A 72,089-nucleotide genomic window follows, 5' to 3' on the forward strand; every position below is an offset into this window, starting at 1 on the left:
TCGTTAATAATTTATTTTTAAAATGCATTTATTTACTTTAATAAAAATATCTATTTTTATTAAAAATTTAAATCCTTATTAATTATTGATTTTATTTGCATATATATAATTTATAATGTTAAGTGTAATGTTTAGAAATTTAAATTCATTGTTCTCAAATTAACAAATACAAATTAAATTATATAGATACTACAAAATGTGAAAATTTTATTAGTATTAATATAAAATTTTCTAAAATAAATTTAAAACAAAATATACTACAAGAAAATTTTTAGTCTACAACTTTTATTTTTTGATAAAAAAAAATCATTTTAAAAAAAAAATTAAAAAAGTTTGTTTATACATTTATATTATAAAAAGAAAACAAAAAACATTAGCAATTAATTTTTTTTTTTTTTATCTAGCGTTTGCATTGGTAACTATTTATTTTCCATATAACTATTACATTTTATTCTCAAAAAATAATATCTTCCATTAATCACTCAAGAAAGAGATAAATAAAAAAAGAAAAAAAAAAAAATTATTTATTTATTTTTTTCTGTTTTCTTTTTGTAATTTAAATGAATAAAAATTATGTTTATTTTTTTTAGAAATTATTAAATTGTTAGAAAAAAATGAAAGGAAGAGTTATTGACTCAAAAGTTTCCTTGTAGTATATTTTAATTTTAGTTTAAACTAGAATATATTATACTATGATAATATAATTTTTTTTCTCGAAGTATTTATATAATTTAATTTGTATTCTATTAATTACTTGTATATGTTAATTTGAGAACAATGTATTTGCATTGTTAAACAATTCTAATAACATTATAAATAAAGTATGTGCCATTAAAAGTTGACAATTAATGAGGATTAAAATTTTTAACAAAAATAAAGGATTTTATTAAAGTTAATAAATGCCTTTTAAGAAACAATAAATACTAAATTAAGAATACTACGTAAATGCAATTTAGTGGTTTAAAGTATTTAAAATTATAATTAAATTCATTAAATTAGTATAGAAAACTTTATATGTTCTTTATTAACCTATCTTTTCAATACTCTTACAATTTCACTGAACTGGTAGCTTATAAATCAAAATGTCACAAATAAGTAAACTTTATACATACAATTTACATAGCCTGGTACTTATTGTTTTAGAGTAGTTTGTTTACTTTAATAAGAATTATCTTTGATTTTATTAAAAATTTAAAGCCTTGCTAAAACTATTGACTATATATAAAATAATATTTTAACAGAAACTAACAAATTTACTTTAAAGTTATTAATAATATTTTAATAAAACACAAAAATTAAATATTAATAAAATTTTTTTTATTTATTTTTCATTTTTAACTTCAAATTTATTTTTACTTATCTCAATTCTACTAAATTAAAATCTTCAATAGTCTATTTGGTAATTCACAGAGAAAAATAAAAATAAAAATTAAAAATATATTTAACAAAGAAATTTACAAAAATAAAAGTAAGTAATCATTTTTTTTCTGTTAAAACTAGCAAATGTGCATGTTTAAATTTTTTCCATATAGATTTCTAACTATTATTTTTTTAAAGATTAATAATGTATTCTATGAATCAGATAGAAATCTCAGAAATATATGGCATTTAGAATTGTATATGACTTTCCTTGCTAATCTAGAACATTTTAGTATGTGCACTTTTTGTTTACTCATTTCAAAGTATTTTGTTATTTATACTTATATAGTATAAAAATAGCTTAATATAATTTTAATTAATCCCTATTCATACTAGTAATTTGTGCGAATGTCTAATCTAAAAAAGAAGAAAATTTTATTTTTTTTTATAATTTTAACTTATAAAAAGGAACAAAAAAAAAAATTAACTAAACTTTTTTTTTTTATCTGGTTCTTACATGACTAATTAGGTATTTTCCATATATCTTTTTATTTTTACTCTCAAAAAGGTTAATAATTCTTCTTATAAACCAGCAGGAAAATTATATTTCCATACTAAATTTTATAGTGTTTACATATGTCTTTTAATGCTACATCAATATTTCTTTTTCAATATAAAATGATATAAATCTTCATATTTTTCCTATATTCTATTACGGTATAATTCCATGTAAATATAAGATTAGTTTAATTATTTATACAGTAATTCAATTAGATAAAATGTTTTTAATTTTTTCTATTAGTTTGAAAATTTTAAATTAAATTATAATGATGTCAATTTCCATCCATATAATATTTTACCATTTATTGGTTTTATCTTTATAATACTCTTACAGTTAATTGTAATTAATGCTTTTAGAGCCTTGAATATAATAATTCAAATTTTCAGCTGTTACTATCAAAAATAGCTCCTTTTCAGTCATAATTAATTTTTGCTGAATATCATTCAATTTCTTTGACGTATAATGAATAGTCTTTTTCTCACCTTTATCACTATATATTTGAATTAATATAAATCTTATTTAATAATCTAATGCTTCAATATAAATAATGTAAGGTTTTACAAAATCGGAGAATTAAAGATAAGTTATTTAAGTCACATTTTCTCTAAGATGTTCAAGTGCTGACCCCAAAATAGCATTATCAACATATTTAAAATGATATATAAATAAACAAAATAAATAAAAATATTTTTATTTGTGCATGTTAATGTTCGATGAAAGTATGTACACATAAACAGGTATACTAAAAAAAAAAAAATAAATACTCCCTCTAAAAGTAAATACACTAAAAAATATAGATATATTTTATTATATTTTTTTTTATGTATTTACATACATATAGAAAAAAGTATATTTTTTTATTTGAAAATTTTTTTTTCTTTTGTACGAAGAATTTATAGTGCTTATTTTTTATAAAATATTAAAAATTTAAATGAAAATGTGAGATACATAGGATATTATGTAAATTAAAAGCAATAGTAATTAACTAATGTAATTAACACTTGATATTAATTAATAAAAGTGAATAATTTTCTTTATATTTTAATATAATAAGAGTAAAGTAAGTGGAGTTTTCTTTGCATGCTCTTTGTTAATTTATTTGTTTGATACTAGTAAAGTTATTGAATAGGCAATTCATAAATAATCCATAATTTTCTTTAGTTTTAAAGAACATAGACTTTGACAATTTAATGTATAATTGTAACATATTTATTGTATCTCATTAGATGAAATTTAGAATATTTCATTATAATAAATATTAGGGAATATCATTTTAACATATACATTTCAGTCTTTGATCATTTAACAGTGTTTCTATATCTTCAAATTCTCTGAAACAAAATAATCTTCTAAATATGTTACACAAGTTTTATAAAATCTTTTAGGTGTACTTATTCTATATACGTAGTCATCTTTATTCTTAATATACTCATAAGAACTAATTAAATCTATTTTGCAAGTATTTCCAAAATTGGCATCTCTATATCTGTATCTCTACAGCATAATTATATCAAGTAAACTTTACTATATTTTCTATCTAGTGGAAATTTTGAAAATGTCTTCAAATGGTTTATTAATTGGGCGTTTGAATACTTTTACTATATTTTAAACAGTCAAATTTATAACAATAATATTGAACAACTCCTACTAAATTACTTATTATAAAATTATTTACTATAGACAATTATATAAGAAGTCTATAATTATCTATGTAGTACAAAATAAACAAATTTACTTTTTTTCTTATTTTTCTAATCATGTTGTTCAATAATTTTTGCTGTAAACTATTATCTCTTATTTTTAAACTTAAATTATTCATGATCAAAATCAAAAAGTTTAATCATCATTCACTTTTTTTTTTTATTTCTTAAATTCTAAAAAATTAGTAAAAAAAAAAAAAAGTTTTTTTTTTTTAAATTAATATACTCTATTATAATTTTTTTTTTATTGTATATGTGCAAACATATCTTCAAATGTTAATACTTGTTATACATATCTTTATACACTTGATTTATTATGTGCTCAGTAATTTTTCTAGTATTAAACAAATAAATTAATAAAGAGCATGTAGTGAAAATTCTGCTTATTTTATTTAAAATAAAATTATTTCTTATAAAAATTATTTATTTTTGTTAATATCAAATATTAATTCTATTATTCATTAAGTTAATCTTCACAATGCACTATAAATGTATCTTTTAATGTTGCATTTTTTTTAATCTTTTACTAAAAAAAATTATACTCTAAAAAAAAATTATTTTTATTTTAGGTGATGTTTTGAAAAAGAAATAATAATAAAAAACAATAAAACTACCGCCTTTTTTTATTAAAAATTTCCTTAAGACAATGTCACTAACTTCAAAAAAAAAATAGTAAAATATATTTTTTTTATAATTGTAAGGAAATACACACAAAAAAAAAAAAAAAAACAATATATCTATTTTTTTTTTATGTGTAGAACAAATTTTTCTTGCATGTACTTGCATTTAAAGGAAGTATTTTTTTTTTTTTTTTTTGGTATGCCTACTTAGATGTATACATTTCTTCCGAATACTCAGAACGAACAAATATAAAAAATATTTTTTTTTATTTATTTAAATATGATCTAAAATAGATTGATGATAGTATTTATAGACCAGAACTAGAAACTTTTGCACAAAGTATTTTTCATCATATTAAAATTTTAAAACGTATAATAACTTTTTTTATTGAGCAACTATTTAATAAATGACATTATCAACCTATTTACATTTTTAATAAAAAGTAAAATATAGTTGAAAGTTTACCTGTAAAATATTTGAAAAAAATATGTAAATTAAAATTCATATATTAAATGTGTAAACTAAAATAAGTAAAATGTAATACATTCTTTAGTATGAGCACTAAAAATAAAAATGTATTTAAGTTTTTTTTTATATAGTTTATATACAAAAATATATATATGTGTGTTTAATATATTTTTTTTTGTTGTTTCTTTTTAAAAAAAAAAAGAGAAATAATAATAATTTTCGGGTTTGGGTATTAAAAGTGAGCGATGGATAATAAATTGATGTTAAATAATGAATTAATGAAAATATATGTTTGTAAATAAATTTTTCAAAAAAAATTTTGTTTCAAACTACTTGTTGTAATTTATGTTTAATTACTATTTATAATAATTAATATTTCAATAAATTAAAGTTTATATCTCTCCGTATTATCTTTGCTATTTTTATTTAATAAATACTATAAAAGTATTTAAATGAACAGTTAATATATCATATTCTACACAAAAATCATGAATTTTTTAAACTATTTATTCATTTATTATAAATTGCATTGTATTTATTAATAGTATTAGCATTAATGATTTATAGTAGTATCTTAGGATGTATATTCCAATTATTTGTTTAATGAATATGTCTAGTAACCATCTAAAAGTTGAGGTAATCAAGAATGTTATACATTCTTTATTATAATTTAATAATTTAAACAATGAAGAAGTACACTTAAAAATATTAAAGTATGTAATATGAATCGAGAATACAATATAGCTCTTAAAGAAATAAGAATTTAGGTAACTCTAATAAATGTTGTTTTGAAAAAGTTCGTTAAAAAAAATATTACATACATTACAAAAAAAAATGTGACAATTGAAGTATTAGGTATTCTACATATGCATAACAAAATAAAGTTCTAAAAGGTGGGAAAAATAAAATGATAGATATATTAAAAGATAAAAGATGTGACATTAATTTTAAGATATTCAAACAATGATACTAACCTCAGAGACCTCGTTAAATACATGAGCATATCAATTAACAACTATAGTATTTGAAAAATTAAAAACGTAAGACTAAAAAGATAGTTTATAATAAAAAACGACAAAAAATTTATGAAAAATATACTAGAAAAGGGAATATAATCAATAAATGTGCTTGAAGAATACCTATGAAAAGTAGTAAAAAGGATATAGAAGAAATGAAAAAAGAGAATTATAAGATGATAAAATACAAAAAATAGAAATTATGAAAGGATTATATGCGAATTCAAAGCAAATGATTGAATTTATTGGAAAAATAATACGTATTTTAATAGACGTATTATAAGAATTATGTATCATACCACCAATATCCTCTATTATATTATAAATAAAACCTGATTTATAAGTTTCATAAATTAAAGTTTTCGGAATATTAAATATAAAAGAAGCATAAATATTGAAAAAAGTATTGATAAATATTGTTTTTACAAATAAACATGTTAAGACAACATTAGTTATATTACATTAAGCAAAATCACATATATGAGGTAGATATGTTATTATGAATAAATTAGGATATTTTATTACTACGAAAAATGATAAATATATAATGTAGGACTGGAAGGAAAACAGGAAGTAGACACATATGATCAATAGATTTCTGAAGTTCCGTTGATAAAATTTATTTAATCTCTCCAAAAAATATGAATAAATTATAAAAATAACTTGAGTCTACATCATCATCTGGAGAAATAAGATTGTGGGAACAATAGATAAAAATAAAGTTTCTTTTAAACTATATAAGAAACTACAAAGGTATAATCTTAGATAATTTGTTTATGTGGTCATTCAAATGATTTTGCAGTATAATAAACAATTGAATTAATAAAGATCATATAAAGTGATATCTAATTATTTTATTTATTACTAAATTATATATAATAGATAATTATATATCCCTTATATAATTGCGATAAATAAAATAGACAGAATATCTTATATTAAATTTAAAACACTTTAATTAATGATTCACTAAATAAATATTTTATCTATTTTTTATATTAAGAATTTGTAATAATATTTATATAGTTTATTAAATATTCTTATATATTCTTATTAAAACGTAAGTACATAGTATCTACAAACATTAGATAATATATGTATTTTCTTCAAAAAAAAGTTAACTATAATAAATGATAAAATTTCATCTCTTTTTATCACTGAACATTTATTCCCAAAAAAATTATAATAATTTTTCTATTTATTAGTCTAATATGTAAAAAAACACATGTTCTACAAAAAAAAAAATTTAGTGAAAATAAAAAAATTTTTTTTTAAAATATTTATCTTATTCATTTTCCTAAATACTTTATATAAGTAAATTTAACTATATTTTATTTTATCCTTTTAAAAATTTAAAAAGATCGATAATTTTCTTTATTGGACAAATAATGATAATTTTGAATAATCAAAAGCTTTTATATTAAAGAGTTAATTTAAAATAAAAATAGAGATGAGTTTTTATTAAATTATAAAAGTAAATCTTAAAAAATGATTATATATACAGAGTAATGAAAATAATTACTTTAAAAAAATTTTAAGGATTATATATATTATAAGAAATCATCTATTTCATTATATATCATGTAATTACATAAGACATACATATTAAATTTAGAATGAAAATATAACCTATCTTTTATGTTCGTAATATAAGTATTTTTATCTGAAATAAAATTAGTGGAGATTTCTCTATAGACATCTAATAATTTTCCTATTCACTACTTCACTGAGCTTTTAAAAGGTTATTATTGAATCACAATTTTAGATTATCTTCATTCATACCTAACTCTTTGATTATTATTTCATCTTATAAATTCGATAATGTTAATAAATAATTTTTTAATCACCAATTAAGGATTGTTTAAAGAAACCTACTTTATATAATATCTTTTATTATCATTTAATAATGTGATTTATATAACTTTATTTGCCATCTCTAAAATAAAAATATATATTCTGTATATAATTATTATATAAAACCTTATATTAAAGTAAATATACTCCACGTCAACATATAGACACATGTGTATATATTCATTAATATAATCATCTATGTTATGAGATGCCACAAACACCAACTTAATTTCTAATATTTCTATATTTTGTAATTGTAATTTTACAAATATATACATAACTTCTATAATGATAATAACTATTTAACTAATTTTTTTTTATATCTATCTTTTATACTTTATTACTATAAAAACAAATTAATGTATTCTAGGAATTTTTACTTTATTTTATCTGAGAATTTAGCTAAGCTGTAAAATCTTAGTCCTATAATCATTGAGAAAAAAAAATCTCTATATATCTCATGGTATAACTAATATACACAATGTACTTATTATAATAATATATTGTATATTTATTTTATTTTTATGATAATATGTTATAATATTACAGTAATTTTTAGAATTACATATTAAGTATCAGCTTAAATTATTTATTAACATTATTACTGCTATTATAATTAAGATTCATTTATTATATATGTATTAAATTATTTTAAAATTATTATTACCCTATTATAAATAATTTTTAGTTTAATAGTTAAAATTATTTAAATATCTTTTATCATAATATTTATAAAAATACATTCTAATAAATAATTTTTCTATAATTCTTATCTAATCATCAACGTTATTAACGTATATTTATAAATACTGTTTTTCTTATAATCACATATTGTATTTACAATTTGAAAAATTATATTATTATAATAACAATACATTTAACAATGATTTTATTGTTATCATTGTCTAATTGTAATTATAATTACAATATGAATTGTCATTAACATTGAATGAAGAGATTTTTATCCTTATAAAAATTTATATAAATATAAAAGTATATAAATAGAATTTTATAGCATTTATATTTAAAATAATTCCTATATACATGTATAATAAAATTAATTACATACTCTTAATTTATTTTATCAAACTATAAAATAACCAAACATTTATTTTATAACATCAACCTTTGTTATACCATATTGTATTACATTAAATTACATTTTATTTATTATTATTTCTATTTTTTTCTGTTTATATTAACTTAAATTTTTTTGTCGTTATTATTGTAAAAAAAAATTTTTATAAATGTATTAATCTGCATTGTTTGATATATATAAGAAAGATATAAATTACAAAGAAATATTAATGCTCCTTCAAATTTTTTTTTTTTTTTTATTTTCTTTATGTACAGTAATAATTTTATGCTTCCATATATTTAAAAAGAAATAAAAATAAAATATTTTAAAGTTAAAGTAATTAACATAATGATATATCACCTTCTACAAAAAAGTTGGTTTTTTATGCTATTTTTTCTTATACTTGCATATTTATAAACAAAATAAATTTCTGTTATATTTATTTTTATCAATATTTTTTACAATATATTTTAAACCATAAGATTTTAAATTTTCTTTCTTATATTTAATTTAACAATAATATAAATTACATTAATAACATTATTTTAATAATTATTCTAATTAGAAATAAAATAAATTCAAATAAAAAAAATTTTTTAATTATACTGTATAAGTCTTGATTAATTTGGATAAAAAGCAAAAAGAACATCAACTAAACTAATAACTATATCGTGAGTTTAAACAGTTATAACAAGTTCTACATTTTTCATGGAGTAATGATTATTAATCAAAAAAAAAAAAAAAAATATATATATATAATAACTGAAATATTTAATATGTAAGTTACACTTATCTCCTTTTTAATTTAATTATATGTTTACGTAAATTAAGTAATTTTTAATTATATTTATACTATCTTAAATATTTGAATATCTACTAATAATTTTTAAGTTAATTCAATGTGTACATTTCTTAATTAAAATTATATTTATGGATATATGAAATTAACAAACATAAATTATAATTAGCACAATATTTTTTTATAAAAATATATGCAATAAAAATTACTAAATTATTAGAACATGCAATGGATAATTAATAAAATAAAATATTTAATAATAATATATAATTATAAAGAGCAATTTCAAGAATAAATAAAACGCTTAACGAAGATTTTTTAAAATAATAACCCTCTTTTAATATTAATGAAATATTTTCTCTTTTTTTTTATGATTTTCTCCATTATGAATATATATATATATATATATCATTAAATGAGTTTAAAGACATCTCGAGTAAAAAAATATATAAGTTATATTAATGAAATAAAAAAAAAAAAAAAAAAACACAACATAATAATTTACTTTATAATTTAATTTCTAAAATATTACTGAACAATAATATATTCATTGTTTTTAGTTGTTTAAAAGTATCAAACAGAAAAAATTCATATAAAAATAAATAACAATTATTTAAAGAAAAAATTATATCTATCTCTACTTACTAGCAATTATATCTATTCCTATCTAAGTTGTGTATTATTTGTACTATAATCCATAATTATAAAAATAATGAAAAAAAAAATATATAAATTTTTTTTATATTTCATGTACGATATATTTTTTTTACAAATAGAAACTATATTTTTAAACTAATTTTATTATTCTTTAATATGATAGATTAAAATTACATGTAATCTCATGAAAAAAGATTAAATCATAATATCACATATATATACAAATTTATATATAACACAATGTCAATTTAGATTATAAAAAAAATTATTTTTACTCTCGTTATTATTAAATGCTATTTCTTATATGGAAAAACTTCACTATATATAGTTTTCATTTTAATTTCATATTCCCTTAATACTAAAAATTAATTGCACTTATACTAATTTTAATAACTCATCATTTAATTATATTGAATTAAGTTTTATAGAACAATTATTACATTCATTATTATTATTAACATCATAGCTAAAGCACAAAATATAATATTATTTTTGCATTCGTTTTTATTATTATTAATTTTCTTTTTCTTATAGTGCATACAATAGTATATAAGGGATTATTTATATAGAAGTAATTAAACGCTTATAAATTAGCTTTTATTTTTTTTTATTATTGAAAATTACTTTGTTATTGTTTTTGTATCCTTAATGTAATTAATTATTTATTAACTACATTTGTTTTAAATTAGATATTTTAGCATATGCAATGATTACACTTTTATTGTTATTATAAATACCATTAAATAAATATAATGTTTAATAACTATTATTGTTATTGATACTCAAGAATTTCTTGTTTTATTTTATTTTAATTTTTTTTTTAAAAAATATTCTTTAATAAAAGTTTTCCTTTTTTTCATTTTTTATATCATATAATTTATTTTTTTATATTCTTTTTTTATTACAAACCTTCTTGTTTTTTCGAAAAATGTTAATTTTTAATCAGAATTTTGTATCTAAATTTGTTTTGTAAAATTACATAGTAGTCATCTGTTTAAGAAAATTTATAATTCTTTTTTTTTTTTTTAATAGATTAATATTTAAATACAAAAAATAAATGATTTTTTTTTTTTTCTTTATAGCTTTTTATGGTTATTTTTCATTTATGCATTTTATTATACAGTTTTATTTTGCTATAGAAAAATAGAAAAATTATACTTAAAATAGAGGATAAATTAGAACAAGTTTAATAAGATAATGCAAAAGAAAAAAAAATTTATAGATCATTAATTGATCTATTTGACCAGAAATATAGAGCAGAAACAAAAGTAAAAAAAAAAAAAATTGGAATAATATTAACTTTTTTATATAATTATAAAATTTGAATTTTAAAAATAATTCTTTCCAAATATTTCATAATATAAAATTAGTAATCCATGATATATTGTTAAAAATACTATATAAAAAATTTAATATTTTAAAAACCTTTAAGAAAAATTAATATGCAATAAAACAAAAATAATAAATATTTAAATAAAAATGTGCATTTATATCAAAATATTCAATATCGACTAAAGAAATACAGTTTCATATATAATAAATTTTTTTTTGTCGATATAGAAAAAAATCTGTTATTTAATATTTAAATTTCACAGCTGTATTTTTTCCTTATTAATATGTGCTTTTTATTTATGTTTCTAATTAAATTTTGAATAAAATTTTTTTATGTATGCATATTTGTTTTGGATGGTGTTATACTAATATTTCCATATAATTTTAATATATTTTTTTTATTTTTAAATTATGAAAAATTTTCATATTTAAAATTAACTAAATGAATATTTCTTAAAAATAAATTAATAATTGCTTTAGAAAAAAGTTATTTTGCAATTAAAAATATGGAATTCCATAATACACAAAAAAATGACTTATTCAAGGCTAAATGGACTTCTAAAAAAGCATATTTAAAATTGTGTGCTTTACATTTTTATGGAATTCAAAAAAAAGAATATAAGAAAAATTACTCAAAGCTCTTTCTTTATAAGCTTTTTAAAGTTCTATTTATTTCTCTTTTATACACTTTTTTAGAAGTAAGTTTAACTCTATATTTAAATATATATTTTTTTTAATTTTATAAAATTATTTTTATACTATATAAACTTATTAATTTCAAAATATTTTTATGCGAATTAATTTTTTGAATTTAAATATAGTATATATGTGAATCTGGTGATAAAATAACTTTAGCATATCAATATAGTAAATACCATATGAGAACATTAGTAGAAAAAAAAAAGAATGAAACATATTTTAAAGAGATTCAACAAAATGAAAATTTTAATAAAATTTGGGAGAATTGTATAGAGAATTGGAGAATTCAGGTTTTTTTTATGAATTCAGAATTTCTTGTAGAATGGATTTTATTTTGTTCAATGAATAATGTAAAGGAAGAATGCAAGAATGAATGGTGGGGTAAATGGATTGAAGAAATTACAGATAAAGTTAAAAGTAAGTATGATCGAGATAACTGTGATTATGAAAAAAATAAAGGGGGAAGATGCTCCCTCGAAAGGTTTAATAATTTTCTTGAGATGAAAAAGAGGTCATTCAGAGAATTTAAGATAATTCATTCGAATCTATGGAAAAAATTTCTTGGGGATTGTGAAGAGAATTTAAGAAAAACTAAAGAACTTGAGAATGCTTCAGAAGAAGTAAAATAAATCAAGTACTGTTATTTTAATTCATGTATTGTCTTTTACATTAACACCGATGTATTAACATTTGAATTTTATTTTATTTTTATTCCTATTTTTTTATGTAACCCTTTTAATTTTACTTATTATGTGATTTATTAATTTCCCATTCAGTAATTTTATAGAATGATGAATAAACAAATTAATAAAGAATATGTAGAATTGCCTCTTTTGTTTTTATTTATTAAAAAAGTATGTTTAAGTAGAAAGCTTATTTATGTTAACAAAGTTTAAATGTAAATTGTCTGTCCTATGTTAAAACAAACAAGAATTAAAAAACAAAATAAAAACAAAATCATTTTGTTTTTCTTTTTAAATCCTTGAATTTATTTTAATTTGTTCAAAATTATTTAATTGAAGTTAATTTCCATACCATAAGACACAATATAATTAACAAAATAATAATAATATAAAAAAAATTTAACAAAACTACAAAATAAAATAATTCTTTTTTATTTTTTAAATAGCTAATATGTATATAAAATTTTATATTTTTCATACGACTATTAATTGTCATTCCAAAAAGGTATATAATGTTTTTTATTAATCATTATAATTATGATTCTATGTTTGTATTTCATTATAGTTACCTGGTTAATAAAAGGAATTATGAGCCTTTTTGAGGATAAAAAATTAATAACTATTTGAAAAAAATATATAGTGATCTATACAAGAACTAAATAGGTAAAAAAAAAAAAGAATTCTAATAATTTTTTTCATTTTTATTTTTGTAAATTAAAAATATTAAAAAAAAAATATTTTTTTTTTATGTTGTTGGGAATTTTTGAGAATAATTGTTAGGGAAAAAATTTTCTTTGTAGTAAATTTTATTTAAATTTTTAAGGAAAATTTTCTTTTTTAAATATAAAATTTTTACACTTTGTAGTGTCTATATAATTTAATTTGCATTTTGTTAATTATATATGTTTGTTAATTTGAGAACAATGAATTTGAATTCCTAAACATTATACATTACATTATATATTAAAAATATGCAATTAAAATCAATATTTAATGAAAATTTAAATTTTTAATAAAAATAGATATTTTTATTAAAGTATATAAATGTGTCTTAAAAATAATAAATGCTCATTGATAAAGACCATATATAACACATTATACTGGTTTATAGCGTTAAAATTATACTTAAATCCATTAAATTGGTAAAGGAAACTCTACATGCTTTTTATTATTTTGTTCATTACTGCAGCAAAGTTATTGAGCAGATAATTAATAAACCAAAATGATAATTATGGAAATTATACAAAGATCATTTCATAATAAACAACTTAACTAATTGCATTATTAACTAAAAAAAAGTTTTGAATGGAAAAAGGATATTCATAAATATTTGTTTTATTAATTGTATATTCAATGACTTTTCTAGTATTGAAAAAAAAAAATAATAAGAAGCATGTGCAAAAAACTCTATTTGTTATATTTAAGACAAAATTATTACATCAATTATTTATTTTTATTAATTGATATTAAATGTTAATTCCATTATATATTTTATAGAATAATTTATATAATACTCTATAATTATCTTACTTAGCATTACATTTTTAATCTTTAACAAAAAAAAAAAAAAAATAGTACGCTCTCCTTCAAAAAAAAAAAAATTATTTTTTTTTTAAGAAAAATAAAAAAAATTGGAGCTATCAACATATTTTTTCTTTACATTAAAATTTCTTCTTTAAGTCAATGCCTTGATAAAAAAAGGAATTGTTAACTTTTTTTGAGAATGAAAATAACTAAATTTATTGAAAGTATATAGTTAACCATACAAGAGCTAGATAAATAAAAAAAAAAAAAAATTATGTTAGTTTTTTTTTACTTTCTCTTTATAACAGATATACATAAAAAAATATTTTTATTTTTTTTGGAAGAAGATAGTCGAAAAAAATAGTTGAAAAATTTAAGTAGTTTATTGAATAAAGAGTTTTCTTTCGTAATAAATTTTTCTTTTGAATTTTTAATAGAAATTTTTCTATATATAATAATAAAGTTTTCATGTTTGTAATGTTTTTACAATTTAATTTGTATTTCATAATGTTTGTTAACTTGGAATAAATGGATTTGAGTTGCTAAATGTTATTCATAACATAATAAGTAAAAATATATTTCGTTAAAAAAATCGACATTCAATGAGAATTTAAATTTTTAATAGAAATCTTTATTTTTATTAAAATAAATAAATGCCTCTTGAAAATAAAGAATGCTTAACGATATATACTATGTAAATATAGTTTACTTGTTTAATAGAATTTAAAATTATACATAAATTTATTAAATTAGTAGAGGTAACTCTATATGCTCTTTATTCAAATGTTTGTTTAGTACTCTAACAAAGTCATTGAACAGATAGTTAATAAAACAGTACCATAACCCCCAAAAAAAAAATATTATTTTTTTTTTTATAATTGTAAGTATACAAAAATAAAAATAATATATTACATCTATTTTTTGTTTAATTTTCTTACTTTATCGGAAGTTTTTTTTTTTTTTTTATTGTAAATATTTTTTGAGTATATATTAATAATATACTAATTTAGATATGTGCACTTTCCCCGCATACTAATTTATTAGTTGACTATTCAACAAATTTGTTAGTATCAAACAAATAAATTAATAAAGATCATGTAGAGTAAACTCTAGTTAATTCTAATTTAATTAAAATATATATTTTCATTAAATAACATCAAATAGTACATACAGTTAATTTTTAAGTTAATTTAAACGAAATTCCAAAATATAATTTCCTTAATATTATATTTTAACTTGAAAAATATTCACTTCATAGTAATTCGCACATCATCCTCCAAAAAAAAAAAAAATTTTAATTCTTTTTTAATTATAGATACATACAGAAAAAAAAAGGTTATTATTTATTTATTTTTTTTTTTTATTTTACACATTTTTGAATAAATATTTTAGTGTACGCGTTTATGATTTCTCATTGTCTCCGCGATTTATCATGCATGAAATAAAATTCTTTAATTCTATTTATTAATTTAAATATTATACAAGAGAGGTCTGTAATATTATTTATAGGACAATAGATTACTTTGTAAACTCTTAATTACTAGATAGTTGAGAAACATATGAAATCTACAAACTTCTTTGTTGATGATTACAAGGTATACGCTAAAAGTTCTTTATATTTAAAATAATTAAATGGTTGATCTTGATTAGACCTATGGAAATGTTTTTTGCAAATGCATCCATCACACTAACAAAAACTAATTCCTAAAGAAAAATCTTAAAATATTTCATGAAGAAATGAGATCTATGAAAGCATTTGAAATATTGCATGTCAGCAATAATATATCTACATGTTTGAGGGCATAATTTATGAAGAAAAATATTAACATAGGAATAGAGGACACTAATTTTGGGTAATTTAATAAGTGATGTTGTTGTGATAAGAAGAGACATTTAAAAATATATTGCATGCATACTAAAAAAAGATATGATAACTGTAATATGATAGATCATTTGATTTCAGTATGAAGAAATTATATTTTATGATATAGAAAGGATGAGATAAAATGAAAAATAAATTAAGGAAAGTACAACATTATTTTTAAATGGATTAAAAATGAAACTAATACATAAAAATTAGACATTTCAAAAATATATTGAAGGATAGAAAGCATACTTTGAAAAGAAAAAGGAAAAAGAAAAAAAGAAATATCATATTAAAAAATCAAAAGAATGTGATAATGATATAATAAGAAAAAGGGATAGACTTAAAAATGATTGTAAAATAGAATTGTAATAATAAAAATCAAAAATTGAATAAAATATAGAAGTGATAAAAATGAATATTCATTTAATAAGGCAAAAAATGTTGAAATTGTCAGAGGATTTAATTCGAACTTTAAGAAAATAGTTGAAATTATTGAAATGAAGGTACATCTTTTATTAGATAAAAGAAAGAACTATATTCTATATCATCTACTTCTGGAAATTATATAACTTTATTTAGATATATCATAGGTTAGAATGTGTGACATAATTAATGGAGGACAAGCAAAAATGCATAAGAAGATTGTGATTAGTATGATATTTTCATTTAAATTAGGAAAAAAAATTGCCTTGTTAAATATAGAAAAACCACTTTTATTAATTAGAGGTGTTGTCATGAATCATTTGAGACAAGTTAGCATGAAAAATAGTGAAAATCACATATATATTATGAAAATATAATAGGAAAAAGAAAAAGACAGAACTACCCAATCAAGTAATTATTTAAAATTTTATTGATAGAAATGGGTTAACTTCTAAGAAAAACAAGAATAAATTATGAAAAAATTGAAATCTGGTTCATTAGTTAGGAATAATAAAATGATAAAAATAAAAAGTAAATATAAAGCACTTATTGAGGCTCAAGAAATGCAATATAGATATAATCCAAGACTTTTATGCAATGAATTTTTATATATGTTGCACAATAAAATTGATAAAGTGATAAAATAAGGTGTCATAATTAAAGTTAATAATACAAAAAGAATTTGTTCAATTGCATTTTTTTGGAAAAAGGACGGTCAGCAGCGAGTAACTGTAAACTATAGTTATTTTATTTATTAATTTCATAATTAATGATTCTGCTAGTATTGAATAGGCAGATTAAAAAAAAAGTTGATGAAGAAATTCTACTTATTTTATTTAAAACAAAATAGTTTATCGTATAAATTATTTTTTTCTTGTTAATATTAAGTAATAATTTTATTAGTTATTTGCTATTTAAGTTAATTTACATAATAATATATAAATGCAATATTTAACATAACTTTTTTTAACTTTCTCTTATAAAAAAAATTATTACACATCACTTTCTCCAAAAAAAAGTAAAAAAAATTATTATTTTTTTTTCATATATATTCTATTTTTTTTTTATTTTTATATACCTTTAGTAAACTCATTTAGATTCATATAATTTTTACGGATACTTAACATGAATACATAAAAATGTATTTATTATATTTACTTGAGTATCATTGAAAATAAGTCAATAATATCATTTATAGACCATTTTTTTAATAAAGGTGTGTTAGATGAAATGTATTTTTTATAATATATAAAATATACTTGAAATATTTTATTGTTCTAAATGGTTTTCTAATATAGATTTTAAAAATGGATCTTGGCATATTCTTTAAGAAGAAAGTAATAAACAATATACCATATTTATAATACATTAGTATAGAAATTTTGTATTTTATGCATTTTAATTCTGATTAAAAACTAGTCCTAAATAATTTCAAAGAATAATGGAATATATTTTTATAGAGTTAATTAAGAAATATTTAGTAGTTTAGTATATTGATGGTTTTATAATTCTTATAAAAACAATAATTAAACATTTTAAATAATTAAGAAAAGTATATATATTAATTATTAATATTAATCTAGGAATAATTTAAAAGAAACATAAACAATTTAAAACATCTGTGACATGCTTAGAACAATTAATATATAACAAAGGAGTTAGGGTATTCTGATACAAAGTAAGAACAAATATTGAGGATGATTATCCTAAATCTAAGAAATAATTAAGATCATTTTAGGAGTTGATAATTGTTGTAAAAATTATATTAAGAACTTTTAAGAATATAGTTTTAAAGTACCACTGTTTACTAAGAAAAAGCAGATAATATAGAACGAAGAACATTCCTAAGTATTTGGATAAATAAAAGAAAAGATGATTGAAATAAATTATTTTCGTTTTCTGAACATATAAAACTTTATGTCATCTATACTGACATATCATATTATAATACAATGGCTGTGTTAACTCAAATAAATTATTACATTCATCAGACAAGATTTATTTACTATAGATCAAATAAATTAAAGAACATTCAACGAAAATAAGGCACAATAGAAAAAGAGTTATAAATATCTGTAAATTACAAATAATTTTATTAATATATTAAAATATACGAAATATTAATGAAAACATATTGTGAAGGTATCATAGGAATAGATTCTCTTAATATTGGAAAATTGCATAGATGGGAATTAAGACCCTAAAAATTTAATTTAGAATTTGATTATATTGAAGAAATTCACAATTTCTTGGTTAGCTGAATCATTAGATCAATAATTCAAGTGGACTATATTCATAACAAGATAACGTTCTATTTAAATAAACTATAGGAAAGTATTAAAATTTTCAAATTAATCTATTATGTTAGAAAATATTGCAGAATTAATAAAACTTCAAAAAAAGTTCAACCACACTTTTGGAGGCCTAACATTAATTGTGATATTGAAGAATACCTTAATAAATGTCTAGTTTGACAAGTAGGGGTCTACAAATAACATTACATACCTCTTTTTACAATATTTAGATGAATAAATAGAACAAAAAGATTTTATTTTGAGCATTATTAATTACGCGTATAAATGAAATCATAAATGGTAAACTAAAATAGCTACTTAAAAAGTATATAAATTAAGGAAAAAATATAAAAAAAAAAGTAATCTTAAAAAAAAATATAATTTTTTATTAATTTTTTTTTTTTTGTGGTGGGAGATGACGTGCATATTATTATAGAGTATATACTTTTTTTTTAGTTAAAATATAATATTAAGTTAATTATATTTGGAGTTCTGCGAAAATTGGATTAAAAAAAAAAAAATAATTAACTAATAAGTAATATTTCATATTTATTAATAAATAATAAAGATTTTAAATTGAAATTTTAATTATATTAAGTGGAGTTTGTTCTTCATGCTCTTTATTAATTTGTTTGTTTGATACTAACAAAGTAATTGAATGGGCAATTAATCATGCAATAGTAGAAAATTTAAACATAGTAAGAATCAAATTTTGTAAAAGTATAATTTATTTGTTATTATTTCCTTAAATATCGTTTGAAATATGTCATGAAAAGGATAAGAATATTATATACAAGTAGAGAGAGATAATTACTTGTGCTTCATGTTTAGCATTATTAAAAGATCACCTACTGTAAATAATGATATTTAAATAATGGAAAATATCTGAAATCTCTATATTTGGATTCCTAAGAAGTATCTAACATATTATAGTCTCATTTTTATGAAAAAAGAATTTCACAAATATGTTACTAAGGAATTGCAGGTCAAATTGTACAATATTTATTTCATTGTACTAAAGAAAATGGTATTAATGAAAATTCTAATAAAAGTTTTGATTATATACATAAAAAATATATAAAAAAAAGATATACTTTTCGAAGAGATAGTTAGAAATGTATTAATTTATAATGATGTATCTCATAGATATATATGAAAAACATCATATTTTTCTATGCTTAGAATCGATTGATCTATTCGATTTTTTCGAAATTATTAGTTAAAAACGCTTCATAGATGAGAATGATACATTTAAATTATAGATAAAAACAAGCACATAAGATTTAAATAGATTAAGAACAAAATCAGTAATAAAGATATTAATGTTTGTAGTGTTATTTCATATGAAATGTTATTATACGAAAGAAATAAAGTAAAGAATTACATTTGAAATACTCAATATAAGCATTATGGCTCTTTTCCATATTGGTCTGTGAATTGTATTATGAACATATTTTAAATGATTTTTAAATAAATATATTAAGTATATATTTTTATGCGTATGTGCATAATATGTGGGAAAAATATGTACATCTAAAGGTTTACACTAAAAGCACAAAAAAAAAAAAGAAAGAATTTTGTGTATATTAAAAATATGTATCGTGAGAAAAAAAAAATATTATATTTTTTTTTGTTTGTACATAAGAAAAAAAAATTTAATGCATAAATAAAGAATAATTTTTTTTTATTTTTATTTGTGAAATAACCTTAAAAAAAAAAATAGTTTTTATTTTTATTTTGAGCATAAAGATAATATATGAATACCTTTTGTGAAAACTTAAATATGTAACATGAAATAATACGTTTGTAGAAAAATGTGAAATAAATTTAAATAACAAATAACTAATAGAGTTAATGTTTAGTATCATTTATCAAATATAAATAATGTTATAAATTGTTTTTTTTATTAATAGAATAAGTGGAGTTTTTTTACATGTTTTTTATTAATTTTCTTGTTCAATACTGACTAAGTCATTGATGAGACTATTAATAAACCATACATGAAGTAACTAAGATTGAAAACTGAAAAGTAAAAACATTACCTATTGTTTTATTAATTGGGTATTCGGTGACTTTGCTAGAGGACTGAAAAAACAAATTAATAAAGAGAATGTAGAGTTGTCTCTACGATTTTTGATTTATTTATATATATTTTAAATGCTTTGAACGAATGATCTTTAACTATGTAATCTACTTCATTCAGTATTCTTTGATTTCAATAGGCATTTATTTACTTTAATAAAATTCCTTATTTTTATTAAAAATTTAAATCCTTATTGAATATTGATTATTAATTAAATGTATATTACTTGTTTCTTTGTTATGAGTTATGTTCAGCAATTTAAATATATTGCTGTTGAATTAACAAACATAAACAATTAGTGAAAATACAAATTAATGATATAAATATTAATTACGTGAAAATTTTATTATTATATGTATATAAATTTCTCTTACAAATTAAAAAAAATCATTAATTATATTTTGTAAAAAAAAAAAACCTTTTTTTTTTTCTTTTTTAATATCTCATTCTTGTTGATAACAAATCCTTTTCCAATTGATTTTTTTTTTTTCTGACGATCTTTTTTTTTATAAAAATGCAAACAAAAAAAATTGATCATTTTTTTTTTTTTTTTTTTTTTTCATGTGCATGACCAACTACGTATTATTCATATAACTAGTCCTTTTATTTTTCCGAAAAGGTTAATAAAGCTTTTTATTAACCACCTATGTACTATAGAGGTAAAGAAGTTCAAATTGCACTTAATAAGATCACGTCATTAGGTAATAGGAAAAATGAGACATATAAAACTTGATGAATTTAATATAAGTTACTGAGAAGAATAAGAAGAAGAACATTCTTATACATGAATTGAAACCTAAAAGTTATTTCGATATTTTTGGAAGAATAACGTTCCATATTAAAATTTGAAAAATGACAAAAATAATAAAGTAAATAAATATATACAAAGAAGACTTTATATTATAAAACAAGTTAAGGAACGGAAAATAAGGTAGTTTCATTACTTTATTTGGATGATGGAGTATGATTAATGAATAAAATTATTGATAATTTTTTTAAATGTAATAAAGACAAATATAAAATGTAACAAATTTTATTTGTACGTGTAATATATGTGAGAAAAATACGTATAATTAAAAGTGTGCACTACGATATATAGCTCTAGAAATACTATATATAAAAAGGATTTTTTTTTATTTTTTTTTTTATTGTGTTCTTATGAAGTGTGATAAATAATAAAATATTTTAATTTTATTTATTATAAGGTAAAATAATTTATACAATAATGTGCTTGGTTTTATATAGGTGTTAATATTATTAAATAAATATTAATATAAAAATAAATAATAAAGCAGAAATTAACATATAAATCAGTATAAGCTATATTGTTACTGTAAAATTCATTTTAATATATAAAATAAGTAGAAAATTATCTTCATATTCTTTATTAATTTGAATATTAAAAGTATTATAAATGACCTTTAATGACCATTTAACAAATCACTACATGAATTATTAGTATAATGTAATATAAAATGAAGAATTATCTGTATATTCAAGGTATTTAAGAAAATAACTTAGAAATATAGGTAAAAGTATTAATGTATATTCATATTAATAAAAAAAAAAATATATATTTTTTTTGTATAACATTTTTTTTTTTTTGTGATAAATTTTTTCGTGATTATCTTTTTTTTTTTGTAAAAAGAAATTAATTTGAGAATTTATTGAATTATATTAATCATGGATAAAAATAAATTTTTCATGAAATACTATATTATTTTTTAGTAAGAATTTATTTTTTTGAAAAGTTATATATTCATAAAAAAAAAGCTATTTCATACATAACCTAGCTTTTTTTATATTAAGGAGTTAGGTTTTAAGAAAAATTGGGAGAAATTTTTATTAAATTAAACATATGTCTTTATTAAATAATTAATGTATTAATAATAATAAGAATATAGTATTAATACTCTTGTTGAAAATATAATAAATATTACAATAAATAAAATATTTATTTAATTTTATACAATGAAATTACGTAAAACCTATAATAAAAGTATTGTTGCAATAAACATGATTAGTGGATACTATTTTCAATAATTTTTATTAATTTTTTAGATCAACATCTCACAAAGGTTTTTGAGCATCTAATTAATAAATCATTAATTATTAGATATTTAGGTAAATGTATAAAATGCTTTTTTTAAGCTACAAAAAAATAAGAATATTAAATTTTAATATTTTTCCTTTTTTGACTTTTTATTGTTTTAATTATTTTTTTAAATTAACATAAAAATGCATATATGAGTGTTTACAAATGTTTGATTTAATTAATAATTAAATTTAATATACGAATACATTGTAAAAAATAACATAAAAACACAATTTAATAAACCTTCAATAAATTCAAGAGCATTAATATTACGGTATTTCAATAATTTGTATATAGATATGTAATTATTTATTTTCCATTTTTTTATTTTTTAATATTATATTGCTAAATATTTTTTCGCATGGCTTATGTAAATTTCTGGTAATTTCTGAATATTTTATTCTATATTTTTCGTTGCCTTAATATATTAATTTCTCTTTAAGAGAATGAATTGATAATTCTTTATTTAAACATAATTAAAACTATATCTAATATGTGAAAAAAAAAAATAAAATAAGTAATTAATAGAATAATCAATAAGAATATTATTGTTTTTACTGTTTTTATTTTTTATTGTTTATTATTCAATATGTAATATTTAACATGGTGATAGGCTTTTTTTACTCATTACGATAATTTTATAATGATATCTTACATAATTGTGTTAATTATAATTGTTAAAATATATAAATCATATATATAATTGGTTTTTATTATTATTATTTTTTTTATAGAATACATTATTAAAATATTTGAAATTTTCAGTAGAAACAGCACTCAATATGGACTTAAAAAAAAAAAAGAAAAAAAGGTATAAAAAAATTAAAGGAAAAATAATGATTATTCACAATTAATTATAATTATGAATAATAAAAAAAACAATATTTTAACAATTTATCATATAATGAATTGTAGAATTTTAAACTTTGAATAATTCATACTTTATATAACATGCATTAGTTTTTCAAACAACTATTATCGTCATGAATATCTTAAGAATTTTTTTTTATCTACTCTTTTTTTTTTTTTTTTTTTTTTTGAGAGATAATTTAAAGATTTATATAAATAAATAAAAAAAAAGATTAATAGTAAATATGTATTTAGCAAATATATAAACAAAAACAAAAGAACATAAGTTTGATAATTTTTAAAAATATTTTAAATGGCAAAAAAAAAAAAAATGTTATTTTATTTTTAAAAAGAGCATGCATGGTTAAATTACAAGAACTATCATTTTAGATATAAGTTAAATATCTTTCCTTTATTTCATTTGAGTGCTTACAAAACCGTTTGTTTATTTTGTAAATATGCATATGTATATTATCAAATAAAATTGAATAATTATATTGATTATCATGTATATCATACCTTGCATTAATATGTAATGTAAAATATTTAAAACAAAAACTTGATACTTAAAATTAAGTATTTATGAGTAATATTAAATAATAGAACAAAATACTATTACTTTTCAAATTAAAAAATTAATAATATACATTAAATTCAATAATAAAGTAAAATATATTAAATAATGTTATTTTTTCTTTTTTTTTCATATAAAAATCTATAAATACAAATTTTTATTAATAGAGTTAAAATTTATTAGATATTAATGCAAAGACATAATATTTTACATTTTATAATAAATAAATCTATTATATATAATTTTTTTAATTTCGTAATAATGGAAATGATTTAAAATTAAAAAAAAATGCTGTCCATTAAATGCTTTTTTTTTTTTTTACAATTTTTTGTATTAATAAAATTTAGCACTTCACAGGAATTAGAAGATGACATAAAAAAACTAAATATACAAATGTAAATAATATTTTATAAGTTTTCATATTTTAAATTTTAATTAAAAATATTATATGTATTTACATATTTCTTTTTATTTTAAGGAATACTGATGATGAAGTACATGAAAATACTACTGTAAGAAATGATGCACTGAAAGATATTGGTTTAAAAGATACATTACAAGAATTAGATAATTTATTAATGAATTTGAAAAAGCTTCCTATAAATGTAGAGGACCCATATTCTAATTTCATAAGTACTATATCTGATTTAGGTGATACATTAAATACCTTAAAATATAATTATTCTGATATAAAAGAGAAAATGCATAATTTCAAAGACATTACGTATAACCTACAAAAAGATACTTCTAATTTACAAAGTAATAGAAGTGTTTCAGAAATCGATGATGCAGAAGTAAAAGATTATATTTGTATGTTAGAAAATATAAATTTTAATATACAATGTTCATTAAACAATATAAAAAGATTTATTATCCAAATAAAAAATGATTTTATTTTCATGAAAAATCTCTCTGAATTAGAAAATGATGATAAGAAATTTAATGAAGATCCCAGTACAATGCAAAATACATTAACAAATTTACCAGATGAGCTAAATAGTTCATTAAACAGTGTTATTGATTCACAAAATAAATCCATGATTTTTCCAGATGATCCCATTAATTCGAAAAATACTTTGGAAGATTTACTAGATGAAATAAGTAATTTAAATAACTCAACCTATGAATCACAAGATAGATCTATGTTATTACAAGATAATCCAACTGATACACAAAATACTACCACGAATTCACTAGAGAAATTAACTGATTCACAAAGCAATACTACGGTATTAGATGATGATCCCATTAATTCGATAAATACTCTGACAGATTTACTAGATGAAATAAGTAATTCAAATAACTCAAAAAATGAATCACAAGATAGTTCTATGTTATTACAAAATAATCCAACTGATTTACAAAATACTAACGTGAATTCACTAGAGGAATTAATTGATTCACAAAGCAATACTATGGTATTAGATGATGATCCCATTAATTCGATAAATACTTTAACAGATTTACTAGATGAAATAAGTAGTTTAAATAACTCAACAAATGAATCACAAGATAGGTCTATGTTATTACAAGATAATCCAAGTGATTTACAAAATACTAACACGAATTCACTAGAGGAATTAATTGATTCACAAAGCAATACTATGGTATTAGATGATGATCCCATTAATTCGATAAATACTTTAACAGATTTACTAGATGAAATAAGTAGTTTAAATAACTCAACAAATGAATCACAAGATAGGTCTATGTTATTACAAGATAATCCAAGTGATTTACAAAATACTAACATGAATTCACTAGAGGAATTAATTGATTCACAAAGCAATACTATGGTATTAGATAATGATCCCATTAATTCGATAAATACTTTAACAGATTTACTAGATGAAATAAGTAGTTTAAATGACTCAACAAATGAATCACAAGATAGTTCTATGTTATTACAAAATAATCCAAGTGATTTACAAAATACTAACACGAATTCACTAGAGGAATTAATTGATTCACAAAGCAATACTATGGTATTAGATGATGATCCCATTAATTCGATAAATACTTTNACAGATTTACTAGATGAAATAAGTAGTTTAAATAACTCAACAAATGAAACACAAGATAGTTCTATGTTATTACAAGATAATCTAACTGATTTACAAAATACTAACATGAATTCACTAGAGGAATTAATTGATTCACAAAGCAATATTATGGTATTAAATGATGATCCCATTAATTCGATAAATACTTTGACAGATTTACTAGATGAAATAAGTAGTTTAAATAACTCAACAAATGAAACACAAGATAGTTCTATGTTATTACAAGATAATCTAACTGATTTACAAAATACTAACACGAATTCACTAGAGGAATTAATTGATTCACAAAGCAATACTATGGTATTAGATGATGATCCCATTAATTCGATAAATACTTTGACAGATTTACTAGATGAAATAAGTAGTTTAAATAACTCAACAAATGAATCACAAGATAGTTCTATGTTATTACAAAATAATCCACCTGATTTACAAAATACTAACACGAATTCACTAGAGGAATTAATTGATTCACAAAGCAATACTATGGTATTAGATGATGATCCCATTAATTCGATAAATACTCTGACAGATTTACTAGATGAAATAAGTAATTTAAATAACTCAACCTATGAATCACAAGATAGTTCTATGTTATTACAAGATAATTCAACTGATTTGCAAAATACTAACACATATTTGTCAGACAAACTAATGGATTCACAAAATATTAATGATATTTTACAAAGTAGTACCAAGGTACCACAGGAGAATTCTATTAATTTACAAAATAATTCCATGGAATTACAAGATTGTTCTACTAATATAGAAGGTAGTGCTTGTGAATTCCTAAATGTTGTCGTAAATATGCAACAAGAATTAAGCATTTTACACAATGCTGTATCTAATTTAAAAAATCAAATCACTGTTTTAAAAAATGACCCTATTAAATTTAATAATACTATCATAGATTTAAAAAGTGAATTAAAAACCATACAAGACAATGCATCTAATATACAAGAGAATTATACTATTTTACATAGTATTTTACAAAAAATAGAAAATAATTCACAACATCATTCCGTGAATATGGAAAATGAATCTAATAATGCAGAAAATATAAGACATAGTAGACAAAATAGCAGTACAGATACACAGAGTAAAATTATTAATTTACATAATTCTACTTATATGGAACATGATCCCGATATGTTAAAAAACATAAGCTACAAATTATTTAATATACCCCATAGTTTAGAAGAAGTAGTTTTCGATTTAGGAGATATTCCTCTTTTTTCAACAGAAGGGTTTATTTGTTTACTTGAACAAAAGTATATATTTTATCTTAATAAATTTTAAATATAAATATTTTTACTATGAATATATAACTTAAATGCAAATAATTGTTTTTATTTTTAGGTTTGTTTCATATTATAATAATCTTTATCCTTGTTTGGAAAAAAAGAAAAATCAAATTTTATCAAAGAGAAATATTAGAGGAATATCCATACATCAAGCTAAGAGAAGGAGACTTGAAGGAGAAGGCAATAGAGAAGAATGTTTTACTAAAATTGATGAAAATAATCTTGAGTGTAATTCTAAAAGCAATCACTACGAAAATGTAAAATGTTTATTTGAAGAAACATGTCTAATTCTGTCAAAGGAAATTTTTACATTTGAATATCATAACTTTTTATGCATAATTAACAATGCAAATAGTATTCATGAAGGATTAAAAAAAATTGTGGATGATTTTTTGAAACTATATAATTTAAGTATTAATAATTTAAGAGAATTTATTGAGACAATATTAAAAAATGTTGATCAAAGCATTTTAAGTAAGACAATGTATAAAATAAATTATAAAAATGTAAACCTAGAAAAAGTATTAGACAAAGCTTCTAAAAAAGCAGATAGACTTAAGAAAACAATAAAATTATCATCTATAAATTTAAATGAAATAAATAAAAGCATAGACGAATTTTTACCTAATTTAACTTGCCTAAGCGAAAAAGCATGTAATTTAAATAAAGATGCAAACAGTATAAAAAAAATAATTGATGGCAATGTGCATTCTCAATTAATAGACGAAATACTATTATTATCAACTGATGAAAAAGCACATTTTAATAAAATATTTGAAAATTTAGATAATTTGTTAAATAGTGTTGAAGAGACACTCGACGAAGGAGAATTTTCTATAAATAATACACTATTAGAAAATGGTATGCAATTATTGAATTATTCTATGAATGTTGTTCATAAACATTATAGAAGTGTATATATACCTCCAAAATGTTTTGATATACTTAATCTATCATATAAAGATAATATAAAAGTAACACAAATTATTTTTCATTTCTTAAATGAAGCAAATAAGAATAATGTGGAAATTTTTAGTTCATCTCCAAAATTATCTATTAATAATGATATTGCAAAAGCAATTGATGACATTTTTTCTTATGAACAAAAATATTTATCAGAATGTTACAATAAATTCTTTCAATATTTTAATATAGATAGAAATAAAGGTATAGATAATACATGGTTATCTTCTTCATTAAACAATGATGAAAAGAAGATCAAAGCAATCAAATTACATTCAGAAATTATTAAATTAGTGAAAAATAAAAATTATATTTTCTTATTGAATTTAATTAGAAAAATATATAGATTAATAAAATATATGGGAAGTAAAAAAGATGTAGAAGAATCCTCAAAAGAAGGGAAATCAATGGAAGAAATATTATCAGAAATAGAATTACTTAAAAATTTATTGAAATCAATAAAATTAAATGCAAAATGTAAAAGCATATTTATTGCTGTAAAAAAAAATTTAGATAATTTATGTAATTTAACAGACTCCATTCATATGAATATGCAAAATGCTTTGTTAATTATACAAAAAATTAGTGAAAAAATTAAAAAACACTTACTTATGAAGATAAATGAGGATGATGGTGGATATATAGATGAGGGCACAATTCTTTTGCTATCATATGGTGTGGAAATAATTAAGAAATGTAGCACAGAATTACCACAATAAAAAAATATTAACTTTTATGTATGTTATAAGATTATTTCATTAATAAAAGTTGAAATCATAAAATGAAATAAGTTTTGTAGTGCAAGTGAAATATTTTATTCTTACTTAAAAAAACTCTATATGTTAGCTATATAAGTTAAAATTTTTTTTTATACAACCAAATAATTGAAATTAGTCTGCTATAATTTATTATAAATTGCACAAATATTTTTGTATCTTTTAATATTTAAAAATATTTCTATAAGATGAAAAACAAGAATTGTATGTATGTTTTAATATTTTTTTGTTTATACCTTTTCTTAGTTATTAAGATACATGAAATATTTTTTCTTCTGTAATAAGAAGTATTTCATTTTTTGTGTAAAAAGAAATAAATTGACATATGAAAGCTTAATATATACTTTAAAGGAATTAATTTATTATATATTTGATACTATAATTATTATTTCTTTTTTTCACCTTAAAATTTTAATATTCGCATATATTAATTTTTTATTCGTTAGTTAGATAATATACCGTTGTTATTGGTGAGGGATGCTATTAATCTTTTTAAATACAAGAATTAATGAATTAAGTTTAATATAAAAAAATTGCAAATGCAAGGGATTAAACTAAATGCATTGACTAGGTGCAAATATTACAGTATATCTATATAAAAAAAAAAAAAATTAATCTTTATTATTGTTTTTAGTTGTTACAATGAGTTTGTTAATTATATTTTATTTTATTTTTTTAATTTATTATAATCATAAGAAAAAGCTTAATATTAATTTTTTTTTAAGAAATTTAATTTTTTGGGAGAATCCTTTTTCGTTAACTAATTTTTTTTATTTGAGATTATTTTTTTTTTTTTTTAATGTGAATTGTTAATTAATAAATAATAAGAATTATTTTATATATCATAAAAGATTTTTATAATGATGATTTAAACCTTCACAAAATTATCAACTTTTTAATAAAGTGCACAAATCTCTCTTATTAAATAAGAATAATGAAAGCATTATATTAGCAAAATTTTCTTTTAATACATATAAATAGAATATGAAATGAATTATTTCATACCATGTAATTTATTTATGTAAAGCCTACTGATAATAGAAATATTATTCTAATAAACAAAAATAATTGAGAGACTTGCACATGCTCTTTATTTGTGTGTTAATTATACAAAAAATTTCTTTGCTTTTTAATCAATAAATGGTATTATTTACCTATTTTAAATTTTATTAAGAAGATATGCAAAATGTAAGTTTTATATGCAAAGTAAAAAAGGAAAATATACATATTAAAATAAGGGTATAAGAGTATACAATTCTAAAAAAAGTTGTACTCTACTAATACATAAAGTGAAAAAAAATATACTTACTTCTTTTTTGTGAGTACATGTAACAAAAAAAATTATACAAATATCTGAACATGTATATAACAATTTTCTTTTATATTAGAAATATGAACTTTTTTCTTTTTGCATAATATACAATAAGTGGTGTATATGTTTATTCAAGTGAGAAATAAATAATAAAGTTAGTATTAAGTGACAAATTGTTAAAAGTTACTTAAATATTGTAAAATTCATCTTAAAGGTAAGATAACTTTTTTGTTAAATAAATATTATAATTTATAAGTAGTTAATTATCATATATAGTAGATAATATTTATAATAAATAAGATAAGTAGAGAACTCTTCATAGATCCTTGTTAACGTGACAATACTAATTGCTATAAAAGTCTTTGAATAATCCATTAATAAATCAAATATTGATCTATGAATGGTATTATTAACCTACTATAAATGATATTTAAATAATGTAAATATGTTTTTTATCTATGCATTATATATACAAGGGAAGAAGTGTGGACATCTAGATGTGTAAACTAAAAGTATTTATATTATAAAAAAATATTACATATTATTTTCTTGATATAACTCCTTAAAAAAATTATTTTTTTTTTTCTGTAGGGTGTATGGTATATATTTTATGAAAATTTAAAAATGTAGTTTTAAATATTATGTATACAGGGTATTGTATTAATTAACTTAACAAATTACTAATAGAATTAATGTTTAATATAAATTGTTAAATATAAATAATTTATTATACAAATTATTTTATAATAAATAAAATGAGTTTTTCCTATATGCTTTTTATTAATATGTTTGTTTAACATTAACAAAATCATTGAATACTCAGCTAATAAATTGAACGTCCTATTAATGAATCAATTATATATAAAATAACAAAATGTAAATACATAAATTTTAAATAATGATATCATTTTTATTTTAATTCTTTATTATTCTAAAGGAATTACATTTTAAGAAAAGTTATTTATGATATAATTAACAAAGTTTTCCAAAAACCGTAATAAAACTTAAAAACATTAGGAAAATAAAAATTATACATTAGTAAAAATAAAAAAATTAGTTATATGATAAAATATTTCTTTAGAATCTTCACTGTTATATTTTTTATGAATTATTTAAATATTATTAATTCTTACATTTTCCCTGTACTTCACTTTATAAACAAAAATTATTTTTTTCATTATTCTTTCATTCTCATTCTTCAATATATTAAAATTTCATTAATATGTTTTATTTTTAGATTTCAATGTATTCTTGTCTTTCTTGTAATTGCACATTTGAGTAAATTAAAAAAATTTGTAATAAAGAAGCACTTTAAATATTAGACTTTTTTAGACTTAGTAAATATAAAATAATGGAACTAAAAAGAAGAGAAAAAAAAAGCATAGCAATGATTTTTACAGTTGAATAAAATAAAATTGTATGTAAAATATAAAAGATATATTTTTGAATGGCATACTAAATTGTGTATTCTATATTTTTTAGTGAATTCCTAATAAAATTTAATTATTAGTTAGATGTATTATTTATACAAGCATATGTATATAACATTTGGATATCTTAAAAAAAAAAAAAAAAAGCTTAATAAAAAATCTAATAATTAAAAATATTACAATATAATAATTTTATTTTTCATAGAATAAATATGCTTAATTACTTAGCTCATTAATTATTCACTAAATAGTAAAAGGACAAATAAATTCTTTTCAAGGTGTTATGAAAATATTAAGATGTTAAATTATAAAAGAATTACTAATAATTTAGGAGTTTTACGAAAGTATCAAAAGGTATAAAACATGGATTAGTGTACTAGAACAATAATTATATAAGTAGTCAACATAATATATTAAACCTCCTATATGTTTATTTATTGGATTTATTAATTTTCCATTCAAAAACTTTGTAGTGTATTGAACAAGAAAAATAAGAAAGAAAACGTATAATAAATTATACTAATGTTATTTACTATTAAAAGTACATTTTAATGAGTAAATAACTTTATATATTTTCATTATGTAATATAAAACAAACAATTTATTTCATATAGCATTTATAATCCTTAGAATGAAAATATGTTAACTCAATATTTTTATTATTCTTAATACATTAATTATTATATAAAGAATACTTGTCTATCTTAATTGAAGGTTTACTTTATTTTCACTAAAACTCATATATTCAAAATAAAAAAAGCTTTTAAACATATACGATCTAATATTTTTTCTACAAATTTATAATTATTTATAATATACATTATTACTAAAAAGTAATATGGTTTTTTGTAATAGATAAATTCTATCATTAATTAGTATGATTAAAATGATAAACTAATAAATTTTTTTTTTAAAATTAAATTATAAATAAAAATAAAAAAGTTTTATTTCTTATTAATATGAATATCTATGCAGGACGATTTTTAAATATATTATGAGCTTTTTTTGAATATCCTGCCTTTATATATAATTATTTATTTTACATTAAACTTTTGATTTATCTACTTGAAGTTAGAATTCTTTTCGTTGACTAGTACTTAAAACAGTGAAATAAAAAATTTCCTTATATGATACAATTGACATATGAACAAAAAGATAATTACATACAAATAGCAACATGTTAATTTCCTGTTTCATGACTTTCCTATAGTACTGATTTATTAATTGTTCTTTCAATGAATTTATTAGAATTGAAAAAATAAATTAATAAAGAGCATGTAAAGTTGTCTCTACTAGTTTATTGAATTAAAATTTAGATTTAATTCTATGAGTGAGAAAGATGTATTTATATATCCTACTTCATTGAGAGTTTTATTGTTTTTGAGGAAAATTTATTTAATAAAAATCCTATATGTTTATTAAAAGTACAGATACTTATTAAATATCTATTTTAATTAAATATTTTTTACCACTGATGTTATGGATAATATTTACAAATTAAATTCCATTGCTTTTAAGTTAACGAATATAATTAAACATAAATTTAAAATTATATAATTATTATATGAACGAAAATTTTATTGTTTAAAATATGAAATTTTCTTTAAAAATATCAAATGAAATTCATTCTTCAAAGAAAATGTTTTCGACAATTTTGAATTCTCATAAAAAAAAAAATATTAAAACTTTTTATCATATTAAACATTTTTTTAACTTAAAAAAATAAAAAAGAAAGTTAATTTTTTTATTATGTGTCTGGCTCTTGCATTTCTATGTATCTTTCATACAGTTACTAATTTTTATTCTCAAAAAGGTTAATAATGCTTTTTATTAACCGCACATATAATATATTTATTATTTAAATACTATAGATAAAATAGAGTTTCTGAGACTAAAATATAAATTAACCAAAGGTTTACTTTTTTTATTATGATTATCTTTTTTTTTTCGTCACAACCAAAAAATGAGTGAATCGTAAATTTTAGTGTAAGATATTTGTATTTTGCAAAAAATGAAAACACTAAATAATATTTTTATTTATAAGATTTTATTATTTTTAATGGGAAAGCTTTTTTTATCAATCTAAAAACTTTAATGCATTATGTTATATAATTAAACCAGAAAGTGTTTATTATTGTTTTAGTTTCAAATTAATTATTCAATTTATTTAAGTATATCTTAATAGATCATTTTACAAAACAAAGTATTAATGTGCTTTCATATTAGTAAATTAATTAGATGTCTATTATAATATACTAAAAAATAAAATAAAAATTCCCATTCCATTAATATATCTCTTAAAATGAGGAGATATATAATATTTTTTCCTATAGAGTCTCCTCTTTCTCTTTAATAATTAATTTAGTAGTCAAACATTTTTATTTATTTGATGAATAAAAAATGTTTATATATATATATATATATATATATATATATATATATAATACAAATGCACTTTATTATAAATATTTTGTTATTCATATCTTTGAACTCATATCTCTAGATACGCTTATAAAGGTATGTATTCATAAATACATGCACTAGTATATATAATTTGTATACGAATCTTTCGAATATCTTGCATGCACTAACAACTTTGATGAATATATTTTTTTTTCATATTAAAATCTAAAAAAGATCAATAATTTCTTTTATTTACAAATAACATAATTCTAAAAGGATTATAAAATTACCTATTATAAATAAGTTTATAATAAATAAAATAAGTAGATATATCTCCACACACTTTTTATTAATTTTTCTGTTTAATATTCCATATAAAAATTTAGATGATCATTTAATAAATCATTATTTAGTTAATGAAATGTTAGTAAATATTTATAAAATAATATTTGGCAAATCATACAAATGACAACAAATTATCCATTAATATTCAATCTTTAAGGAAATAAATAGTTAAAAAAAAAAAAGGAGTAAAAAAAATATTTTTTTTTACGATTAATTAAATATTCTCTTTGAAATTAATTTTGATTTCAAGATAAAATTATATTAAAAATTGAAAAAAAATCAATACTTTTTGTTTTTGTTTATATTTAATTTTTATGTATTTTTTTTTGTGAAGATTGTTAATAACACTAACGTAAATAATTATTTTATTTGAAAAGATTATATTATACTTAATTAATGCTTTATATAAAGAAGATTTAAGTTTATAATAAAAATAAATGTTTATTTAAATTAAATATATAACTCTAACAAAATTAATTTTCTTTTATGCAAATCATAAGAATAAAGTTTATTCATAATAAAAGTATATTTTTTTAATAATTAAAATTAATAAAAACCACTCTACCATATCTTTATTAAGTTGTTCATTTAGTACTCTACCATAGTTAACAAAAAGACAAATAATAAATCATTATTAGAGACTTTATTGTTTTTAATTTTTTTTTTTTTTTATTTTTGATTAACTCTATACATAAAAATTCACATATTTATTACATTAGCTATTAATTAAATTTTAGTTTTTGAATTTATTATAAAGTATAGAAAACATAATAAACTATTTTATAAGAAGTAAAATAAAAAAAAATAATTATTTTATATCATATTTTTATGAGGCTACATCATATACAATTTTTTAGATAAGTAAAAATAATATAAATCAGAATATAATTATCTTTTGGCGTATTAATTATCATTTTGAGAAAATGAAATAAAGTTAATATTTATTTTATTAATAATACATATATAAATGAATATTTAAATTAAAAAGAAAATGAAAATTTTTTGAGGAATATAAAATAATTATGATAAGTTATAATAATTGAAAAAATATAATAAATATTATAAAACTTTCAATTATTCTCAAATATAATAATGATGATGGCTATGTGAATTGGTGAACACAGAAAAATAATATATTCAAGAAATAAATGAAGAATTTTTTCAGAAAAATGCAATTACTATGTCTTCATCATGATATCTATTTTTAGTGATTTATAGAAAAAATCAAAATTTATTTAAAAAAATATTTTTTTAGAAAAAACAGAGAAGAAAATTAAACCGTAAAAAAAAAAATCATTTTAATTAAAATTGTCTAATAAGTTATCAAGAATAGTGTATATATTATTTTATTTGTTTAAATATATATTAGAATAAAAAAATTAACGAAATTTTAAAGCAAAATGATGATTTAATGAACTATAATTTATATGGAAGAATTATTTATGTTAATATATTTTCTCCAAGATGTTACCAAGAAGTCCTATTCTTAGTAAAATAAATAAAAAAAATTAGAATATAATGTAATTATAAAATTATAAATGAATAAAAAAAGTAAAGAAACAAAGTAAAAAAAATGTGATAACAGTGTATGTTTTCACAAAATTTTTATTAAAATATTTTCTTATGAATGTTAATTTTTAAATATGAAATTATTCTCTTAGTAACGTATGTAAAAGAAAAAATAATGCGTACTAGAAAAATTAAATTTAAAAATTTTTATTATAGTTAATTAATCGTTACTTTATGTTAAAATAGTTTATATCATTAATAAGTTTCTTCCTTAATCCTATTTATAAAGTCATTTTAAATAGGATTAAAGAAGAAAAAATTTTTTTTTTAAAAAAGAATTAATAGATAAATTTAAATTATTTGTAGACAACTTTTCTTTCTTAATTTTATATAATCATAATTAGTTTACATTTAATGTGTAGTTAATAATAGACATATAATTACCCTCATATAAGTATATTATATACTCGTTTTAATAAACGTAACTATATAATGGGTTATTAAAAAGTATTATTAAGGTATTAAAGGACATAAGTTCATAAAACAATATGAAATAGGACTAATATACATAGCAAAAGTATATGAAAACAAAATGTAGTAATATAGACAAAAATGATATTGTATAGTCATAAAAAAAAAAAAATTTAATTAGTTTTTTTGTGAGAAAAGAAGAATTTTTACTATCGTGATGTATATTTTTATTTAAATAATAAAATAAAAAGATAATTTATTTAATTCTTTATGAAAGATGATAAATACATTTATAAGGAAAAGTTTATAGTCAATGTATATGTATAAAATTCCATAAAAAATAATATATTGTAAGAATATTTTGCAACTAAAGATATTAATCATTTATTGATTAATAAAAGATGTTATTAATCTTTTATAAAATAATAATAAAATAAAAAGTTATAAAAGTGAGATAATGGAGAAAATATCTAAAATTTAAATATAAAAAATAGTTATATAGCTATATATATGAAAAAAGATAATTTTTTTATTTATTAGATGTATCATTGTTTCTATTTTTCTTAATTTTAACTTTTTTCATTTTATTTATATTTTGTTTAAAAAAAAAAAAATGATATTTTTCGTACTTTGAAAAACATTTTGAAGAGAATTAATTTTTATGGAATATATAAAATAATTTGAAATGGTTTTTAAATAATTCTAAGGAAAAACACTAATTGTTATAAAAAGTGATTTCATGTAGAATTAAATCTTTTTTATCAGATGAACTCATTAAAATTTAATATAAATAAGTAAAAACTTTAATCTTTTTAGATATTACATACGTTATTTCGTTTATGAAATATAAAATATTGAATTAACGTGCTTTATATAGAAGGTTACAAATGATGCATGAAGTATTATATTCATTTAACATGATATAATGTAATTATATTAAAATGGTATATTGGTTATTAAAAATATTTTTACAATAAATAATATTAAAGAAAGCTCTGCATGCTCTTTAATAATTTTTTTGTTCAATTCTATATGAAAATCTTTTAACTGATAATTAATATTATATTTATATGTTTGTAATTTCTAATTTTTAATTTACATAAAATTATTTTATAAGTTATATATGAAATATTTCCTCATTTTTTAATTATTTGAATTTTTTTATTAATACTTTTTATTTTGTTATAATATTATTTTTATTTTCCTTTTTTCATACGAGAAATTGGAAATACTAAATTAAAACATATCAAATGAAACTTAATTTGAAAAGAAAAAAACGAAAAATTTTATAAGTAGACTAATGAAATATTTAATAGAAGAATTTTAATTCCATTAATTATTATTTTGATTTTTTTCATAGGAATTTACTAGTATAATTTTTTTCTTTTTCTCATTTTGTAAATTCTACAATAACTGTTTAGATAATTTTAGTATTATATTTTTCATTATCCTTTTATTCAATATATATTATCACAATTATTAAATAATTTAGTATTTTTTGAAATTGTGTCTTTTTTCATTTTTTTAAATCATTTTTCATTTTTTAGATTAAAAGAAATAAGAAAATAAAATTAATTATGTACATGTATTTTTTAAAACAAAAGAATAATTACTTTAAAAAAAAAAAAAAAAAAAAATTAAAAATAGTAATATTTTTTATGAAGTTATCATTTATACTAAAATAAATAATATTTCTATTCTCATTTCTTTTCAAAATATAAAAATTTAGTCTTTAAATATCCCATTTTGCATGCATGCTCTTTTGAGATATGTACTTCGAATGATACTTTTTTTAACCAGTATAAATTTATCTTTTTTCTTTTCATTTATGAATGATAAAATTTATGTTTTCTTAATTACCGTTAAAAAGATAAATCATACTAAATATAAATCCTTACAATTGCGGAGATCAATTAATTCAAATTTAGAATAAATTGTTTTTTGTAATTTTTAGAATTTATTAAAAAAAAAATATATTTTTTAATTGATACAATAATATAGTATAATATATATTAAGAAATTTTATTCTAGACATCTCATATATATCTTCTGTTTAATCCATTTACATGCTTCATAAATTTATGCTCAATTTCTGATATATATATATTAAATGGCTAATTAAAATCATTTCTTAATTTGATTCAGATGTTTTATCCTACATATTAGTATATGCAAATTAAAACATTTCATAGATGGTGAACAAGTAACTTTATGAATTAGTAATTTTTAAAAATAGTGAAGTATCCTTTAACTTTTCAGATAAAAAGGTGATAATTTATGATTTATATGATTCAAATTAAATAAAAATGAATTTTTATAAGAGGTATCATAAGGGTATTTTATTCTTTCATAAACCATATAAAGAATAAATAATATATTTTTTTAACATTATAATAAATTATTACGTATTATACTTTAATCCCTAGAAAAAATAAATTATAATTAATATAAGGAGATACATTTTATTGTATAATTTATTTTACTTTCATAGATTTATATATTATAAAATTAAAAGAATGTTATATATAGGATGTTTTTTTTTCTTTTTACAATTTTATGGATTAGTTAAAATTTGTGTTTCAGAAGAATTTCAAAAGAAAGAAGAGAACTTCCTTTTAAAAACGTATATCATTTTTTAAAAGTTTTTATTCTTAAACTTTTCATTATTAAATAGACATTTTACAAATATATACATTCTATTTTATTTTTAGATGTACTGATGAAGAAAAGAGGGAATTTGCTAATTTACAAAATGAAGGAGATGAATGTAGAAATATAGAAGCTCATATGAATCCTTTAGATGCTTCATTAGGTAATGAAACTAATTCTGAACAAAATATACAAGAGGTATTATTTGTTTTAAATGATAAGATTTATAACTTACCATGTTATATCTTTGATTTACAAAATAGTCCATCTAGTTCACAAAACAATACTTCTAATTTACAAGTATTTGAAAGTACCTTACAAAACATATATTGTGATTTACCAGGTACTTCTAGTGCATCAAATGAGGTTAATGTTACTGAGAATAATTCTATTAATTTACAAACTAATACATCTAGTTCGCAAAACAATACTTCTAATTTACAAGTATTTGAAAGTACCTTACAAAGCATATATTGTGATATACCAGGTACTTCTAGTGCATCAAATGAGGTCAATGTTACTGAGAATAATTCTATTAATTTACAAACTAATACATCTAGTTCGCAAAACAATACTTCTAATTTACAAGTATTTGAAAGTACCTTACAAAACATATATTGTGATTTACCAGGTACTTCTAGTGCATCAAATGAGGTTAATGTTACTGAGAATAATTCTATTAATTTACAAACTAATACATCTAGTTCGCAAAACAATACTTCTAATTTACAAGTATTTGAAAGTACCTTACAAAACATATATTGTGATTTACCAAGTACTTCTAGTGCATATTATGAGGTTAATGTTACTGAGAATAATTCTATTAATTTACAAACTAATACATCTAGTTCGCAAAACAATACTTCTAATTCACAAGTATTTGAAAGTATCTTACAAAGCATATATTGTGATTTACCAGGTACTTCTAGTGCATCAAATGAGGTCAATGTTACAGGGAATAATTCTATTAATTTACAAGGCACTACATATGATCCACATTATATATATTTTGTTTTGCAAAGTAATATAAATAATTCTCAAAATGCACCACATGATTTACGAAACAACAGTTTTAATTTGCAAAACAGTAGCTCAAATTTTCAAACAAATTCTGCTTTACAATTTGTATATTCTATTTTACGAACTAATGTTGATAATTTACAAGATGAATTAATTAATTTACAAAATAATCAATCTGATTCACAATATAAAACTTGCAATCTACAGTATACATCTATTAATTCAGGAGCAGTAGATAATTTTATAAAAAATACTATTAGTAGTTTACAAAATGTGATAAATATTTCATGTGAGGAGAAGTAAGTATTTTTTTTTTTCATATATTGATGTATATATTTTTTTAAATAAATATTATCCATATAAATAATCTTTTTTTTCAATTATAGAATGAACACTGATAATAATGAAAAGGATTGTAATAGTCTACTTAAGAGAAAATGTGAGCAAATAACAGAAGATTCTGTAAAAAAAAGAAAACTTCGCAAACGTGGTAAAGAAGATAAAGTTACTATATGTGAGAGTATTCCCAGTTGTAGTACAGATTCTCCAGAGACCAGTGATTCTACAATTAGCAATAAAAGTTTTATTTCATTGCTTTTATCAAATGTTTTTGAATTAGATTTAGAAAAACTTTTGACAATGATTTTTTCTTTACAGAATAAATTTAATTCATTAAAAGATGAATACAATGAATTTGCAAAAGTATTATATTTTAACATTGATTCGTTAAAAAGATTTTCAGATATTGCAATACAAGATATTGATCCTACAATTTTAGATGAAATGGAAGATCATTATTTTAAAAATAAAACATATAAATATATGATGAATAATAAGAAGTTTTTTTTATTACTAGCATCTAATGAAAAAGAAAAATATATTATTAAAAATGAACAAAAAATAATTAATGCTATACGAAGCTCTATATCATGCTTTAATAGTTTACTCAGCGGAATTAAACGTATTTTGGAATCACATAAAATAATGGAAAGAGTTTTGAATAGTAGTCTTTATTATGAATTTTTTGTTAGTAAATATATATTAATTTCAGAAGAATCTGCTTTATTATATAATGAAATCTTTCAAAATTTAGATGATTTAATGAACATTACTGAAGTATCTCTTGAAAAAGGTACACTACCATTTAATAAATTAAATATAGATCTTTTAGGTGATCTTATCGATAAATATAATAATTCAACGATGTTATTCAATAGATGCTTTAAGGATTTTGAAGCATTTTTTGGTTCACAAAATATTTCATATAAAGATAACAAAATGTTAGTAAAAACTTTATTTCATCTTCTTAATGATCAGTATATGAATAATAAAATAATTTTTAATGAAAGAATGATAACTCCTTATGAAAAAAATATCTCAGAAATAATATCCAAGATTTTATTAGAAGAAGAGGAAGACATTTCATTTTATCGTAATAAAGCTTCCACATTGGTTAATTTAAAGGATGAAGAAATGAATATAAATAACACATCTTTAGCTCACTTGTTAGGTAGTGAAACAGGAAAAAGAACGTTAATTTCTGTATGTGAAAATATATTAAGATCTCTAAGATATTTATTTTTTTTAAAAAAAGCTGAATCCCTTAATAAAATTTTTTTATTTTTTAAAAAAATTAACACAATAATCAGTGAGAAAAAGTTTGATGAAAATAACTCTGAATCAAAAAAGTTAGTGGAAACTTCTTTGAATGAATTGAAAGATCTAAGGAAAATATATAATGAAACTAAATTAAGCATAGGAGGTAGATCATCGTTTCTTGCTATAAGACAAAATATACTAGCAATTCAAGACTATTATAACTCTTTACTGTCCATTATGAATTTAATAAATAATGTCCTTGTTGATATTATTAAAACAAATGACAATATTCATATTCGTAGTAGAAAGACAAAATTTATTAATAGATTGAAATTAAGAATAATATACATGTTATTTTATATCAGTAAAGTGACAAAAGAATTTAACATAAAGATAATACAATGAAGAGCCATTCCCCTTAATGTATGTTAATAATTTATAATGTAGACACGGTGTAATTCTATATAATATAAGAAAAAAGAAAAAAGTTTTATATTACTTAATTGTCAGTCATCTGTTCAAAGACATTTGAATCAATATATGCATTAAAAAAATTTTAAGGAAGAGAATGAAAAGTTAATATATTAGTTTTTTATCTAATGACCTTGACAATATTGAATAAACAAATTAATGGAGAGAATATATAGTGGTTTCAACTAACTTTAATTATTCCAAAAATAACTTCGTTACATATTAGAAAATTTTATAAATTATAATGCATAACATTAAACAAGTGGTTTTTTCTCATATAATATATATAATTATTTAAATAAAAATGTGTAGCTTTAACTTTTTTATTGTCCTTAAAAAAATATTTGTTTTTATATAATATATCTATCCTATTTAATAAAAAATTTCTCATTATTTTTATTAAAACCTAAATTCCTGTTATAAAAACCTAATTTTATTTAAAATAACCCTTTTATGTAAGGTAATAGTTTTTCTTTAGATCTATCAACAATCTTTTTAATGATTAGTAAAAATTAAAAATTAATAAAAATAAAATCTTTTTATAAACATTTAAGCTTTAAACTTCTATTATTACTAAAAAAAATATTTATTTTTTTTGAATTAAGATATAATTAAAAAAAAAATTTTTTGTAAATTTTTTTTTTATCTGTAAATAATTATCTAACTATGCGTTTTTTCTATTATGTAGATTTTTATTTTCTCAAAATACAATAATGTATGACTAACTTTTTATTTTACTTATAATAGTAAATCATAAGTAAAAGGCTAATATACTCTATTAATCTAAATTAAACATTCCTAGTTTTGCTTATCACAAAAATATCTATTAACGTATAAGTAGCTTAATGAAGTTGTATTAGATAATGTGAAATAAATAGATAATAACATATAACCTTTACTATTAAGGAAAATGCATTAACTCAATATTTTGAATATTTAGTTAATAAGAAGTATTATTAATCTTTTTTAGAATAAAAAGAAATATCTGGATGAAAAATAAATAGTTATCTATGAAAGCTCTAGATAAAAAAAAAAAAAAATTAGATGTTAATTTCTTTTTGTTTTCTTTTTGTAAATATAAGATAGCTAAAAAAAATATATATTTTTTTTTTTTAAATTATTTAATTGTTGAAAAAAAAGAGTTGTTTACTAAAAATTTTTTTGTAGCATATTTTGTTTAAATTTATTTAAGAAAATTTTATATTAGCTACAATAAAATTTTCACGTTTTTAATATTTATATAAATTAATTTGTATTTCATTAATTACTTATGTTTGCTATCTTAAAGCGATGAATCTGAGTTGTCAAGCATTGTTTATAACATTATATATAAAATACAATTAAATAAAAGTAAACAATTAACGCTTTAAATTTTTAATAAAAATAGGGATTTTTATTAAAGTAAATAAATGCCTCTTATAATTAATGAATGATTAATGAAGTAGACTATATAAATACATTTTACTGGTTTCTAGAATTTAAAATTATATTTAAATTTATTAAATTAGTAAAGGCAAACTAGAAAAGTGTTAAATAATCAAATTAATACAGAATTTAGGAAAATATCTGTTGACTTTACTAGTAGGAAACGAACTTTCAAAAGAAAAAATATTTTTACCCTATGAAATTAAACAATTTAATATAAAAAAATTGTCCCATTTTAAAAGTCTTTTGAAATATCATAATAAAATATTTTTTAACCTTATATTTTTATTTTTTTTTTTAAATTTTAGTTATTAAAAATAGATTATAAAAAAAATAAAAATTATAAAAAAAAATTCATACACAAAATATTTTTTTTTTTTTTTTTTTTTTAAAAAATATTTATACAGAAAAAAAGTTTTTTTTTGTTGTTTGATTTATTAATTGCCTATTTATTAACTTTTCTAGAGTATAGAACAAACAGATTAATAAAAACTATGTAAAGTTTCCTCTATTAATTTAATGAATTTATGTATAATTTTAATTCTATAAATCAGTAAACCGTTTTATGTATATAGTCTATTTCATTGATCATTTATTGTTTTTTAAAAGGTATTTATTTACTTTAGTAAAAATTCCCATTTTTTATTAAAAATTTATATCCTCATTAATTACTTATTCTAATTACGTATACAGTATTGATATTGTTATGTGTAATGTTTAGAAATTCAAAACCCATTGCTTTCTAAGTAAATAAACATAAATTATTAACAAACTAAAAAATAAATTATATAAATATTATAAAATGTGAAAATTTTATTATTGTTAGTATAAAATTTTCTTAAATAAAATAAAAACAAAATATATTATAAAAAATTTTTAGTCAACAACTCTTCTTTTTTTTTAATTTTTTTTTTTATCTAGCGCTTGAACATATGACTATTTATTCTCCATGCAGATATTACTTTTTATTTCCAAAGAGGTTAATAATGCCTTTTGTTAATCATATTTCATCACCAAGAGAAAGCAATAGCTATTGCTTAAATTTTGTTATTTTTAATTTGTTTTATTATACCAAGTCCTTTTGATACTCCTTTTTCAATTTTCCTGTCCTAATTACTAATGTCATAAGGTCTTACACTGTTTTCCTTATAAACGTCGAAATAATACTAATTCTTCAATTCATTCGTGAAATTTAGTTTTATTTTATTATTGTTAATAACTCGTATTAGATTCTTCAATTGTATTTTATATACCTCCTTCGTTTTATTACTCACAAGTTTAAATTTTTTTAATGGAATTTGTATTTCTTTACCTTTATAACATGTAGATATCTATTTTAGAATTCCATTTTTAGGTTTAGTTACTCTACATAGATATGATCAATGTTGTTTATACTGAGCAGTTCCACTATAATACATCTTTTGATTTATATAATAGTCTGAAAATTCATAAGAAATAATGTATACAACTTTAATATCTTTATTCTCAATTATGTGTTTTTAATTTCGTTAATATCTTCTTATATACTTTCCACAAATCGTTTAAATAAATGATTCTTATCTCAGAAGTCATTTCTGATAATGCATTAGTAAATCTTAAACACATGAAATCCATTCAAAACCTAGAAAAATATGATGCATTTCTTATTGTTCCATGTAGTGCATTATTATACATTAACACTTCATTTTGTAATATTTCCTCAAAAGCTAAATTTTTCTCATCGTGAAAAGTTCTAATTATATAAACTTTTATAAGAATCTTCATTTATAGTATTTCCTCGTAGATTATATGCTGGTATTATATAACTTTATCTGCAATTCTATAGTAATATACTCATGAAATTCCTTACTTGTATAGATTGAACCACGATCTGTTAAAATTCTACAAGGGAACTTAAAGATGGGATCCATATTTTCTCTATAATATTAATTGCTATCCGTATAAAGTACTCTCTGTCCTTCCATGTTTTAGGTCCTATGATATTCAATAAAGTCATACTAAATACTTTAGGTTTTAATAAAGCCTGAATGTTATTATGTTTAAATTTTCTATTAAGCATTACTTAACAAACCAAATAGTTTGTAACCCATTACTCTATATCTTTAATAATATTAGGACACCAAATGTGTTTTTGTATTTTCTGTATTGTTTTATATAATTCATAATGTTATGTAAATTTACTGTTGTGAAACCAATACCTTATATGATTTCTATATTTTTCTGGTATATATATTTTCCAATTATGCAGTAAATTGGGAAGTTATACTTCAATATTGAGTCTTTTGGTATGTTAATTTTGTTTTCTCTTGTTTCATTGGCAATTTCTTTACAAGATTGTATAAAATAAATCTTCGTATACTTCTTGAGGCTTATTGTAATATAATGTCATAATTAGAAAGATCAATTTTATCTTAGACTAATCGAGTATTCCAATTAGCTAAATCGTTTTGAACTACTTGAATATGTTAAGATTCTAGATTAAATTATGATAATCTCAATTTCTATCGATATAATTTCCTCATATTAATTGAAGACATCTCTATAATACCTTTAAAATCAGTTTTAATAATTGTTTTAGTCTGTTTAATATAATAATTGAATGTTTCACATGTTATTACTATTGGGAATAATTCTTTTTTAATCGCACTTCATCTTTGTTATATGTCACATAATTTCCTAGATGTACGGTGAATAAGTTTAGTATAATATGTATCATTGTCTACTTGACTTAATACAGCTCCTATGGATTAGTTTGATTCATCAGCGTATATATCATAAGGCTTTCGTAATCCTAGAAATGAAAGATGAGTTATTTAATTCATCTTTTCTTTGATTTGTTCAAACGCTTTTGAATGTTCTTTCCATGGAACTCTTTTCTTTTAATTAATAATAGAACTAGTTTAGATATCCATTCTGAAAAGTTTCTAGTATAATTTCTGTAATAATTATCATCTCTTAAGAATGGTCTTATCTACTTTTTTGACTTATAATGTTCTGATTTGATGATTATTTTCACTTTATCTAATGAAATTCTTATGCATTTTTAATGTATTTCTTGTTCGTGATATATTTTAAATGTTTTAAGACGTTAACACTTTTCCATTATTATTTCTAAACTATTACTCATAAGTAATTTGAATAATTGTTTTAGTATTTATAAATGTTCAAATAGTGTTTTCATAAGAATGATGATATCATCAATACACACAACTATGAAAATTCTCTTGAATTATTTCCATAAAAATATTTTCCATTATTTTTTGGAATTACCCCCTTCTTCTAATGCAATATTTTATAATCCATTTTTAATATATATTTTAGAAAACAATTTAATATCATGAAAAGCTTGTAACATATGTTTCATAAGTGGAATGACAAATAAATCATGTAATATAAACTCATTTAAGTGTCAATAGTTTAGTATAATTCTCCATTTATTAGTTTTCCTGTGAACCCTTACAATAGTTGAGATCTATTCTGCATTAATAACCCTTTATTATATTTAATCGATAATTTTTATCTATTTTATGGTGTAATACAGAGAGCATTTCTTTGCTTAGTGGCCTATGGTTATACTGCGAAGCTTCTCTTTCATTTTAATAGAAACATTATACTTATCTGAAAGTTCTATACTTTTATTTTCCCAGAATCTCATATTATACTCTAAAATTCTTTTCTACTCGTTTTAATTATTCCTCTCAGGTAAATCAGATTTTTCAATTAAACTCCGAATAAACTCTCTATTTTATTTTTCCATCTTTTCTTCCATTTCTTCAGATTTGACATCCATAATATATATATGATTATTTTTATTCTTAGTAATAGAATATCCTAATTTATTTGTTACAAAACTACTAATATAAAAGGTTTATTTGTATTTATAATATCAAACCTGGTTACGGATTTTTGGTTGGTAGATTTCATATGTATTACAACATTTTTGGATTTTCTTGCAGTCTCTCTATTATGCATCCCGCAAATCTTAATTGATTGAATTAACATGTCTGGTTCTATTTATAGTTTTCTTTCCCATAGAGATGATAAAATACATAATTTTGCTTCAGTACCTAATAACACATTATCATTTTTTCCATTAATTTCTACAATTTACTCTGTATTCTTAATAAACTCTTTATCACTATCTGTCTCATGTACTTTATTAAAAGACTATTCACCTTTTACTGAACTTACTATATTTCGATCTATTTCTCTTTCCCTTTCCTAATTTCGCCTTTTATGTACCTTATTGACTACTTTCTTTTTCTTTCAAGTTAATCAATTCCTTTAAATTTTTTACTGTGATATTTATTTCTCGACTTTTCTTTCTTCTTTTTAATTCGCTTCTGTTATTTGTCCAAATATTTTTACATTAATTCAATTTTTTTTTAAATCAGTTTTGTTTTTAACCAAGTTAAAACTAGTATAATATATTTTATATGTTATTATAGCTCTGATTTCATCTTCTTTGTCTTTAAATGCCATATTTTTACATACCTTAACCGTATGAGCTATAATATTACAATTTTCACACTTTCTTTTAAGGTATATACAGTATGTTTTTATATGTTCTTTTTCATTATCCATGTTTCATGGTGCACATTTTAATTTGTCGAGATGTTTTTTTTATGATATTACTGTTTTCTAATTCAAATACCGAAAACACGGTCTACATAAATATTACATTATTTGGTCTATCATAGCTAATTATTTTCATATACTTTTCTTGTTATATTGTAGGAAGCAGATCAATAAATCATTCAAATGAATGCTGTTAGCTTCTTCAAAAGTTAATCGACTATTAGAATATATCGTACGATCCATATAAATGAATCCATGTCTTTCTTAAATACTAAATCATGTTTAGAATTTCATAACTTTCTTATTTACTCGATTCTTTTATACTAATCATTGAATAACTTCCTAGCTAACTTGATTTTTAATTTTAGCATAATTTCTTTAGTTTTATATATAGATAATTGAGTCACTTTCAATGAATTAATTAATGAAAACAATGATTATAAAAGCATACTTGTTTCAATCCTAGTTAATTTATTCATTATTATCTTACTTTTGAAAATTATGAACCATCGAATGTAATCTTCTTCAGATGCTTCATCCAGTTCTGGTAATTTATCTGGTATTTTTAATTTGTATTTTTTTTATATTTCATTTGTATTGAACATTTATGATTTTTTAAATTCCATTATGTTTTCAAATATCTGTAGTCCATGTCTTGTTATGTCTTTCTTCGTTTTGAGCTTACTAATCCGTTATAGATTATGGTTGAGATAGTATCAATATTCCTACTGTTTTTACCAATTGATTTATTAATTGTCTATTCAATGACTTTTCTAGAGTATTGAACAAACATATTTATAAAAAGAAAGAAGAATAAGCTCTGTTAATTTAATTTTAATTTAATTAAAATTTATATATAAAATCTTTATTTTTATGAATCAACATCAAATGCTACTTAATTTTTTTCAAGTTAATTTATACAACACTACAAAATATAATTTCCTTATTACATTTTAACAAAAATAAAAAAATTAACATTTTTTTTTTGATTCATTTTTTTTTAACAGTAATAAAAAAAAAAATAGCATCATAACCTATTTTTTTTTTGAATAAGAGGTTTAAAAAAAAATATATATATATATGATATTTTTATTAAGTTGTAGATACACACATAAGAAAAAAATTATTATTATTTATTTTTTTTTTAGTGTACTCACTTTTATTAAAAGCATATATATTTTTTTTTTAGTGTATATATTTTTTGAATAGCTATTTTATTGTACTCGTTTATAATTGAATATTATCCCTGGGACTTAGTATGCATAAAATGAAGTATTTTTGTTTTGTTTATTTTTTAAAATATTATAAAAAAGAGGTATATAATATTATTTATAGATAAGTTATTGAGCTTCAATGATTATTTTTACTTTATCTAATGAAGTTTTAATTATTTTGATGTCTATTATTTGTTCTATGTAATAGATATTTTAAAGGATATGCACATCTATACATTTAATACTATATAGCTATTGATAAGAATTTTACTTATTTATCTTAATAATTTAAAATGTCATATTATTTTTTTCGTTAAAATGATATTATCAACAGCACATACCACTACATATTTTTCTTGAATTTAGTCCTTAAAAATATTTTCCATTATTTTTTGAAATCGTGAAGAACTCATTTTTAATCCAAATGGAAATATATTAAATACAAAATATACATAAATGGGTAATATAAAACCTGTATGTTTTTTACTATTTTCCTTTCATGAAATATTATAAAATTTTTTCTTAAGGTTTATCTTCAAGAACCATTTGATACCTAGTAAATAAAAGATATTAATTGCCCTTTTGAATTTCTAATACAACAAAATGATTACATGTAGGAGTTTTAGTCTATAAATAGTGCTATTACCTATTCTCAATAATATTTAAATAAATAAAATAAATAAAAACATTTTTATTTCTGCATGTTAAAATGTGCGGAAAATGTGCACACATATACCTGTGCAAAAAAAAAAAAAAAAGAAAAATACATGCAGTAAAATACATTAAAAAAAAATAACTGTACTATAAGTAAATACACTAAGAAAAATGTAGATATTTTTTATTTCTTTTATTGTAAAAATGACTTAAAATTATTAATGTTTTTTTGATAATGATTTTGTTATTATTATTATTTTTTTTTTTTTTTTTGAGAAAGATAATGTGGACTATTTTCTTTTTATGAAAAATTAAAAATGTGAGGCAATTATGATATACATGGGATATTATGTAAACTAACAGAATAGTAATTGGTTAATAGAATTAATATTTAATATTAATTAATAATAGTGATTATTTTTCTTAGTATTTTAATTTAATAAAAATGAAAAGAGTTTTTCCTAGGTTCTCTTTATAAATTTGTTTTTTTAATACTATCAAAATGGTTAAGAAGAGATATTATTAACCTTTTTAAGAATAAAAATAACTAGTTATATAAAAAATAAATAGTTATCTATGCGAGAGCTAGATAAAAAAAGGAAAAAAAATTAGAAGACCATTTTTTTTTTTTTCTTTTTATAAATTAAATATATAAAAAAGTTATTTATTTTTTTTTGGAGAAAAAAAGAGATGGAAGGATGAAAAAAGTTTGTTGAAAAATATAAAAAGTAACTTACAAAATAAAGAGTTTTCTTTTGTAATGAATTTTTATTTTGAATTTTTAAGAGAGGATTTTATAATAACTATAACAAAATTTTCATATTTGTAATGTTTGCATAATTCAATATGTATTTTATCAACTACTTATGTTTGTTAATATAAAAGTAGACGACTTGAGTTTCTAAATATTGTTCATAACATAGTAAGTAGAAATATATTTAATTAGGATTAATGTTCAGGTAGAATTTAAATTGTTAATTAAAATAAGGATTTTTATTAAAGTAAATAAATGCCTCTTAAAAAAACAATAAGTGTTCAATGAAATAGATAATATATAAAATCAGTTTATTGGCTTATAGCATTAATATAATACATAAATTAATTAAATTAGTAGAGAAAACTCTACATACTCTTTATTAATTTGTTTCTTCAATACTTATGACAAAGTCATTGAAGAGGCAGATAATAAATGACATAACTATTGAATAAGCAATTAATAAAGCACTAATTTAGTAAACGTTTCTTCTTATTTTCATTAAAACATAAATATCTTTTATAAAATCCTTTCATTATTTGTAAAATAATTATTTATATAAAATAATAGTTTTTAGTTAAAATTGTTAATATCCTTTTTAAAGATTCATCCATTTTAAAGCAAAAATTCTTTTTATTATTTCTGAATGAAAAAAATAATAATCCATTTTTTTTTAGATGAAGAATTAATTTTTATAAAGTAGTTGAGAATTTTTGAAAAATATTATAATTTTCATGAAAAATAATTGTTTTAGAATCATTATATATATATTTAATCAAAATTTTATAATTATACTATATATTTAAGATTTACTGAATATAAGTAGTCTTTTTATTAATTTTTTTAAAAATTTTGTAAATTAATTAGATAGATATAATTTATTTAAAGAATTATAAAGTTATATAATTTAATTATTCATACGGTGTAATTCAATACATAGTGTTTTCTTATTTATAGGAAAAATATGTGATAATAAACATAATTAATGGACACTATTCTGCATGTTCTTTATTAATTTGTGTGTTAAATAATTTATAGAAGTTTGTTAGTAGGAAATTAATAAATCATATACAAAATGAAATGTTCCATATCTTCGAAAATTAAAAATAGATAAAAATCGAAACTTTCTAAATTTTAGGTTAAAACATATTCAAATTGAATTGATTTTAATTTGCAACCGTTTTGAAGTTAAGAATAAATATTTTTTTATATATAATTCATTTGTATGTGATTACTAATAATTTTTTTTTTTGCAAAAAAAGATAAATGAAAAAATAGAAAGAATAAAAATATTTTGTGATAATATTTTTATTTATTTTATTCATGTAAGCTTATGAAAATTCTTATTATGTAATATATTAATATTAAATACAAAAAAATTATTTTTTTAATTTACAATAAGAGTATTAATAACTTTAACAAATGTTACCGATATTATTTTATATTATCTTTTTTAATTTTTTTTCTTTATATTTTAGAATGTCTTTGAACAACTGAAGAATAAATAAACAAGTTAATTTTCCAGTTAACTTGCATAAAATACTTGATATATTATATATTAGTACTATATATTAAATATTACAAATTTTTGATAGTTAAACATTTGAACAGCATATATTCTCTTTTTACTATTATAGAAATAATTGCTTTAAAAAACATAATATATGTTATTTTACGTACGTTTTACGAAATTAGTCATACTATGCTTTAAAAAGGTGTTAAACATAGAAAATAACAAATCAATAATATAGTAAATTTTTATTTCTTAAAAGAAACTAGACTTTTTTTTTTCACATTTACACTTTTTTATATATATCAAAAAATAAAAATAAGTAGCTAGCAAAAAAAAAATTTTTTTCTTAGCATTAATATAATAATAATAGAAAAACATTATATATTAAACCAAAATAAATTTATTTACGTTAATTTAATATTACATTGTTTCTCTGTTATTTAGTTACGCATATTAGAATTTCTCTTCCGTTAAGATTTTGCCATTATATTACTTGATCTGAGGGTATATCTTCATCTATATAGGGAAAATTCTTGTCGTAACCGAATGCACGAAGAAATCTATGTAATCTACTTCTCTTTACATTTTCCGTTTTTTCTACTTTTAATAATTTAGGAGAATTTATTCTTTCCATAGGCATTTCATTTAATCTTTTTTTTCCTTTTTTTTTTTTTGGACTATCTCTTCCAAGAAATTTTCCAACAGGAGTATACTATATTGTAAATTAAAAAATTATTTTTAATGAAGGTAATTTTAATTTATATGAATGGTTTCAAAAGAAAAAAAATTTATATATATATTTTTGCATAAATAACTTTGTCTTACCTTATAAAGAAGAACAAAAAAAAAAACTCCCCCGAGAAGAGCAACAGAAACAGGAAGAGCAACAAAAGCTGGTCCACATAATAATCCTGTGCATGTTGCACTAGTTATGCCCCCACTATTATTTACAGGGGTTACTGAGACTGAATTAATCGTTAGCGCAGTCGTAGTATTTGTTTCATTTGTAGAAAGAACAGTAGATGACTCACTTATATTATTTATAAAAGGGGTAGTAGAATTAATATGAGAATCAGATGAAGTAGTAGGTGATAAACTGATTGTGGATGATAAATCAATTGTGGATGGCAAAGCAGTTGTAGGAGATACAGTTGATTCAGGTGATGAAGTAGATATGGGCAATGTAGTTATGTTAGTTGATTCAGTAGGTGTGGGTAATGAAGTGGAGGTAGATTGTATAATAGATGATAAAGCATATGTAGATGATGATCCATTATTATTTGTTATTATATTTGCTGGATATAATATGCTATCTACATATGATTCTATTGCGGAATTTACTAGAACTTCATCTGTAAGCCTTCTCCATGAAGTCAAGGTATCATTTAAAAAACTCTTTGTATCAGGATCTGGTACTAAATTTAATGCTCTCGTAATAATCCCACCTTTATTATGCATCCATTGTGAAAATTTCCTAACATTGGTAACTGTAAAATTATTAGTTAATTGATCTAGTTCATCAAATAAACCATCTTGAATACTATCTAACCAACTTTTCAAACTACTTTTAATTTCACTGGTTGATCTTACATTTCTAATTCTTCTTATTTGTTGCTCTTCTGCTAGAATTCTTTCACTTCTGAGACTCAATTCTTTTTTTAGGTTATTTTTTCCAATTTCAAAACTATAAAGTGGGAATTATATTAAAAAATTAAAATTATAAAAATTATTTTTTATGGAATAATGCAGGTTTTCAAAAATGTAAGATATAAATATATTTACTATGATGAATATTACTTTATACTGTAAAAATATTGGAATATGCAAACTAAAAAATAAATGTAGATAGTCATCATTGGGAAATGAAATATTTTTATTTTTATTATTTTTGAATGCTCCATAATCTCTAAATTTAGTAAAATTTACAAGAAAATATCATTTAGTTTATATATATTTATACGATTAAAATTTACTGTATTATTTCAAGTAATTCTAATGATATGCTGTAAAAATATATATTTTATTATTATTAAACAAAATATTTTAATATAAAATAATTTCTAATGCTATCGAATAGTTCTTAATACGTTTTTCAATGTAACATATAATTAAAAACAATAAAAATCTTATAGATCATACTTGTAATATTTTCAAATATACAAGATAAAATAGTTCTCAAATAATATGAAGAAAAAAGAAACAATGAAAAAGATAAAAAATTAAAATTATATTTTTTAATTATACTATTTTCGATTTAAAATATCTATACATGACAAATTAATATTTAACAAAAACAAATGATACATTAAATATAAATCATCAAATCATTCATATTGAATAATTAAATTAAAAATTAAAAATATTTAAAAATTTAAATTTATTAATCGATATTATTAATTTGTCAGTAAGTAATTTTAAAACATAAAATTTATCTATTCAATGAATAATTTTTTCTTAATATTTTAGATAAATAATTTATAGTATATATTGTACAATATTCCTATGCATGTAAAACAGAAGAAATATTTAAAATAATTATATCTAATGTTTAATTCATAATATATCCCATTATATATACTTTTAGTTTTTACAATATTTTCTAATGAATTAAATTAGAAACTAATTTTTCTAAAAAGAAAAATATTCTTCATGCTGTAAAAAAAAAAAAAAATGACAAAAATTACGATTATTTAAGCCGTTAATAAAAAAACAAAAATATATAATGGTATTAAATCAATAATAAAATTAGTTTATATATCTTATGGATACTATAGTTGTGAAAAAAGAAATACAAATAATATAAGTTCTTTAATGATTTCTAAGTTATTAAATGCATTTACTATATTTAATATACAATTAATTATGATTTTGTTATAATGTTAATTTGAAAAATTAGTAGCATGCTAATTAAGAGAATGTAAAAAAAATAATTTAAAATTAAGTTTTATTCATTTTACTGTATTAATACATTTAAAATCTAATGATACTTTTTATGAAAGTAAAAATTAAAAGAAAAAGAAAAGATAAATAAAAATAGATTCAATTTATAAATATACTATCTTAAATAATTAAAGAAAATTCAATAAAAAGGTATTTATGGTTGTATCTAATGAAAAAAATATATTTTGTAATAAAAAATAAAAAATTAGCAAAAATTTTACCTCATACATTACATAAAAATACTTAGAGATATCTATTGAACTTTAATAATGAAATAGAATATTTAAAAATTTATATGCATGCATTTCCATTATTACATATGGTTAATAATTTAATGAAAAAAAAAACAATAATTGCCTTTAAAATAATAAATAATATATATATAACAATTATGAAACAAGAAATGAACATGATAGCACATATCTTGCTTGTTGAGGTAATTGTACAGTTAACTGAAAAATGTATGTGAATAAAATTATATGTAATTAACTTCTATATTAATGCTAGTAAAAAGTATAAATATTTAAAAGAATTTTAAAATATAAAGTTTCTGCATTAAATATAACTATTATTAAAGTATATATAAAAAAAAAAAAAATAATAATGAAACAAAAATTTAAGATTTATTTTAAATCATTTAGAAAAAAAAGATATATTTATCCTATTATAAAAAAATATTAAATTTTAAGAGTTATAAGAAATTACGTCAATTAACAAATTATACCTAAATTCGTTCTGATGCTCACTATAAGTTGATTTATTAGTAAGGTGATCAACAGTTTCCTTTTAATAATGAGAAAACAAGTTAATACAGAGTATGTAGCACGATATATTAATTTTAAATGTTACAAAATTATATTGATGCTACAAATGTATATACCTTATATATATTGTTTAAATAATTATATATTTGTTTTTTCAAAGTTATTTATTTACTTTAATAAAAATTTATCATTATTAAAAACATAAATTTTTGCTAAAACTATTGATTGTATGTATAATAATTCATAAACAAAAACTAATAATTTTACATTGAAGCTACTAACAATATTCAAAAACACATAAAAATTATATAATAATTGAAACAATATACTTTTTAATTTTTTTTCAAAATTTAAATTGAATTATTTATTTAATTTAAAATTAAATTAACTAAATATAATTTTTTATCATTATTCAAAAAAAAAAAAAAATATAGCTATCTAGAACAAATTGAAAAGATAATTAAAAAAAATAATAATTTTTTTTTTTTTTTAATAACTGAAGAATTTGTATATCTAACTTTAAATTTTTTGTNACAAATGTATATACCTTATATATATTGTTTAAATAATTATATATTTGTTTTTTCAAAGTTATTTATTTACTTTAATAAAAATTTATCATTATTAAAAACATAAATTTTTGCTAAAACTATTGATTGTATGTATAATAATTCATAAACAAAAACTAATAATTTTACATTGAAGCTACTAACAATATTCAAAAACACATAAAAATTATATAATAATTGAAACAATATACTTTTTAATTTTTTTTCAAAATTTAAATTGAATTATTTATTTAATTTAAAATTAAATTAACTAAATATAATTTTTTATCATTATTCAAAAAAAAAAAAAAATATAGCTATCTAGAACAAATTGAAAAGATAATTAAAAAAAATAATAATTTTTTTTTTTTTTTAATAACTGAAGAATTTGTATATCTAACTTTAAATTTTTTGTATTAGTAGCTATTATTTCATAAAAGGATAATAATATATTTTATTAATAAAAATATAAAATTTTGAAGATTTAACACATAAAATTGTATATATAATAATGATGTTATTGGTGTATTAATAGAAATAATTTAACATATTACATTAAAATATTACAATGAATAACTTATTTTATTTAATATTTGTAGTATTATAATAATTAAAGTATAAATAAAAGTTCGGATATAACAATGAATCCAAAACACAATTTGATAAATTGTAGTTGAATATTCTATATATATATATTATTTTTTTAAAAACAAGATAAATATTAACAAAAATAATGAAAAAAAAAAAAGAAATATTGTATAAATACAATAGAATATAAATGAAATAATGCTGTATGTAAAAAGAAAAAAAAAAATAATTAATATTTATTAAATAAATAAGCATTAAACAAAAGAGTATTACTGAAATAAAATTTTAGTAAATTAACAAATATATTACGTTATTCACATTTCAATTTATTGATTTTCTGTCTACTTCTCTAGAATAATAAGCAGAAAAAATAATAAAGAGAATGTTTAATAATTTAATTAATGTAAAAATTATATTGACCACACATATAATTAAACTTTATATTTATATTTAATGTTGTTGCGTATTTATTGCATTAAGAAGGATTGATTCGCTTTAATAAAAATTACCTCATTTTTATTAAAAATATAAATAATCATTAATTATTGATTTCTAAGAAAAAATATTTAATAATAATTTTATGATTAAGTGTTTAGCAATTTATTTCCATTGGTTTTAAATTAGTAAAAATGCGTAAAAATTGATGACTAAATTTGCATAACTTATTTTTTGATAATAAAAATTTTATTCTCAAAAATGTAAAATTTTTTTAATAATACGTAATTTTTTTAAAAAAATAAATTAAACTAATAATAATAAGAAAAAATAATTTTTTTTTTTTTTTATACATATTTTTTTTATAGTTATATACATATAACAGAATCTTTAAATCTAGAAATAATTTTTCTATATTATCCTTTTTCCTTTCTAATATGTCATTGAAACTTTCTTATTCCACTATAGCTAGCATATTAGTTCACTGATTTATTAATTGTATATTTAATGATTTTGCTAGTGGTGAACAAACAAATTAATAAAAAGAAAGAAGAATAAGCTCTGCTTAATTTAATTTTAATTTAGTTAAAAATTTCCTAAAAAATCTTTATTTTTATTAATCAACACCAAATACTATTTAATTTTTTTTCAAGTTAATTTATACAACAATACAAAACATAATTTCCTTATTACATTTTAACAAAAGTTGAAAATATATACACTCCATATTTATTTTTACCTAAACCTTCTAAAAAAAAAAAAATAAACATTTTTTCTAGGATTCATTTTTTTTTAGTGTATATACTTTTTGTATATCTATTTTATTGTACTCGTTTATGATTGAATATTATCCAGGTGACTTAGTATATACAAAATGAAGTGTTTTTGTTTTATTTATTTTTCTAAATATTATAAAAGTGAGGTCTATAATATTATTTATAGACAAGCTATTAAGCTTCAATGATTATTCTTACTTTAGCTTATGAAGTTTTAATTATTTTGATATCTATTATTTGTTCAATGTATTTTATTGATACTTTAAAGAACTTGCACATTTATACATTTATTACTACGTAGCTATTTATAAGAATATTACATATTTATCTTAATAATTTAAAATGTCATATTATTTTTTTCGTTAAAATGATATTATCACAAGCACATACAATTATATATTTTTCTTGAATTTATCCCTCAAGAATATTTTCCATTATTTTTTGAAATCGTGAAGAACTCATTTTTAATCCAAATGGAAATATATTAAATACAAAATATACATAAATGGATAATATAAAACTTGTATGTTTTTTACTATTTTTTTTTCATGAAATATTATAAAATTTTTTTTTAAGATCTATCTTAAAGAACCATTTAATACCTAGTAAGTAAAAGATATTATTTGCCGTTTTGAATTTCTAATACAATAATAAGATTACATATAATAGTTTTCGTTTATGAATAGTGCTATCACTTATTTTCAATCATATTTAAATGAATAAAATAAATAAAAAAAATTTTATTTCTGCATGTTAAAATGTGCGGAAAATGTGCGGAAAATGTGCACACATATACCTGTGCAAAAAAAAAAAAAAAAAAAAATACATGCACTAAAAGTACGTCAAAAAAAATAACTGCACTGTAAGTTAATACACTGAAGAAAATGTATATATATTTTATTTTTTTTATTTTAATAATGACTTAAAATTATTAATTTTTTTTTTTGATAATGATTTTATTATTATTATTATTATTTTTTTTTTTTGATAATGATAATCTAGACTATTTTCTTTTTATGAAAGATTAAAAATAAAAGGTAACTATTATATACATGGGATATTGTGGGAATTAGCAGAAATAGTAATTAATTGAAGTAATTAATATTTAATATTAATTAATAAATGTGATTATTTTGCTTAGTATTTTAATTTAATGAAAATGAAATGAGTTTTTTCTATGTTCTACTTATTAATTTGTTTTTTTAATACTATCAAAATGGTTAATAAGAGAAATTATTAACTTTTTTGAGAATGAAAATGACTAGTTACATAAAAAATAAATAGTTATCTATGCGAAAGCTAGATAAAAAGAGGAAAAAAAATTAGATGACAATTTTTTTTTTTTTTCTTTTTATAAATTAAATATATAAAAAAGTTGTTTTTTTTTTTTTGGAAAAAAAAAGAGATAGAAGGATGAAAAAAGTCTGTTAAAAAATATAAAAAGTAACATACAGAATAAAGAGTTTTCTTATGTAGTTAATTTTTATTTTGAGTTTTTAAAAGAGAATTTTATAAAAACTATAACAAAATTTTCATATTTGTAATGTTTGCATAATTTAATATGTATTTTATCAATTACTTATGTTTGTTGATATAAAAGTAGACGACTTGAGTTTCTAAATATTGTTCATAACATAGTAAGTAGAAATATATTTAATTAGGAATCATGTTCAGTTAGAATTTAAATTGTTAATAAAAATGAGGATTTTTATTAAAGTAAATAAATACCTCTTAAAAAAACAATAAATGCTCAATAAGGTAGGTAATATATAAAAACAGTTTATTGGTTTATAGCATTAAAATTATACATAAATTCATTAAATTAGTAGAGGAAACTCTACACACTCTTTGTTAATTTGTGTCTTCAATACTTATAAGAAAGTCCTTGAGGAGGCAGTTAATAAATGAAAAAAACATTGAATAAGCAATTAATAAAGCACAAATTTAGTAAAAATTTCTCCTTATTTTCATTAAAACATAAATATCCTTTATAAAATCCTTTAAATTTTTTTAAAATATTTATTTTATATAAAATAATAATTTTTCGTTAAAATTATTAATATCCTTTTTAAAGATTCATCCAATTTAAAGAAAAAATTCTTTTTATTATTTCTAAATGAAAAAAATAATATTTATGAAAAATAATTAATTGTTTCAGTATCATTATCTATATATTTAATCAAAATTTTATATTTATACTAAATATTTGAGATTTACTGAAAATAAGTACGCTTTTTGTTAATTTTTTTAAATATCTTGTAAGTTAATTAGATAGATATACTTTATTTAAAGTATTATAAAATTATATAATTTAATTATTCATACGATGTAATTCAATTATATAGTGTTTTCTTATTTATAGGAAATATATGTGCGAATAGGCAAAATTAATGGACCCTATTCTGCATGTTCTTTATTGATTTGTGTGTTAAATAATTTATAGAAGTTTGTTAGTAGGCAGTTAATAAATCATATATAAAATGAAATTTTCCATATATTGGATGACTAAAAATAGATATAAATAGAAACTCTCAAAGTTTTAGAAGATAAAGACATATTCAAGTTGAATTGATTTTAATTTGCAATGGTTTTTAAATTAAGAATAAATATTTTTTTATATATAATTCATTTATATGTGATTACGAATAATTTTTTTTTTGCAAAAAAAGATAAATGAAACACTAGAAAGAATAAAAATATTTTGTGATAATATTTTTATTTATTTTATTCATGTATGCTTATGGAAATGCTTATTATGTAATATATAAATATGAAGTACTAAAAAATTATTTTTTTAATTTACAACAAGAGTATTAATAACATTAAAAAATGTAAAAGATATTATTTTACATTATCTTTTTTAATTTTTTCTCTTAATATTTTAGCGATGTCTTTGAACAATTGAAGAATAAATAAAAAAGTTAAATTACCAGTTAACTTGCATAAAATGCTTTATATGTTATATATTATTACTATGTATTAAATATTACAAATTTTTCATAGTTAAACATTTAAACATAATATATTCTCTTTTTACTATCATAGAAATAATTGCTTTAAAAAACATAATATATATTATTTTACGTACTTTTTACGAAATTAGTCATCCTATGCTTTATAAAAGTGTTTAACATAGAAAATAACAAATCAATAATGAAGTAAATTTTTATTTCTTAAAAGAAGCGATACATTTCTTTTTCAGACTTACACATTTTTAAATGTAACAAAAATTAAAAATAAGTAGCTAGCAAAAAAAAAAAATTTTCCTTAGCATTAATATAATAGTAATAGAAAAACATCATTTATTAAACCAAAATGAAATTTATTTATGTTAATTTAATATTATATTGTTTATCTGTTATTTAATTATTCATATTAGAATTTCTCCTTGGTTAAGATTTTCCCATTATATTACTTGATCTGAGGTTACATCTTCATCTATATAGGGAAATTTCTTGTTGTAACCAAATGCACGGAGAAAACTATCTAATCTGCTTCTCTTTACATTTTCCGTTTTTTTTGCTTTTAATAATTTAGGAGAATTTATTCTTTCCATAGGTATTTCATGCAATCTTTTTTTTCCTTTTTTTTTTTTTGGATTATCTCTTCCAAGAAATTTTCCAACAGGAGTATACTATATTGTAAATTAAAAAATTATTTTTAATAAATGTAATTTTAATTTATACAAATGGTTTGAAAAGAAAAAAAATTTATATATATATTTTTGTATAAATAACTTCGTCTCACCTTATAAAGAAGAACAAAAAATAAAACTCCCCCAAGAAGAGCAACAGAAACAGGAAGAGCAACAAAAGCTGGTGAACATAATAATCCTGTGCATGTTGTACTAGTTAAACCCCCACTATTATTTACAGGGATTACTGAGGCTGAATTAATCGTTAACGCAGCTGTACTATTTGTTTCATTTGTAGAATGAAGAGTAGGTAAATCACTTGTATCATTTGTAGAAGAGGTAGTAGTATGAATATGAGAATTAGATGAAGTTGTAGGTGATAAATCAAGTGTAGATGGAAAAGTAGTTGTAGGAGATACGGTTGATTCTGGTGATGAATTAAATATGGACAATGTAGTTAAGCTAGGTAATTGAGTAGGTGAAGAAAATGAAGTAGAGTTAGATGATGCGGCAGATACGGATGATAAAGTAGAGGTAGATGGTGAAGCAGATGATAATGCAGATGGAGATGATGAACCATTCAAATTTGTAAAATTACTTGGAAAATATCTATCGATATATGTATCTGATATTTGATTTAGTATAATATCATCTGTAAGTTTTCTCCATGATGTTAAGGTCTCATTTAAAAATTTCTTAGCTGTAGGATCTGGTATTCTATTTAATGCTCTCGTAATAATATTGCTTTTATGGTTCATCCATTGTGAAAAATTCCTAACATTGCTAACTGTAAAATTATTAGTTAATTTTTCTATTTCATCAAATAAACCTTCTTCAATAGTATCTAACCAAAATTTCAAATTGCTTTTAATATCCCTGGTTGATCTTACATTTCTACTTCTTGTTCCTTGTTGCTTTTCTGATAAAATTCTTCCACTTCTGAGACATAATTCTGTTTTTAAGTTATTCTTTCCAATTTCAAAACTATAGAGTTGGAATTATATTGAAAAATTAAAATTATAAAAATTATTTTTTATGGAATAATGCGAATTTTCAAAAATATAACATATAAATATATTTTTTATGATGAATATTACTTTATACTGTAAAAATATTGGAATATACAAACTAAAAAATAAATATAGATAGTCATCAATGGGAAACGAAATATTTTTATTTTTATTATTTTTGAATGTTCCATAATCTCTAAATTTAGTAAAATTTACAAAAAAATATCACTTGGTTTACATATATTTATACCATTAAAATTTTCTGTATTATTTCAAGTAATTCTAATAATATGTTGTAAAAATATATATTTTATTATTATTAAACAAAATTTTTGAATATAAAACAATTCCTAATATTATCGAATAGTTCTTTATACGTTTTTCAATGTAACATATAATTAAAAACAATAAAAATCTTATAGATTATACATGTAATTTTTTCAAATATAAAAAGTAAAGCATTTCCAAATAATGTGAAGAAAAATGAAACAATGAAAAAGATAAAAAATTATATTTATATTTTTTAATTACACTATTTTCGATTTAAAATATCTATACATGACAAATTAATATTTAACAAAAACAAATGATACATTAAATATAAATCATCAAATCATTCATATTGAATAATTAAATTAAAAATTAAAAATATTTAAAAATCTAAATTTACTAATCAATATCTATAACATGTAAGTAAATAATTTTAAAACACAAAATAATTTTTCTATTCAATGAATAATTTTTTTTTAATATTTTAGATAAATAATTAATTGTATATATCATATAAGATTCCTATGCATGTAAAACAAAAAAAAATATTTAAAATAGTTATACTAATGTTTAATTCACAAAACATCCCATTATATAAACTTTTAGTTTTAACCATGTTCTATAATGAATTAAATTAGAAACTAATTTTTTATAAAAAGAAAAATATACTTTATGTCGTAAAAAAAAAAAAAATATGATAAGAATTACAATTATTTAAATCGTTAATGAAAAAAAAAAAATAGATAATAGTATTAAATCATTAATAAAATTAGTTAATATATCTTATGGATGCTATAGTAATGAAAAAAGAAATACAAATAATATAAGTTCTTTAGAGATTTCTCGGTTATTGAATGTATTTACTATATTTAATATACAATTAATTATGATTTTGTTATAATGTTAATTTAAAAAATTAGTAGCATGCTAATTAAATGATCATTAAAAAAATCATTCTAAATTAAATTTTATTCATTTTACTGTATTAATGCATTTAAAATCGAATGATACTTTTTATGAAAGTAAAAATTAAAACAAAAAGAAAAGATAAATAAAAATAAATTCAATTTATAAAAATACTATCTCAAATAATTAAAGAAAATTCAATAAGAAGGTACTTATGATTGTATCTAATGAAAAAAATATATTTTGTAATAAAAAATAACAAATTAGTGAAAATTTTACCTCATCCATTACATAAAAATACTTAGAGATAACTACTGAACTTTAATAATGAAATAGAATATTTAAGAATTTATATGCATGCATTTCCCTTATTACATATTGTTAACAATTTAATAAAAAAAAAAGCAATAATTGCCTTTAAAATATTATTTTTTTCTTTTTTTTTTTTTTTTTCTTTTTTTTTATTATTTACACATAATTCCATATCATCAAATTCTCCTTTTTCTTTTTTTATATTCAATTTTTCATTTGAAGTATTACTTATTTGACTATCAATTTTTTTTGTATTTTCTTGTTTTAATTCATCAGATAATATACATTCTGATGAGGAAACATTATCCTTCTTTTTTCTTTCCTTTTTAATATTAAATTCTTCAATTTTTTTTTTTTTTTTTTTTACATTATATTCATTATAATTATTTAATGAAAGTAATAATGATATATCACTGGTTGCATCATTTATGTTGTTTTTCTCTTCATTGACACATTTTTCCTCAAGTCTTTCACTTTTATTTGAATTTTTTTTTTTTTTATTATTATCCTTTTCTTTTTCAAAATTCATTATACATTAAAAGAAAAAAAAAAAAATTAAATATTATGAAATTGTTTTGTATTCATAATTATGTTTTTTTCTTCTTTTTTCTTTATTCCTTTTTCTTTTTCTTTCTTTTTTTTTTTTTTTTTTTTTTTCATTTTACATTTTTTATGATTTATATTTTTTTAATATTATATCTAGAAGTTGTTCTTACAAGTAAAAATATTTAAAATATAAAAGTATCTTACATTTAACATAAATATTACATGATATTAAAATAATTTGAATATTTTTTGTATTGGAGATCTAAGAACATAAATTATCCAAATGATAGTTCATGAAGTATTAAAATGATTATAATTATTATAAATAAGATAATATTCCTAAGGAAAAGAAATTATTTATAGCTCTGATTTATTAATGGCTGTTAAATTACTTTTCTTGTGTCAAAGAAATAAATTAATAAGGAAAATGTAGTGTAAACTCTACTTAATTTTTATATATATTTTTTTTTATTATTAATAAACATTACATATGACTTATTAGTTAAATATTTTTTTTTTAATATAAGAAGCACTCTAAAATGTAATTTCCTTAATATTACATTTTAGCTTAAAATAACAATATACATTCTATAGTAGTCTGCACATTATCCTACAAAAAAAAAAAAGGAAAAACTAATTTCTTCTTTTAAGATTATATTTTTTTTTTTTTATAATAAAAAAAATATCATCATAATATATATTTTTTTTTAATTGTAAATATCCACACAAAAAAAATATTATTATTTATTTATTTTTTTTTAAGTGCACTGACATTAAGTGCAAGTAAATATATACATATATTTTTTGCTTACATACTTTTTGAATATCTATTTTAGAGCAGACATTTATGATAGCAGATTGTCCTTTTGAATTAGCATGCACAAAATAAAATGTTTTTATTCTATTTATTTGTGTAAATATTATACAAAAAACGTCAATAGTATTGTTTATAGAGCAATGTATAACTGGTTAATAAAAGGCTTCGTTAACCTTTTTGGTTATAAAAAGGACTATCTATGAGAAGAATACGTAGTTGGTTTTGCTAACTAAAAAAAAAAAAGATATTTATTATTTTTTTTAAATGATATATCTTGAAAGGAGTATATATTAAGAAAAGCTTATATTAAGGATTTCCTGAATTATCCTAGATTTTATGAAAATCCTGGTTTGAAGATTTTGTNTTCACTAATTTAATTAATTTAAATTTAATTTTAATTCTGCAAACTAGTAAAATTTATATATGTAACCTACTTCAATGAATAAACTTTAAACGAAGATTAAAGTTATTCCAATTTTTTTTTACTTTAATATTTAAATTTTTGTTACAAATTAGTGCATTATAATTTAGTTATATTTTTGAAGAAATATATATATATAAAAAAAAAAGAAAAGCTAAAATTAAAGTTAATAAGTAATGCACTTATTTTTTCATTATAACTATATTAATCTTTTTGTTTTTTTATTAAGCAATTTTTATTTGGTAATATATATATATGTACTTGACATTCTTTGAGATATTATTTTATTATTTTAGAATTTTTTACTATGAATACAAGAAAATTTAAATTCTTTCTGATTATTTTTTTTAAAATATTTCTTATAATGTTTTCAGAAAATAAAAATAACAATAGTTTATTAACAAAAGTTTCTTAGAAATAACATATCATTACATTGAAAAAAAAATGAATGAAAAGTGTGAGATGAATTTATGAAACTTGATTTTTCTGGATAAAAAACAATAAAAAAAAAAAAAAATAAAATTATCATTTTGTTAAATTTTTTTTTTTTTTTTTATATTTATATTTTTACAAGATAAATTACAATGAATGATTTACTAAGAAATTCTGTGAGCAAAGTAAATGTGTTTTATTTTTTTTTAGCATTTTATATGATTTTTATGGGAGTTGATTATTTTTTTCGCAGGAATATTATAGGTGAAACCTATTTTTTTATGAATATTTATGATTATATTTATAGTTTTTCATTATTAAAAATTTAATAATTATTTACCATTTTTTATAATTTTTTTATTTTTATTTATTTATATTATTAAGTTGACATTATGATTAAGAATGAATAAGTATATTAAAAAAAAAAGAGAAGATAACAGATTAATTATTTGAATATTATGGCATGGTATAAATTTTATAAAAATTTTATTGTTGAATTTTAGAAAATTCATTTGGAATATGCAAGTTGTGAGGAAAAGGGTGAAGGTTATGTTTATTGAGTAAAAATTTATTAAGTTTTTAGTTATTAGAAGTTTGTTGGTTTAAATTTTTTGTAACATTATTTGTTGAGTATGGATTAATTAAATTCTTGTTATCGGTATATATTTAGTGCTTATTTTTAAGATTATTTTAAAAAAAATATGACATCTTAAAAAAAAATATTTTTTTATCTTTTAAGGACAAAGATGAAGAGTATTTTGTTTTTTTTTAAGAAAGATTAAAAATGCAATGTAAAATGTGGTACGCATGGGATGTTATGTAAATTAATAACAATATTAATTAACTAACATATTTAATGTTTTATATTAATTAATAAAAAATGAATGATTTAATTTATATCCTAATTTAAAAAAATTAAAAATATGTAAAATTTTCCTTATATGATCTTTATTAATATGTTTGTTAGATACTAGCAATAACACTGAATGGTTAATTAATAAATAACTGACTTGAAAAAGAAATTTAAAAAAAAAAAAGCTGTAATCTTAAGGATAATCATATATTTTTTTTGTTGATGGTGTGAAGTATAATTTTTATATATGTAAGAATTAGAAATATTATGTTAATATTATATTTTATAGTGTGTTGTGTAAATTAACCCAGTAACTATTGTGATTCATATTTGACAATTAGAAAAACTAAATAATTTGTATGATAATTTATTTTAACCTAAATAAAACAAGTATAGTTTTCTCTATATGTTTTTTATTAATTTTTTTTTCTCAATACTAGAAATATGACTAATAAAAGACTTCATTTAAACTTTTAATAATTTATAGAAAGATAGAAATTCATTTTAGAGCAATGTAGTTACATACAGGATAATTAAAAAGTATATAAAGAGATATATATATGAGAACGCTTATAATCATTTTTGCTTGTATAGAAATAAAATACAAAATAGATTATGTTTAAAAGGATACCTTCATAGATGTAGTAGAATTTTATTTGTATAATATATGTTATATTAATAATTTACTCATACAAAAAAAACATTAAATATGCATTTTTATTTTTAAAAAAAAAAAGAATGTTTTATTTTTATTTATTTTTTTTTTAGGAGATGAGTAAATATCAAAATTTTTATATTTTATATAAAAAAATACTAAGAAGTATGCCAAATGGAGAGAATTTTATAATAAATATATTATGATTATTATGAATTGATACTTGTATAATTGGTATATAATTATATGCATAGGTTAATTTTATATTAAAAAGAATAAGTAGATATTATTTTACAAGCTCTATATTAATTTAACTATTTAAAGCACTACAAAAGTTATTATTTAACAAATTAATAATTCGTAATATCACTGAAAAGAAAATTAAAGAGTTATTACATTAATAAAAAAAAAAAAAAAAAAAAATATATTTCGTTTATTTTTTTATTTTTATATCTATTTAAAATTATAAAAAAAAATATTTTATTTTTTTATTTGGTTTTATATTCTGGAGACTTGGGAAATTTTAGCAAAAAATTAATGATAATAAGTTTATTTTTTAATAGAAAAAAATAGTATCATTTTAAAAATAAAAATAATAATTTTTTTTTTTTTTTTTTGGTGATGCAATGGATATTATTCTTTTTTGCATGAAAAATTAAATAACGTAATGTTAAACATTACATTTGTATTGTATAAATTAGCTTACACAAATAAATAATAGAGTTAAAATTTAATATTAGTTAATAAAAATAAATGATTTATCTAATGATTTATTTTATTCTAAATAAAATAACTATAATTATCTCTAAACTTTCTTTATTTAATTTATTTGTTCATCATAAGAAAATTGATTATACCAGCAATTAATAAATCAATATTCTAACAAAATTATTGAATGAGTAAATTAATGAATCAAATAATTAAACATATAGCAATGTTTGAGTTTATTTCATAACAAATATTCAAAAAGTTCAATAATTCTGTTTATCACTTCTAAATTTTTTTCTATTGTTTTACGAATTTTTCCAGTTTTTTCACGTTTATTTTTACCACCTATGCTCTATAAATTTTGCTTTTTTATTCATTATCTTCATTCTTTTAATAATAAATTACTGTTGTAAAACATTCTTTATTATTTTTTTCTATCCACCTCTTATGAATATCTTCACAGTGTTTTTTCCATATAATTTTTTGCCTTTCTAACATGGGATTTCTAATTTTGTCCTCATTCTTTTTTGCTATCATATCTTCATATACTTCCTTTATGTATTCCTTTTCTTTTCTTTTCATTTCCAATATTAACTCTATAAACCATTTTTTTTTTTTCCATTCATCTATTTTCTCTTTATCATTATTTAATAAAACATTACTACTTTTTTTTTTTATTTCCAATATGTTAAGATCCTCATCTAAATTTTCTTGTATTCTAAATTCTTCCACCATTTTTTTAAAAAAATATTCTTTTTCTTTTTGCAATTCTTCTTTCACACATTCTTCTAATAGCGTCATATGTATTTCTATCAAAATGTTCTGTATCAATTTCTCCCTTTTTTTTCTATTTTTCTCTATTTCTTCATCTGCTTCTTGTTTCAATTCCTCTATATTTTCATGAATTTTCTTCTCTTCTTTCGAATCCATTTTAGTTATTCCTTCTTCACGTTCTTCTTCTTTTTCGTATTCGTCTAATAAATTGTTAAACCAATCTTCCTCGCTATGTAGTATAAACCATTTTCTTTGTTTTTTTAGCCACTGTTTCCATATTCTTTTTTGTTTCTCTAGCATAGGATTTTTTCCTGCTTCTATTTCTACTATTTCTGATTCATTTGTTAATTCATCATATTTTTCTTGTTCTTTTTCCCATTCTTTTTTCAAATTAATAAACCATTCTTCTTTTTTCCATTTCTCTGACATTCTTTTGTTTCTTTTTACCCATTTATTCCATAAATGTTTTTGTTTCTCAATCATCAATATACTAATGTCTTCTTCCCCTTCTTTTATCATTGCTAAATCATTTTCTATTAGTTTTGGATATTTTTCTTTATCTTCTTCTATAAATTCTTCTAAACAGTTTTCTAAAAATTTTCCTCTATTCAATGACCATTCCTCTTTTCTACATTCTTCCAATATTACCATATATATTCCTATTAAAGTCTCCCATTTTAATTTTTTTTTGTTTATTTTAGAATTATTCATTTCACATGATTCCTCTAAATTATTCCTTTCATATTTTCTCATTTTTCCATCCTTCATTTTATTAATCTCTATTATTGATTCACCTCTTTCTATGGTTTTTTCATTTTCCTTTTCCTTTTCTATACTATTTTTATCAATTCTACTTTTATGTTCTTTCTCTTCTTTTTCATATTCATTAACTAACTTTGTAAACCATTCTTCATTGTTGTTATCTTTTATCCACTTTTTACAAATATTTTCGCAGTGTTTTTTCCATATATTGCTTTTTCTTTCTAAGACAACATCTATTACTCTTCCTTGATTCTGTTTTGATAAAATTTCTTCATTTATCTCCATTATATATTTTTCTTCTCTATTTTTCCATTCTAACATTAACTGAATAAACCATTTTTCTTTTTTCCATTTTTCTATTTCTTCTTTTTTTTTCTCTGATATAATATTCCAACTTCTTCCTCTTTCTATTTTATCTAATATCTTTGTTTCTTCGTCCAAATTTTTATATTTTTTTATCTCTTCAATGTTTGTTTTAAAAAATTCTTCTTCTTTTTCCCACTCTTCTTTCGTACATTCCTCTAATACCATCATATGAATATCTAACAAAATTCACCTTTCCAAATTTTTCTTTATTTCACTTTTATCTCTTCCATTATTTGTTTCTTTATTTATTTTTTCATCGTTTGTATTTTCATGCATTTCTTCTTTTTCATATTCTTCTAACAATTTTATAAACCAATTCTGATTTTTGTATTCGTATGAATGCTCTACTTGCCATTCTATCCATTTCTTCCATATTTTTTTTTTTTTATCTTGCATAAAATTATTTATTCCCATTTCTGTCATTTTTTCAATTTCTTGTTCATCTAAATATCCTAAATATTTTTCTTGTTCTTCCTCCCACTCTTTCTTCAAATTAATAAACCACTTTTCATTTTTATATTTCTCTAATATACTACTATTTTTATCTATTGTATCGGTATTATTTTCTTCTTTTATTTTAAT

The 72,089-nt window shown here is 19.1% G+C and overlaps 6 protein-coding genes and 1 pseudogene across 7 annotated transcripts in view, besides 12 other annotated features; 3 read left to right on the plus strand and 4 right to left on the minus strand.

Annotated features, from left to right (window-relative positions):
• Window positions 1–1,954: 1,954 nt before the first annotated feature.
• Window positions 1,955–2,538: a repeat region.
• Window positions 2,539–11,952: 9,414 nt separating this feature from the next.
• Window positions 11,953–12,774, plus strand: PGAL8A_00264000 (Plasmodium exported protein, unknown function; the record flags this gene model as incomplete). Its single annotated transcript, XM_028671390.1, has 2 exons — window positions 11,953–12,144; window positions 12,268–12,774. 2 exons carry the CDS (start codon window positions 11,953–11,955, stop codon window positions 12,772–12,774), a joined length of 699 nt encoding a protein of 232 aa, XP_028528047.1.
• Window positions 12,775–13,631: 857 nt separating this feature from the next.
• Window positions 13,632–14,049: a repeat region.
• A 726-nt stretch (window positions 14,050–14,775) lies between these two features.
• Window positions 14,776–15,186: a repeat region.
• A 2,626-nt stretch (window positions 15,187–17,812) lies between these two features.
• Window positions 17,813–18,988: a repeat region.
• A 620-nt stretch (window positions 18,989–19,608) lies between these two features.
• Window positions 19,609–20,358: a repeat region.
• Window positions 20,359–20,981: 623 nt separating this feature from the next.
• Window positions 20,982–21,662: a repeat region.
• Window positions 21,663–25,115: 3,453 nt separating this feature from the next.
• Window positions 25,116–29,586, plus strand: PGAL8A_00264100 (surface-associated interspersed protein (SURFIN); the record flags this gene model as incomplete). The annotated part of the gene is made up of 2 exons (XM_028671391.1): window positions 25,116–27,871; window positions 27,960–29,586. The coding sequence occupies 2 exons, from the start codon at window positions 25,116–25,118 to the stop codon at window positions 29,584–29,586; spliced, it is 4,383 nt and encodes a 1,460-aa protein (XP_028528048.1).
• A 3,989-nt stretch (window positions 29,587–33,575) lies between these two features.
• Window positions 33,576–34,025: a repeat region.
• A 5,604-nt stretch (window positions 34,026–39,629) lies between these two features.
• PGAL8A_00264200 (surface-associated interspersed protein (SURFIN)) lies at window positions 39,630–42,786 on the plus strand (the record flags this gene model as incomplete). The annotated part of the gene is made up of 3 exons (XM_028671392.1): window positions 39,630–39,736; window positions 39,825–41,081; window positions 41,169–42,786. 3 exons carry the CDS (start codon window positions 39,630–39,632, stop codon window positions 42,784–42,786), a joined length of 2,982 nt encoding a protein of 993 aa, XP_028528049.1.
• Window positions 42,787–44,706: 1,920 nt separating this feature from the next.
• Window positions 44,707–48,852: a repeat region.
• A 1,331-nt stretch (window positions 48,853–50,183) lies between these two features.
• Window positions 50,184–50,617: a repeat region.
• Window positions 50,618–51,225: 608 nt separating this feature from the next.
• Window positions 51,226–51,931: a repeat region.
• A 1,543-nt stretch (window positions 51,932–53,474) lies between these two features.
• Window positions 53,475–54,846, minus strand: PGAL8A_00264300 (PIR-like protein; the record flags this gene model as incomplete). Its single annotated transcript, XM_028671393.1, has 3 exons — window positions 53,475–53,702; window positions 53,816–54,674; window positions 54,788–54,846. 3 exons carry the CDS (start codon window positions 54,844–54,846, stop codon window positions 53,475–53,477), a joined length of 1,146 nt encoding a protein of 381 aa, XP_028528050.1.
• Window positions 54,847–59,200: 4,354 nt separating this feature from the next.
• Window positions 59,201–59,638: a repeat region.
• A 619-nt stretch (window positions 59,639–60,257) lies between these two features.
• Window positions 60,258–60,964: a repeat region.
• Window positions 60,965–62,447: 1,483 nt separating this feature from the next.
• On the minus strand, window positions 62,448–63,828 carry PGAL8A_00264400 (PIR-like protein; the record flags this gene model as incomplete). Its single annotated transcript, XM_028671394.1, has 3 exons — window positions 62,448–62,675; window positions 62,789–63,659; window positions 63,773–63,828. 3 exons carry the CDS (start codon window positions 63,826–63,828, stop codon window positions 62,448–62,450), a joined length of 1,155 nt encoding a protein of 384 aa, XP_028528051.1.
• A 1,382-nt stretch (window positions 63,829–65,210) lies between these two features.
• On the minus strand, window positions 65,211–65,702 carry PGAL8A_00264500 (hypothetical protein; the record flags this gene model as incomplete). The annotated part of the gene is made up of 1 exon (XM_028671395.1): window positions 65,211–65,702. The coding sequence occupies one exon, from the start codon at window positions 65,700–65,702 to the stop codon at window positions 65,211–65,213; it is 492 nt and encodes a 163-aa protein (XP_028528052.1).
• A 4,293-nt stretch (window positions 65,703–69,995) lies between these two features.
• Window positions 69,996–72,089, minus strand: part of PGAL8A_00264600 — a pseudogene marked incomplete at its 5' end in the record, with an annotated part of 4,868 nt that continues 2,774 nt past the window's right edge. Inside the window, one exon of the mRNA in view lies at window positions 69,996–72,089. This exon is cut by the window's right edge and continues 744 nt beyond it. Within this exon, the coding sequence occupies window positions 69,996–72,089 (2,094 nt within the window).

The sequence above is a fragment of the Plasmodium gallinaceum genome, assembly GCF_900005855.1.
Source record: "Plasmodium gallinaceum strain 8A genome assembly, contig: PGAL8A_v1_76, whole genome shotgun sequence".
In the NCBI taxonomy this organism is placed as follows: Eukaryota; Apicomplexa; class Aconoidasida; order Haemosporida; family Plasmodiidae; genus Plasmodium; species Plasmodium gallinaceum.